Source organism: Oncorhynchus keta, chromosome 4 (assembly GCF_023373465.1).
Source record: "Oncorhynchus keta strain PuntledgeMale-10-30-2019 chromosome 4, Oket_V2, whole genome shotgun sequence".
NCBI lineage: Eukaryota > Metazoa > Chordata > Actinopteri > Salmoniformes > Salmonidae > Oncorhynchus > Oncorhynchus keta.
The window spans coordinates 66,206,466-66,267,413 of NC_068424.1; the positions used below are offsets into that span (position 1 = coordinate 66,206,466).

Genomic DNA, 60,948 nt, shown 5'->3' on the forward strand with positions numbered 1-60,948 from the left:
TGCCACTCCTGTTTGCCACATCTTCAATTTAAGCCTACTAGAGAGTGTGTGCCCTCAAGCCTGGAGGGAAGCTAAAGTCATTCCGCTACCCAAGAATAGTAAATCCCTCTTTGCTGGCTCAAATAGCCCACCAATCAGCCTGTTACCAACCCTTAGAAACTTCTGGAAAAGATTGTGTTTGACCAGATGCAATGCTATTTCCCAGTAAACAAATTGACGACAGAATTTCAGCATGGTTATAGGGAAGGACACTCAACAGGCACAGCTCTTACACAAATGACTGATGATTGGCTGAGAGAAATTGATGATAAAATTATTGTGTGGGCTGTCTTGTTAGACTTCAGTGCAGCTTTTGACATTCTCGATCATAGTCTGCTGCTGGAAAAAAATGTATGTGTTTTGGCTTTACACCCCTTACTATAATATGGATAGAGTTACTTGTCTAACAGAACACAGAGGGTGTTCTTTAGTGGAAGAATCTCAAATATAATCCAGTTAGAATCAGGAATTCCCCAGGGTAGCTGTTTAGGCCGCTTGCTTTTTTCAATTTTTACTAACGACATATAACTGACTTTGAGTAAAGCCAGAGTGTCTATGTATGTGGATGACTCAACAGTATACACGTCAGCTACTACAACGACTGAAATGACTGCAACACTCAACATAGAGCTGCAGTTCGTTTTGGAGTGGGTGGCAAGGAATAAGTTAAACTTAGTTTTAGAAATACTTAGGGCTATCTTAAGAGCGGGTGAGGTGGCGATGACGGGACTGTGGGTTGGCATCCTCTCTCACATCAAAACATACCTGCAGATGAGAGACAGATGGAGAGAGCGATAGCCTTGTTTTCTTTAGTCCAATACAGAAAATGAAAGATAAACATCTTGTTAATCTACCCATCGTGTCCGATTTCAAAAAGGCTTTACAGCTAAAGCACAACATATGTTAGGTCATAGCCATGTCGAAAAAACACGCAGCCATTTTTCCAGCCAAAGATGGGAGTCACAAAAAGCAGAAATATAGATAAAATGTATCACTAACCTTTGATGATCTACATCAGATGACACTCATAGGACATCATGTTACACAATACATGTGTGTTTTGTTCAATAATGTTTATATTTATATCCAAAAATCTCAGTTTACATTGGCGCCTTACGTGCAGTAATGTTTTGATTCCAAAACATCCAGTGATTTTGCAGAAATAATCATAATAAACATTGATAAAAGATACAAGTGTTATTCACATAATTTAAAATAGACTTCTCCTTAATGCAACCGCTGTGTCAGATTTTTTTTTAACTTTACGGAAAAAGCCTAATCTGAGAACGGCGCTCAGAACCCAAAACAGCCATAGGAATATCCGCCATTTTGGAATCAACAAAGTTAGAAACAACAACATAAATATTCACTTGCCGTTGATGATCGTCATCAGAAGGCACCCCCAGGAAACCCAGTTCGACAATAAATTACTGATTTGTTCTATAAAGTTCCATCATTTATGTCCAAATAGCCACTTGTTGTTAGCGTGTTCAGCCCAGTAATCCATCTTCATGAGGCGCAGGCACTTCATCCAGACAAAAACTCAAAATGTTCCATTACAGTCCTTTGGAAACATGTCAAACGATGTATGGAATCAATCTTTAGGATGTTTTTAACATAAAACATCAATAATATTCCAACTGGAGGATTCCTTTGTCTTCAGAAAAGCACTGGAACGAGAGGTAACTCTGTCGGGAGCACGCGTCATGAGACCAAGGCACTCTGCCAGACCACTGACTCAGAGAGGTCTCATGAGCCCCTCCTTAGTCGAAGTAGAATCCTCATTCAAGTTTCTAAAGACGGTTGACATCCAGGGGAAGCCGTAGGAAGTGCAACTTTATCCATATCTCAATGTGTATTCGGTAGGCCAAGCTTTGAAATACTAGAAACCTCAGATGTCCCACTTCCTGGTTGGATTTTTCTCAGGTTTTCGCCTGCCATATGAATTCTGTTTTACTCACAGACATCATTCAAACAGTTTTAGAAACTTCAGAGTGTGTTCTATCAAATACTAATAATAATATGCATATATTAGCATATGGGACAGAGTAGGAGGCAGTTCACTCTGGGCACGCTATTCATCCAAAAATGAAAATGCTGCCCCCTATCCCAAGAAGGTTAATAATACTTTCTGTCTAACCCGACCAAGTTACCTCTCGCCTCTTATCATGCTGTTCCCTCTATGTAGCCAGTTCAGATGCAGGATGGGTTCACCGAAACAGCTGATATAACCTAGAGCAGTGGTTCCCAAACTTTTTATAGTCCCGTACCACTTCAAACATTCAACCTCCAGCTGCATACCCCCTCTGCACCAGGGTCAGCGCATTCTCAAACATTGTTTTTTGCCATCATTGTAAGCCTGCCACACACACACACTATGCAATAAATGTATTAAACATAAGAATGAGTGTGAGTTTTTGTCACAACCCGGATTGTGGGAAGTGACAAAAAGCTCTTATGGAACCAGGGCACAAATAATAATATAATAATAATCAATAATTCTGCTCTTTATTTAGCCATCTTACATAATAAACCTTATTTGTTCATCAAAAATGGTGAATAACTCAACACAGGTTATTGAGAAGGTTGTGCTTGAAAGGATGCACATAACTCTGCAATGTTGGGTTGTATTGGAAAGAGTCTGTCTTAAATTATTTTCCACACAGTCTGTGCCTGTATTTAGTTTTCATGCTAATGAGGGCCGAGACTCCACTCTCACTTAAGTACGTGGTTGCAAAGGGCTTCAATGTCTTAACAGTGCGATTTGCCAAGGCAAGAAACTCTGAGCACAGCCCTATCCAGAAATCTGGCATTGGCTTCTGATTAACTTAAATCTTCACAGAACTGCTTGTTGCAATTTCAATGAAGCTGTCTTATTCAGATATCAGAAGGTGGACTGGAGGCAGGGCATGAAAGGGATAACAAATCCAGTTGTTTGTGTCATCTGTTTCGGGAAAGTACCTGCGTAAGTGCGCACCCAACTCACTCAGGTGCTTCGCTATATCACATGTGACATTGTCCGTAAGCTTGAGTTCATTTGCACACAAAAAATCATACAATGATGGAAAGACCTGTGTGTAATGTAGACAGAAAAGAGCTCCAACTTCTTAATCATAGCCTCAATGTTATCCCGCACATTGAATATAGTTGCGGAGAGTCCCTGTAATCCTAGATTCAGATTATTCAGGTGAGAAAAAGCATCACCCAGATAGGCCAGTCGGTCAGACAAGTGAAAATTATGGTCAGTAAAGAAAACTTTAAGCTCATCTCTCAATTAAAAAAATGTCAATTTTATTTATCTAACTAGAACAAAAGCCTATTTACAGTGACAGCCTAGGAACAGTGGGTTAACTGCCTTGTTCAGGGGCAGAATTACAGATTTTTACCTTGTCAGCTTGGGGATTTGATCTCAGAACCTTTTGGGTAATGGTCCAACGCTCTAACCACTAGGCTACCTGCCACCCCAATACTTTGCCCGTTAGTAACCAGCGCGCTTCTGTCGTAAAAGCGTTACTTGGCCGCTGCCCATATCATTGCATTGTGCAGAAAATACACAAGAGTTCAGGGGCCTTACTTTAACACGGTTAACCATTTTCACTGTAGTGTCCAAAACATCGGTGGATGCTGCAGTGTACCCAAGTGGCATCGTGGAGCAACTGCTTGCACGCGCGTTACCACTCCATTATGTCTCCCTGCCATCAGTACAGATACCAAAACATCTTGACCACCAAAGTCCATTTGATGTCACAAAGCTATCCAGTACTTAAAAATTATCCTCTCATGTTGTCCTGGTTTCCAGTGGTTTGCAGAAGCGGATGTCTTCCTTAATTGACCCCTCATAAACAAAACCGAAATACGCCAGGAGCTGTGCCAGGCCCGCCACATCTGTTGACTCATCCAGCTGTAACTCATATAATTCACTGGCTTGTATGATATGCAGTAATTATTTCAAAACATCTCCTGCCATGTCACTGATGCGTTGTGAAACAGTGTTGTTTGATGAAGGCATTGTGTGTATAGTTTTTTGGGCCTTTTCCCCCAGCATTGTCCCAGGTATATCCGCGGCAGCAGGAATAATTAAGTCCTCCAAAATAGTAAGGAGCTTGCTCTCCTGTCCTAGCCACTCGGTAGCTCACCATATAAGACACTTCTAGCACCTTCTTATTAATGGTATCTGTTGCTATTATACAGTGCCTTGCGAAAGTATTCGGCCCCCTTGAACTTTGCGACCTTTTGCCACATTTCAGGCTTCAAACATAAAGATATAAAACTGTATTTTTTTGTGAAGAATCAACAACAAGTGGGACACAATCATGAAGTGGAACGACATTTATTGGATATTTCAAACTTTTTTAACAAATCCAAAACTGAAAAATTGGGCGTGCATAATTATTCAGCCCCTTTACTTTCAGTGCAGCAAACTCTCTCCAGAAGTTCAGTGAGTATCTCTGAATGATCCAATGTTGACCTAAATGACTAATGATGATAAATTACAATCCACCTGTGTGTAATCAAGTCTCCGTATAAATGCACCTGCACTGTGATAGTCTCAGAGGTCCGTTAAAAGCGCAGAGAGCATCATGAAGAACAAGGAACACACCAGGCAGGTCCGAGATACTGTTGTGAAGAAGTTTAAAGCCGGATTTGGATACAAAAAGATTTCCCAAGCTTTAAACATCCCAAGGAGCACTGTGCAAGCGATAATATTGAAATAGAAGGAGTATCAGACCACTGCAAATCTACCAAGACCTGGCCGTCCCTCTAAACTTTCAGCTCATACAAGGAGAAGACTGATCAGAGATGCAGCCAAGAGGCCCATGATCACTCTGGATGAACTGCAGAGATCGACAGCTGAGGTGGGAGACTGTCCATAGGACAACAATCAGTCGTATATTGCACAAATCTGGCCTTTATGGAAGAGTGGCAAGAAGAAAGCCATTTCTTAAAGATATCCATAAAAGGTGTGGTTTAAAGTTTGCCACAAGCCACCTGGGAGACACACCAAACATGTGGAAAAAGGTGCTCTGGTCAGATGAAACCAAAATTGAACTCTTTGGCAACAATGCAAAACGTTATGTTTAGCGTAAAAGCAACACAGCTCATCACCCTGAACACACCATCCCCACTGTCAAACATGGTGGTGGCAGCATCATGGTTTGGGCCTGCTTTTCTTCAGCAGGGACAGGGAAGATGGTTCAAATTGATGGGAAGATGGATGGAGCCAAATACAGGACCATTCTGTAAGAAAACCTGATGGAGTCTGCAAAAGACCTGAGACTGGGACGGAGATTTGTCTTCCAACAAGACAATGATCCAAAACATCAAGCAAAAATAAACATATCCAGGTGTTAGAATGGCCAAGTCAAAGTCTAGACCTGAATCCAATCGATAATCTGTGGAAAGAACTGAAAACTGCTGTTAACAAATGCTCTCCATCCAACCTCACTGAGCTCGAGCTGTTTTGCAAGGAGGAATGGGAAAAAATTTCAGTCTCTCGATGTGCAAAACTGATAGAGACATACCCCAAGCGACTTACAGCTGTAATCGCAGCAAAGTATTAACTTAAGGGGGCTGAATAATTTTGCACACCCAATTTTTCAGTTTTTGATTTGTTAAAAAAGTTTGAAATATCCAATAAATGTCGTTCCACTTCATGATTGTGTCCCACTTGTTGTTGATTCTTCACAAAAAAATACAGTTTTATATCTTTATGTTTGAAGCCTGAAATGTGGCAAAAGGTCCGAAAGTTCAAGGGGGCCGAATACTTTCGCAAGGCACTGTACATGTCTTGCTACTCTGTGCGTGTGGTCTCACCTGATGTCCACACTAAGTGGCTGCAGAGTACTTTATACTGAAAAACATGCACAGACACACAAGGACAAACAATATAGTGTAGTTATAGAAGTAATGAAGTGTCTTACTATTCTCCATGGTTGGTGCTCTTGCCTATTCTATGAAGGTGGAAGGAGCCACAGTAATATAGTAAGAGCTTCAATTCCATACAACTCTCCTTCCGTGGCCTCCAACTGCTCTTAAATGCAAGTAAAACTAAATGCATGCTCTTCAACCGATCGCTGCCCGCACCTGCCCGCCCGCCTAGCATCACTACTCAGGACGGTTCTGACTTAGAATACGCGGACAACTACAAATACCTAGGTGTCAATTTAGACTGTGAACTGTCCTTTCAGACTCATATTAAGCATCTCCAATCCAAAATTAAATCTAGAATCGGCTTCTTATTTCGCAACAAGGCATCCTTCACTCATGCTGCCAAACATACCCTCGTAAAACTGAATATCTTACCGATCCTTGACTTCGGTGATGTCATTTACAAAATAACCTCCAACACTCAGCAAATTGGATGCAGTCTATCACAGTGCCATCCGTTTTGTTACCAAAGGCCCATATACTACCCACCACTGCAACCTGTATGCTCTCGTTGGCTGCCCCACACTTCATATATGTCGCCAAACCCACTTTCTCCAGGTCATCTTTTTTATTTTTTTTTACTCGGCAAGTCAGTTAAGAACAAATGCTTATTTTCAATGACAGCCTAGAAACAGTGGGTTAACTGCCTGTTCAGGGGCAGAATGACAGATTTGTACCTTGTCAGCTCGGGGGTTTGAACTTACAACCTTCCGGTTACTAGTCCAACGCTCAAACCACTAGGCTACCCTGCCGCCCCGGCAGTCTCTGCTAGGTAAAGCCCTGCCTTATCTCAGCTCACTGGTCACCATAGCAGCACCCACCCGTAGCACGCGCTCCAGCAGGTATATTTCACTGGTCACCCCCAAAGCCAATTCCTCCTTTGGCCGCCTTTCCTTCCAGTTCTCTGCTGCCAATGACTGGAATGAACTGCAAAAATTACTGAAGCTGGAGACTCATATCTCCCTCACTAACTTTAAGCATCTTACAAATCATTGCACCTGTACATAGCCCATCTGTAAATAGCCCATCCAACTACCTCATCCTCATATTGTTATAATTTTATTTTGCTCCTTTGCACCCCAGTTTCTTTACTTGCATTCATCTTCTGCACATCTATCACTCCAGTGTTTATTTGCTAAATTGTCATTATTTCGTCACTACGGCCTATTTATTACCCTACCTCCCTAATCTTACTTCATTTGCACACAATGTATATAGATTATTTCTATTGTGTTATTGACTGTACTTTTGTTTATTCCATGTGTAACTCTGTGTTGTTGTTTGTGTCATGACTTCCTCCGAAGTCGGTCCCTCTCCTTGTTCGGGCGACGTTCGGCGGTCGACGTCACCGGTCTTCTAGCCATCGCCGATCGACCTTTCATTTTCCATTTGTTTTGTTTTGTCTTCCCACACACCTGGTTTCAATCCCATCAATTACATATTGTGTATTTAACCCTCTGTTCCCCACATGTCCTTGTCCATTATTGTTGATTGTAAGAGTTTGTGCACGTTATGTCTGGCGTGCGAAGGGTTTTGTTCCATTGTATTAATTTATTGTTATTGTTCCCTGTGATTTTTAATATTAAACTGCACCATTGTAACACAGTCTTTGCTCCCCTGCGCCTGACTTCTCTGCCGCTAGTACACACGCATTACAGAATACCGGACCAAAATTATGGAGTCAGTAGGAGCAGGTACCCAGGGTATAGAGGCGGAGGAGCATGTCCGGGAGCACGCAGCAATGTTCCACCATCTTGGCACCGCCAAGGACGGCGTTGTCCAGACAATGGACCACTGGGAGAGACAGGGAGTTCTCCCAGCACCTCCACCAGCACAACCGGGGTCTCCATTATGCGCCCCTTGTTCTCCTGGTCCCAGTGAGATTAGTCTCTCCCTTCCCCAGGAATATGATGGGACGGCTGCAAACTGCCAGGGGTTCCTATTAAAACTGGACCTATACCTGGCAACCGTCCACCCGGCTCCTTCGGGCCGTGAGAGGGTGTCCACCCTCGTCTTGTGCCTCACCGGGAAAGGGAGTAGAGCGGCGGGTGAGCGCCTCTTCTATCTAAGGCAGGGGACGAGGAGCGCCCAGGAGTTCGCCCTGGAGTTTCGGACCCTGGCTTCCGGTGCGGGATGGAGTGACAGGGCCCTCATCGACCATTCTCATTGCAGTCTGCACGAGGACGTCCGTCGGGAGTTGGCCTGCAGAGACACCGCCCTCACTTCCAGCTGGTGGACCTGTCCATCCGGCTGGACAACCTGCTGGCTACCCGCGGACGTTCAGATGGGGGTCTGTTAGTTCCATCCCCACGCACCCCCGCTCCAATACCCATGGAGCTGGGAAGGGCGGTGTGCAGGGAGACCGGAGGGGGTTCCAGCTCGTGCACCATCTGTGGCCGCAGAGGTCACACTGCTGGTCGGTGCCGGGTTGGTTCCTCTAGGTATCGAGGCAGCAGGCAGTGCGCTCTGGCGTCACCCCAGGGAGCCGGCACCATTCTCACCCAGAGCCCTCTGTTGCACACATGTTTGTGCATGTCACTTTCCCTGAGTTTTCCCCACATAGGGCGCTCGTCGATTCAGGCGCGGCTGGGAATTTTATTGATAGAGCGTTCCCCCATAGTTTAGGGATCCCCATTGATCCTGAATCCCTGTGTCATGGGTACATTCGGTCCTACCCTTCACCTCCCGTGTATTGACTATTTGGGTCTGAACCAGATCACTGTGAGGTATACTTACCTGCTACCGCTCATAGCCACAGCATTGAGTCAATGCACAGGGCGCGCTTCTTCACAAAACTAGATCTCTGGAGCGCTTACAGCCTGGTGCGCATCTGGGAGGGAGACGAGTGGAAGACGGCTTTCAGTACCACTCAGGGCACTATGAGTACCTCGTCATGCCGTATGGGTTGATGAATGCGCCATCAGTCTTCCAAGCCTTTGTAGACAAGATTTTCAGGGACCTGCACGGGCAGCGTGTAGTGGTGTATATTGAAGACATTTTGATATACTCCGCTACACGTGCCAAGCATGTATCCCTGGTTGTCTCGACTTCTGCCGAAGTTGGCTCCCCTGCCTGTTCGGGCGGTGCTCGACGGTCGTCGTCACCGTCCTACTAGCCACTACCGATCCCTTCTTCGTTTGTCTGTTGGTTTTGTCTTATTAGTTTCACCTGTGTGTATTTTAGTTTAATTAGTGTCCTTATATATTATAGGTTGTCCCGCCCTTGTTTTGTGCGGGATTGTTTTTGTTACTCTGTTGTATGGTGGTTTTCGTGTGGTTATTCTCCGGACTATTTTGGTCCTGTGTTTGGGCTGGTCAATTGTATGCGACCTGTGTGTTGGCGTGACCGTTTTTGTGCGCTGGAGGATAAATTGACAATCTACTGAACCCTGCTCTCTGCGCCTGATTCCACCCACCACTCCTAGTACATCGTGACAGAATCCCGCACCACAACAATGGAATCAGCAGGAGCAGCCGCGTCTCCTCTCCCATCGATGGAGGAGAGGGTCCTCCATCACACCAGCGTGCTTCACAGGATTGGTTCGGCCATGGACCAAATGATGGAGAGGGTGGATCGATGGGAGAGGAGTGGCCTTCCCACCTCATCTCCAACACCCCCTCCTTCAGCACCTCCTATTCCTGCAACCACATCTGGCTCCGGGGCTCTTCGCCTGACGCTCCCACGGGAGTATGACGGAATGGCGGCTGGGTGCCAGGGAACTATACCTGGCTCCCTCCGGAGAGGAGAGTGTGAGCACCCTCGTCTCCTGCTTGACTGGGCGAGCCCTCAAGTGGGCCAACGCAGTGTGGAATGGTCCGGACTCGGCGAGGGATAATTACCCAGAGTTCACCCGCCAATTCCGAGCTGTGTTTGACCATCCACCAGAGGGTCGGGCGGCGGGTGAACGGCTGTTCCACCTGCGTCAGGAGACGAGGAGCGTACAGGACTTTGCTCTGGAGTTCAGGACCTTGGCCGCAGGAGCAGGGTGGAACGACTGGGCCTTGATAGATAATTTCCGATGCAGTCTCAGGGAGGACGTCCGCAGGGAGCTGGCATGTCGGGACACCACCTTCACCCTGGATGAACTCATTGACTTGGCTATCCGTCTCGACAACCTGCGGGCTGCCCGCGGGCGTTCGGATCAGGTCCTGTCGTTTCCACTTCCCAGCCCTCCTGCCCCTATTCCTATGGAATTAGGAGGGACGGCTTCGAGGGGGACCAGAGGAGGAGTGTCCTCCTGCACCAGTTGTGGTCGCCGAGGGCACACGGCCGACCGGTGCTGGAGGAACTCGTCTGGGAGTCGGGAGGGCAGGCGGAGCACTACTCGATTACCCCAGGTGAGTAAGCACCAGACTCACCCAGAGCTTCCTGTCATATGTATGTGTTGACTTCTTTCCCTGTTTTTTTCCCTCTCTACAGCATAAGGCGCTAGTCGATTCAGGCGCAGCTGGGAATTTCATGGATCGTGGGCTCGCATTAAGGCTAGGGATTCCCCTGGTGTCGTTAGACCTACCTTTCCCCGTGCACTCCTTAGATAGCCAACCATTAGGGTCAGGAGTAGTTAGGGAGGCTACGGTGCCGCTGGACATGGTAACGCAGGGGGATCATAAGGAGCAGATTAGTCTGTTCCTTATAGATTCACCTGCGTTTCCAGTGGTGTTGGGAATTCCCTGGCTAGCTCAACACAACCCGGTGATTTCCTGGCGACAGGGGGCTCTTAAGGGGTGGTCAGAGGTGTGTTCAGGTAGGTGTATAGGAGTTGCCGTTGGTGCGACTACGGTGGAGAGTCCAGACCAGGTTTCCACCGTGCGCATTCCCTCTGAATATGACGATTTGGCTATCGCCTTCAGTAAAAAGAGGGCGACCCAATTACCACCCCATCGTCGAGAGGACTGCGCGATAAACCTTCTGGAGAACGCTGCACTTCCTAGGAGTCACGTGTATCCATTGTCCCAGGAGGAGACGGTAGCGATGGAAACATATGTTGCTGAATCGCTGGGACAGGGGTACATTCGGCCCTCCGCATCACCCGTCTCCTCAAGCTTATTTTTTGTGAAGAAGAAGGATGGAGGTCTGCGTCCGTGCATTGATTATAGAGGTCTAAATTCCATCACAGTGGGGTTTAGTTACCGGTCATTATGAGTACCGCGTCATGCTCCAGCCGTCTTCCAATCCTTCGTAGATGAGATTCTCCGAGACCTGCTCGGGCAGGGAGTGGTAGTGTACATCGATGACATCTTGATCTATTCTGCCACACGCGCTGCGCATGTGTCTCTGGTGCGTAAGGTACATGGGCGACTGCTGGAGCATGAGCTGTATTGCAAGGCGGAGAAATGTGAATTTTTCAAACAGTCCGTTTCCTTCCTGGGGTATCGTATTTCCACCTCCGGGGTGGTGATGGAGGATGACCACGTTACAGCTGTGCGTAATTGGCCGACTCCGACCACAGTGAAAGAAGTGCAGCAGTTTTTAGGGTTTGCCAATTGCTACCGGAGGTTTATCCGGGGTTTTGGTCAGGTGGCTTCTCCCATCACCTCACTGCTGAAGGGAGGACCGGTGCGCTTGCGTTGGTCAGCAGAGGCAGGCAGAGCTTTCAGTCATTTGAAAGAGCTGTTCGTGTGCTTTCTTTTCGAGCAAGCTCAGTTCAGCGGAACGAAACTATGACGTGGGGGACCGGGAGTTGTTAGCTGTAGTCAAGGCTCTGAAGGTGTGGAGACATTGGCTTGAGGGGGCCGGGATTAGCCGGGATTAGCTGATCCGGTGGGCTCATACTCTCACCTCCTCGGGTCATCCTGGCATCGAGAGGACAGTGCGGAGTCTTAGAGGGAGATACTGGTGGCCCACGCTGGCTAAAGACGTGAGATTTTATGTCTCCTCCTGCTCAGTGTGTGCTCAGAGCAAGGCTCCTCGGCACCTGCCTAGAGTGAAGTTACAACCCCTCCCCGTTCCACAACGGCCGTGGACACACTTATTGGTGGACTTTCTTACCGACCTTCCCCCGTCCCAGGGAAGTACTACGATCCTGGTCGTTGTGGATCGGTTTTCTAAGTCCTGTCGCCTCATCCCGTTGCCCGGTCTCCCTGCGGCCCTGCCGACTGCGGAGGCCTTGTTTACCCATGTCTTCCGGCACTATGGGGTGCCTGAGGACATCGTTTCTGATCGGGGTCCCCAATTCACGTCCAGAGTGTGGAGGGCGTTTATGGAGAGACTGGGGGTCTCGGTCAGCTTAACCTCAGGTTTTCACCCCGAGAGTAATGGGCAGGTGGAGCGCGTAAACCAGCATGTGGGCAGGTTTCTGCGGTCCTATTGCTGGGACCGGCCTGGTGAGTGGGCAAGGTATTTCCTTGGGCTGAACTCGCTCAGAACTCCCTACGCCACTCCTCAACTAACTTGTCTCCTTTTGAGTGTGTGTTAGGTTACCAGCCGGTCCTGGCCCCATGGCATCAGAGCCAGACCGAGGCTCCTGCGGTGGAGGAATGGGTACAGTGCTCCAAGGACACCTGGAAAGCCGTTCAGGATTCACTAAGGTTAGCGGGAGAACGGCAGAAGAGGAGCGCTGACCAGCACCGCAGTGAGGCCCCCGTGTTTGCACCGGGGGACAGGGTCTGGCTCTCGACCCAAAACCTGCCCCTCCGCCTGCCCTGTCGGAAGCTGGGGCCGCAGTGTGTGGGGCCGTTCAAAGTCCTGAGGAGAATAAACAAGGTGTGGTACAGGTTACAACTTCCTAGGTATTACCGTATTAACCCCTCGTTTCATGTGTCTCTCTTCAGGTCAGTGGTGGCTGGTCCCCTGCAAGAAGGTGAGGTGCCCGAGGTCCCTCAGCCCCCTCTGGACATCGAGGGGTCCCCGGCGTACACGGTTCGGGGCATTCTGGATTTGAGACGCCGGGTGGGGGGCCTACAGTACCTCATGGACTGGGAGGGGTACGGTCCGGAGGAGAGATGCTTGGTTCCGGTGGGGGACATTTTGGACCCTTCTCTCCTGAGAGATTTCCACCGCCTCCACCCGGATCGCCCGGCACCTCGTCCTCCGGGTCGTCCTCGAGGCCGGTGGCGGCGCGCTGCGGGGGCCGCGCGTCAGGGGGGGAGGTACTGTCATGACTTCCACCGAAGTTGGCTCCCCTGCCTGTTCGGGCGGTGCTCGGCGGTCGTCGTCACCTTCCTACTAGCCACTACCGATCCCTTTTTCGTTTGTCTGTTGGTTTTGTCTTATTAGTTTCACCTGTGTGTATTTTAGTTTAATTATAGCGTCCTTATATATAGTAGGTTGTCCCGCACTTGTTTTGTGCGGGATTGTGTTTGTTACTCTGTTGTATGGTGATTTTTGTGTGGTTATTCTCCGGACTATTTTGGTCCTGTGTTTGGGCTGGTCAATTGTATGCGCCCTGTGTGTTGGCGTAACCGTTTTTGTGCGCAGGAGAATAAATTGACAATCTACTGAACCCTGCCCTCTGAGCCTGATTCCACCCACCACTCCTAGTAAATCGTGACACTGGTGCGCAGGGTGCTTGGTCGCCTGTTGGAGCATGACCTGTACGTCAAGGCTGAGAAATGTCTGTTCTTCCAGCTGTCCGCCTCTTTCCTAGGGTATCGCATTTCCACCTCAGGGGTGGAGATGGTGATTGACCGCATTTCAGCCGTGCGTAATTGGCCGACTCCCACCACGGTAAATGAGGTGCAGCGATTCTTAGGGTTTGCCAACTACTACCAGAGTTTTATCTGGGGTTTTAGTCAGGTAGCGGCTCCCATTACCTCACTGCTGAAGGGAGGCAGGTACACTTGCAGTAGTCAGCTGAGGCGGAGAGGGCTTTCAGTCACCTGAGGGCTCTGTTTAACTCGGCTCCCGTGCTGGCCCATCCGGATCCCTCTTTGGCATTCATAGTGGAGGTGTACGCATCCGAGGCTGGGATAGGAGCTGTGCTCTCTCAGCACTCAGGTGCGCCACGAACCGGGAACTGTTGGCTGTCGTCAAGGCCTTGAAGGCATGGAGACATTGGCTTGAGGAGGCTAGACACCCTTTTCTCATCTGGACTGACCACCGTAATCTGGAGTACATCTGGGCAGCGAGTAGACTGAACTCTCGCCAGGCAAGTTGGGCCATGTTTTTCATGTTTTTAAAAAAATGTTTACCCTTTCCTACAGACAGAACGTGAAGGCAGATGCATTGTCTTGGCTGTATGACACAGAGGAGCGGCTGTCGTAGATAATTGTTTCAGAAATATAATACTGTCTATAGAAATATAATACTCTCAGAAGAACTTTGTGAATTCAATGTAGACTTTAATACAAGTTATTAAGAGCCGTGCTGGTCCGCGGAATAGCCGCCACTTCTTAGCACTGGCTCTGCTTTTATACATACATAGTATTTGTGTACATCACATATGTAAATAAAGTTACTCCCCCTTAGTATCTGCTTTTGGTTACAACGATGGCAGAACTCTTTCCATGTTCTAAAAATAATGTATGTACTGCATGCTTATGTTTTACGTGTTAGTCATCAGTTATCTTGCCTACATCTTTCTTCCTGTATCCTGCTGACCATCGCACGTTCAGCTGTCATGAATGCACGTATGGTCTTGGTTAATGTTTTCTTTCAAAAATAGAGTATGGTCTGGGTGTCATATGGCCTGGATATCATCTTCTCTTAATGTGCATGTCCTTGCTACTTCAGCCTAGCAGCCAAACCTATCTACATGCAATGCTGAGCTTTTCTCAATGGTTCACTCCAACACGGCACATGGATCCCACTCCCATACTCCCCGCCTCCTGCCTGGTGGCGCAGGTAGTGTGGGAACTGGACGTGTACATTGAGCAGGCGTTACAGCAGAGTCTTTCCTCTGTATGTCAAAGAGAGATTGCGTTTTTTTTAACTACCCACAGTCACCAACTGCTAATTTCAACCTTTTTAAAACAGACACATTCAATAGCGATGGCAGTCCCAAAAAATAAAATGAGCCGTTCGTTTAATGAGTAATATAGATCGACATATCATTGAATATCTTCCTCTGTATGCTTAAAGGAAAGGTTAATCCATTTTGAAATGTATATTGTTTTGTGTATCTGAGTGTTGGTCTATCGATTCCCTGGGTCATTTTATGTTTTCATGTGTATCTGAGTTATTGGCATTCAATCAGGCAGAAATCTGTCCGGTATAATGTAGCACCTTGATAAAGTTGCTCTCACTACCCTTGTAACGGCATTCTTCCTCCTCTTCTGAGGAGGAGTAGCGAGAAGGATCGGAGGACCAATGCGCAGCGTGGTACGTGTCCATAACGTTTATTTTAAGACAAACTGAACACTATGAAATACAAAACAATAAATGTGACCATGAATGGAAACAGTAACGTGTGGCAACAAACACCCACAACTCAAAAGTGAAACCCAGGCTACCTAAGTATGATTCTCAATCAGAGACAACTAACGACACCTGCCTCTGATTGAGAACCATACTAGGCTGAACTCAAAACTCCAACATAGAATAACACACATAGATTGCCCACCCCAACTCACACCCTGACCATACTAAATCAAGACAAAACAAAGGAAATAAAGGTCAGAACGTGACAACCCTGGAAGTTAATAGGAATACGACTTTTAGATTGCGGAGATTTCTTTCATCCATGTCAGATTTCAATACAGGCTGATGTCATATTTTGGGAGGATGTCTTCTCTCAAATGAGCCATTGATCATATTTCTGGGATATTCCTACATCGATTTTTTTTTAAATTTAACTGAGGGTCGAGCACATTTTTTTCTATTTGTCTGCCCCTTTAGTCCAGGGTGCATTGCATTGTGCCATTGCCAGAGATATTATAGAAAGGAGATAGGAATCCAATGAATGGATTGCTGAGTCTCACGGTTGATATGTCGGGAGGGGGACAGAGACAATTACTTGATGCCAACACACCTTTCTAGCTAAGTTACACGCTGACGTTATGTTGCGCTTAGTGATGTCTGACTGTCTCATCCGAACATTGTTGGTGCCGACGTGGATAACAATATCCCTTATAAAATGAGCAATTTCAGCACTATCTTAAAATTCACCTTTATGTCGTTAGCCCTGCCCACTGGTAAACAATGTATGATTGCTGGGTGATTCTTTTGAAGTCTAATATTTGTAAGGGAATACCCCCCTGTATTGGACAAAAATGAATGGCATGTCTTTGGCATCGGACAAACCATATACACATTGTCCAATACCACCCAATTCAGCGTTGATTCATGCAAAGTGTATTGCAAATGCCATATGGCAATTGCCAGTTGTAACACTTTAAAAATTCAACAGGTGGCGAATCCGCTGCACCATGGTTTTTCATATTGGAAATGTAACCCAAGTCAACATCCAAAAGCAAAATTTTGAAAAAAAGATTTTTTTGTCAAAAACTTATCACCCCTTAAAAAAGTGCTTTCTGGACCGTTTTTCAAAATTCTTTAGATTTTTTTGTCAATTACACATGTGTAAGAACTGTATGAATATACTTTTGTCCAATTTTATTATCATATTTTTTTTACATGCGCATAAGTAATATGTTTTGTCCATTTTCAATATGATTTCATAGGAAGTCAAAAGTCAAAAATGTCAAAATTTTGTAAAAAACTTCACACACCCTTAAAAAAGTGCTTTCTGGACCGTTTTTCGAAATTCTTTCGATTTTTTGGTCAATTACACATGTGTAAGAACTGTATGAATATACTTTTATCCAATTTTATTATCATATTTTTTTTACATGCGAATAAGGAATATGTTTTGTCCATTTTCAATATGATTACATAGGAAGTCAAAAGTCAAAGTCAAAAGTCACTTTTTTGGGGGGCCAAATGCCATAAGAATTTTGACATGCTCAAAAATCCTAAAGAAATGCAAAATTGACTGGCCTGATGAACACAGGATGGCCTGGCAGTGATAGTTGCTCCTTTCCAACGCTCGTTGTGCTGAATTCATCATGTCCATTTTGTGATGTTTTTTCACTGTTGAATCATATTGCAAATGCACGTGCATTTGCAATATGGTTCAATGCGCATTTACCATATGAAATTTGACTTGCTCAAAAATCCTGCAGAAATGCTAAATTGACTGGCCTGATGAACACAGGATGGCCTGGCAGTGATAGTTGCTCCTTTCCAACGCTCGTTGTGCTGAATTCATCATGTCCATTTTGTGATGTTTTTTCACTGTTGAATCATATTGCAAATGCACGTGCATTGTTGTGCAACTGGTAACCCAAAAATAAAAATATGGTGATTTCATTATGTCCATTTGTTTATGTTTTCTTACTTTTGCAAAGTCACTGTGCATTTGCAATATGGTTCAATGGGCAGGTACCATCACAAATTTGTCATGCTATAAAAATCCTGCAGGTATGTGAAATTGACTGGCCCGATGAACTCGGGATGGCTGGGCAGTGATTCTGGTTCATCTCAATCGCTCGTTAGGGTTGATTTCAGAATGTCACTTTGGTGATGGTACCTCACTGTTTAAACATATTGCAAATGGTCAAGAGTCACCAGCAAGTCACTGTCCATCAGTCAATTAGATATCATTCTGACACCAAACTGATACAAACTGACACTAAACCCACTTTTTCCAACTCGTTTAGTAGCCAACTACCACATACTTCAGAGCTGGCCCAAAATTCACAACGCCTTCGGTTCAAACCATAAAAAAAACATAAAACACGTAGTTACGTTCCAGCTGCGGGTCCATTTCTTATGTTATGTGTAGGCCTAGCTGAGGCGACCACGAATCCCAAGTTTCGGCTCGATCGGTCATTTGGTGTCCGAGCAAAACCCTAATTGGTGCTGAAAATCCACTTTTTTCCATGACTTGCTACGAGGTCCTTGAATGAGCTATCGGACAGAAACGTTGGGGTCTGTCTATATGGGCCGAGACAGTCGCAATGCACCTAGTCTTGCGACTCGACATTTTCGTGATGCAAAAATGAATTGAAGTCATTGCAAATGTACGAGGCTGTTTCTCGGTCCGAGAACCTTCTAGAGCCACCTAACTCACCACGCACTATTGACCTGAGGTCTAGAACAGGTTTCTAAAGTTTTGGAACTCTAGGTCTGACGGTTCTTTTTTAGCTCGAACAAAGCTAACTTGCAGACACTGTCAGTCTCTATGCACCCCAATACGTCCCTCCTTACAAGTTGTGTGTCTGTGTGATTTAGTTTTCCTTTGAAATTTTATGGGAAAAATGACTGATTTACAGTTCATGGGGGTTGCCTAATCACACATATGAAGTTTTGGACGGATCTGACTTTTTTAACCCTTTGAAACAGCTCCTGAGACACCAATTATGGCACTTCCGGTTGGCACAGGAAGCTATAAGTCAACACATATCCTCATTGGGGTATGCTTTTACAGAATCCTGAGTTTGAAGTCTTTACATTAAGAATTGACTGATTTACACAGGGTTGAATGCACTATGTCTATCAAACTGCAGGCAGGGTATGGATATACACTTTTAGGGTGATTTTAACCACTTCCGGTTGGTCCAGGAAGCTTAGAATCAACACAGGTAGACCTCATACTGGCCTGATGGACTGTTACCAAAGACAGGTTCATACGGAATTCATAACCCATATAGGCTTCAGGTTGAATTTAGGGGTGCAGGCAATGTATTCCTATGGGGAGAGAAGTCAATGCAAACTCTTTGAAGTAAACACCTTCTTTTAACTATTAAGGGTTAATGCCACACGGTCAAGGTTAGGCTTGCACGGATCGGGAGGACCTTAGGAACGTACCTGAGGTCGAATTGTGCTTCTCACCCAAACGGTTCTCTCTCTGTCACCCAAAAGCAAATGACTTTGTGGGGCAGGCTTCATTTTGGGCCTACTTTTATAATGGTCGCTGCGCTTAGACCGAGCGAGCTGCGGTCAAGCGGGATATCTCGTTGAACTCGGCACGGCCTAGAGATTATGGTAATACCATTGCCTGCTCTCTGTAACTTTAAGCACCGCACTTTTTAACTCCATCCTTGCTGTGTGTGCGTGTGAGAGCTTTTCTTTGACATCTGTTGGGAGAAATGACTGATTTACAGTTCATGAGGGTTACCTAGTCACACATATGAAGTTTAGGAAAGATGTGACTTTTTTAACCATTCAAAACCGACAGTGTGACCCAATTAAAGGCACTTCCGGTTGGCACAGGAAGCTATAAGTAAACACATGTCTTGATTGACATAGACACTTACAGAATCCTGAGTTTTAAGTCTTTAAGTTAAGAATTGACTGATCTACGATCTACACAGGGTTGAATGTGGTCATTTTCACCTTTGAAGGTTATGTACATCAAAACACCTTTTGGGTCAATTTAACCACTTCCCGTTGCTCCAGGAAGCTTAGAATCGACACAGGTAGACCTCATAGTGGTCTGATGGACTGTCATAGAAGACAGGTTCATTAGGCATTCATAACCCACATAGGCTTCAGGTTGAATTTAGAGGTGCAGGCAATGTATTCCTATGGGGAGAGAGGTCAATGCAAACTGTTTGATGTAAACACCTTCTTTTAACCGTTAAGGGTTAATGCCAGGTTTGGCTTGCATGTTAATGCCACATGGTCACCCAAAAGGTTAGGCATCTCTTTTCTAATGTTGAACTCGGTTGAACACGGCCTAGAGAATATGGAAATGCCATTGTAGGCTTTGTGTGTCTTTAAGCACCGCACTTTGTCACTCCATCCTTGCTGTGTGTGTGTTTCTGTGTGTGTGTGTGTGAGAGAGAGAGCTTTTCTTTGACATCTGTTGGGAGAAATGACTTACAGTTTATGGGGGTTGCCTAATCACACATATGAAGTTTTGAAAAGATCTGACCTTTTTAACCCTTGGAAACTGCCACTGTGACACCATTGAAGGCACTTCCGGTTGGCACAGGAAGCTATAAACTCATATCCTGATTGGGGTACGCCTTTACAGAATCCTGAGTTTTAAGTCTTTACGTTAAGAACTGAGTTATTTACAGAGGGTTTAGTGAGTGTGTGTTATTTCAGAAAATCACAGAAATCTCGCAGAGCTCCGCAGCACACTTTAAAAAGATTCGTAAGAACACCCCGCAACTGGATCTGTAACCATTGAAAAAATAAAACACCTATCCGTGAATATCACCAATCTATCATCGTACGATTTCTCTTAAATGACGATAGATAAATGGCTGGTTCTTTTTTTATTGACACTGGAGGCTCCTTGACTTTGAGGTGAAGTGGAATAATAATTTCTCTATTTTAATTTTGGACCTTTAATCCCAGATAAATGGCCATAACTCAAAAACCGTTGAGGCCTAGACGCCATCTTGTTCGGGGCCAACTGTCCATTATGCCAAACCTACGCTCACCAAGTTTCGGCTTCAAAATATTTTCAGTTTTCGAGATAAGGCCCCGTCGTGAATCGTGATGTTTTGTCCAATAGCAATATGATTGCTTATGCCCTCTTGTGGGATTTTCCGGGACAGCGGAAAAATGACCAAAACTTGATTATTTTTGTAAAACGGAAACCGAATGTCCGACAAAGTTCATTTGATGACTTCCCGGTAGGTCCGGCCCTGCCGCTCGGCCCGACGCCGTCCGCGAATTTTACAAACGTTTTCGGACGTCTAGTAAGGGACCGTACATTTGCAATATGGACTTTCTCACTAACCATACAGCAACTGCCGAAATGTTCCCTTAAAAGGTATGTCAGAGCTAATTTGTCAGAGCTAATGGTGGGAGGCTTCGGAGTCTCAGACGCCGTAACAGGTGGAGGACAGACCTGAAATTCAGACTGGTTGCTTAGTGGGGAAAACCGGTTAAAAGTTCATATCGGCTGAATGAGCGACACTGGTTGAGCATGCCGCAAGCATTTTGTCGTGGAAATTACCACCAGGGACACCTGAAGTCAAACTTAGATTAATCATAATTTTTAAATCAGCAAGCTCAGATCAGAAGCTATGTCGGGGCAGTCCCGTTAGTCTTCTTATGTACTGCTTACAGAGACACTTATATTTGCATGATTTAGCTTATTCATTATTCATAATTAATTCATCATTAATGTTTGGTTGATGGATGTGACCGACCAATACCTCACAAGGCCTCTTCTCTCCAAGCTGAGACCATGAAACTGAGACCAGTGATGCCAACTTAAGAATTTTGGTGCTAGATTTAGCAACTTTTCAGACTACCCTGGCAACTTTTTTTTCCAAACAGCACCTAGCAACAAATTTAGCTACTTTTACAAATGTATTTGGAACTTTTAGCTACTTTTGAAAAGTGACTCAAAGGCTCAAATGCACATTTTCCCTCTAAATGACACAAAAACAATTTTCTCTGTCACACACTCAGTCACAACACACGTGCCTGGCTGCGAAAGTGCATTGTGAGTGAGTCAGCAGCAGGCGCTCAGCTCGTGCACAGACAGCAGCAAGCCAGCGGTAATTTCAGCAAATTGCAAATCATTGTTGGCTGACTGCAGCAGCAGTAGTACGGGTTCGACAAGCCAAACCCAATGAATATAGTTGGTCACAAATGTTTGATCTTGAACAGAACTTACAACATCAATCAACATGTCTCAATGAAAATTGTACAGAAAATAGTGGGAATCTGTACCTGAAGAAATGTCAAATCATATTTTTTGCCGAGATGGCCAGTCAATTTGAGTAACGCTATTGTATATTCTACGTAATGACGCAGTTTTACGTTATTACGCAATGACATCACAACGTCATTTAGCAACAAGTCAACCTGCCTCTAGCAACTTACCCTGAAAATTAGTTGGCAACACTGACCACCACAGTCAGAAGCTGGCACCAAAACAGCATTGAATTAGTTGTATTCCGCCATAAGCAAACAAGAAAATGCTCACCCAGAGGCGGCGCTCCTAGTAGCCGGGGACTTTAACTCACCCAGAGGCGGCGCTCCTAGTAGATGGGGACTTTAATGCAGGGAAACTTAAAATGTACAACCAGAGGGAAAATAACTGTATCCCCTATACTCCACACACAGAGATGCATACAAAGCCCTCCCTCGCCATCCATTTGGCAAATCTGACCATAATTCTATACTTCTGATTCCTGCTTACAAGCACAAATTATAGCATGAAGTACCAGTGACTAGATCAATAAAAAAAAGTGGTCAGATGAAGCAGATGCTAAGCTACAGGACTGTTTTGCTAGCACAGACTGGAATGTGTTCTGGGATTCCTCAAATGGAATTGAGGAGTACACCACATCTGTCATAGGCTTCATCAATAAGTGCATCGATGACGTCGTCCCCACAGTGACCGTACGTACATACGTACGTACATACCCCAACTAGAAATCATGGATTACAGGCAGCATCCACACTGAGCTAAAGGCTAGAACTGCCGTTTTCAATGAGCGGGACTCTAACCTGGAACCTCATAAGAAATCCCTCTATGTCCTCCGACGATCCATCAAACAGGCAAAGCGTCAATACAGGACTAAGATCGAGTCGTACTACACCGGCTCTGACGCTTGATGGATGTGGCAGGGCCTGCAAACCATTTTTTTAAATAGAGAGCCGCACCCTCTAGAAACTCAGATGCAAAAATGTTATGTCCAACGTTTCGACAGACAAGCTGTCTTCATCAGGGTATAATGACAAACACTGCCGAGTGACTCATTTATATTTTGTCAAAAGACACACAGTGTCTGTAATCATGGCCAGGTATGGCCTGATATCATTGGTTAATTCTCATATATTAAAATAGCATACAAAAAACATCAATGGATAGCGTACGCTTAAAGATACAATTTGGCTACATAAGCCTACAAACATTTACAATAGCAAAATCACAATAATCACAAGAATGGCTTCAGATTAAAGTCTACGTTGAGACCGAAGGGAGCAAGGGTCTTTAAATTAAAGATCCAGACAGTCTCTCATTTTAACAATATATTGCCGAGGTTACCCCCTCTCCTAGGGAGGGTAACATGTTCGATGCCAATATAACGTAGAGACGCAATAGAGTGATTTGCTTCCAAAAAGTGGGCCTCAACTGGGTAAGTCGAGTTTTTGCACCTAATGGTGCTACGATGCGCCGAGATACGTACTTTTAATTCACGCTTTGCTTTATCCACATAATTTTTAACCACAAGGACAAATTATAAGATAAATAACTGCCTTAGTGGAGTATGTGATAACACCTTTGATTGGGATCACATACTACAAAGGGAAGCACAGCCGAGAGCTGCCCAGTGACACGAGCCTACCGGACGAGCAAAATTACTTCTTTGCTCGCTTCGAGGCAAATAACACTGAAATATGCATGAGAGCACCATCTGTACCGGAAGACTGTGTGATCACACTCTCCGCAGCTGATAAGGTAACCTGCCTAAATGACTACATGACTACAGACCCGTAGCACTCATATCTGAAGCCATGAAGTGCTTTGAAAGGCTGGCCATGGCTCACATCGACACCATCATCCCAGAAACCCTAGACCCACTCCAATTTGCATACCGCCCCAACAGATCCACAGATGATGCAGTCTCTATTGCACTCCACACTGCCCTTTCCCACCTGGACAGAAGGGACACCTATGTGAGAATGCTATTCATTGACTAGAGCTCAGCGTTCAACACCATAATGCCCTCAAAGCTCATCAATAAGCTAAGGACCCTGGGACTAAACACCTCCCTCTGCAAATGGCTACCCAGATTATTTACATTGCCCCCCCCACACACACACACACCACCACCACTCTCTGTTGTCATCTATGCACAGTCACTTTAATTAACTCTACCTACATGTACATAATACCTCAACTAACCGGTGGCCCCGCACATTGACCCTGTATATATTGTTATTTTTTTACTGCTCCTCTTTAATTACTTGTTACTTTTATCGCTTATTCTTATCCACATTTTTTGAAACTGCACTGTCGGTTAGGGGCTCGTAAGTAAGCATTTCACTGTACAGTACAGGTAGATAACAATAAAAACAATAATACAGAGATATAAAATAAGTTAGAGGAAAACGAAAAAGAACTTGACAAATTTATTCAAGAACGATCTAATGTAATCTATTACAAAAAATAAAGCAAACTGGATGGAATTTGTAGAAAAATGCACAACATTATTCCTGAATCTCCAATACAGGAACGTTAAAAAAAGAAATTGCAGAAACTCATTACTGAAGATGGAGTCATGTATGATTCTTTTAAATGTATATTTTTAAAGAGGAAGCTCTTGTGATGTTCTCTTTTCCGTCTCATCCTCTCCCACTGAATGAAGATTATGGAAAGGAATTATTTCAAAATAATATAAAAAATGAAAATTAACAAATGTACAGAAAGATCAGTGCGAAGGCCAAATTACAGAGGAAGAACTTGTTGAGGCAATGAAATCCTTTCAGTCCGGAAAAAACCCAGGGATTGATGGCATACCGGTAGAGGTATATCAAGTTTTTTGTTATATACTAAAAGCTCCATTGTTAGATTTAACTACTCATATAGAAACGGTAGTCTGCCAGGTACTCAGCAGGAAGGTCTAATTTCTCTATTATTAAAACAAGACCCAGATGGCAAATATAAAGACTGTCTATCTAAAACACTGGTGGCCCCTTACACTTTAATGTTGTGATGCAAAAATACTAGCAAAATGCATAGCACTCAGAATTAAAGGGGTTTTACCAGGTATTGTTCATCCTGATCAGACAGGTTTTTACATGGACGATACATTGGAGATAATATACGACAACTACTAGAAATAATAGAACATCATGAAGCATATAAGAATCCAGGAATAGTATTTATAGCAGATTTTGAAAAGGCATTTGATAAAGTAAGACTGGATTTTATTTATAAATGCCTGGATTTTTTCTTATAAAATGGGTCAAAATAATGTATAGCAACCCCAGGTGTAAAATAGTAAATAGCGGCTACTTCTCAGAGAGTTTTGAATTCAAAATCAAATCAAATTTATTTATATAGCCCTTCGTACATCAGCTGATATCTCAAAGTGCTGTACAGAAACCCAGCCTAAAACCCCAAACAGCAAGCAAAAACTCCATAGAAAGGCCAAAACCTAGGAAGAAACCTAGAGAGGAACCAGGCTATGTGGGGTGGCCAGTCCTCTTCTGGCTGTGCCGGGTGGAGATTATAACAGAACATGGCCAAGATGTTCAAATGTTCATAAATGACCAGCATGATCAAATAATAAGGCAGAACAGTTGAAACTGGAGCAGCAGCACGGCCAGGTGGACTGGGGACAGCAAGGAGTCACCATGTTAGGTACTCCTGAGGCATGGTCCTAGGGCTCAGGTCCTCTGAGAGAGAGAAAGAAAGAGAGAAAGAGAGAATTAGAGAGAGCATACTTAAATTCACACAGGACACCGGATAGGACAGGAGAAGTACTCCAGATATAACAAACTGACCCTAGCCCCCCGACACATAAACTACTGCAGCATAAATACTGGAGGCTGAGACAGGAGGGGTCAGGAGACACTGTGGCCCCATCCGAGGGATTGTCAAGAGGAGTTAAACAAGGATCTCCTCTGTCACCATATCTATTCGTTATGGCCATTGAAATACTTGCTATTAAAATCAGATCCAATAACAACATTAGAGGATTAGAAATCCAAGGCATAAAAACAAAGGTGTCCATTTATGTCAATGACTCAAGTTTTATATTAAGTCTGCAAGCTATATCCCTGCAATGTCTCATTGAAGATCTAGATAACTTTTCTGTACTCTATGGACTAAAACCTAATTATGATAAGTGTGCAATATTACCTATTGGATCCTTAAAAATACAACTTTTACATTACCCTGCAGCTTACCTATAAAATGTGCTGACGGTGAAATAGACAGACTCAGTACTCATATCACAAAGTATATAAATAAGCTCTCCTCATTGAATTTCAATAGAAAACTTGGAGAGGTAAATACCTGTCTATTTATGGAAAAATTGCCCCGATTAATTCCTTAGTCATATATCAGTTTACTCACTTATGGCGCTGCCGACTGCTGATGAATCGTTTTTCAAATCATATGAGCAAAAATATTTTGCTTTATCTGGGACACTAAACCAAACAAAATAAAATGAGCCTATCTATATAATGAATATGAATTGGGTGGGTTGAGATTATTAATTACAAAAGCACTAAACCTCTCTCTAAAAGCTTCACACATTCAAAAGTTTTATTTGAACCCTAAATGGTTCTCAAGTAGATTCATAAGAAAATCTCATCCAATGTTTAAAAATAGCCTTTTTGCCTTTGTGCTGATTGCCATGTCTCATTTTCAATTCATTGAAAATTAAACTTTTATCAAAGTATTTGTCTTTTTGCAGATCTGGCTAAAATTTCAATTTCATTGTCCCGGAAAAGATAGAACAAATATTATGGCTGAAATCAAATGTGCTGGTTGATAAAATACCTGTATTTATGGGAAATATGTTTGAAAGGGATATTTTGTTCTTAAATTATATTGTAAATTGTATTTGGTAGAGTTTTGTTCTTCATTGAGTTATCAGAATTGTACGGGAAGATCTGCTCAATCCAAGAGTACAGCCAGTTGATTACAGCATTGCTCCAAAAATGGAGGAGGTAGAGATCTGTCTGTCTGCCCAATATAAAGGATCAAAACTGGCGGAGGAATAAAAATAGCATAAATAGGAAAGTATACCAGTTTCATTTGAGGACCAGGATGTTGACAACTGTGCAATACAGATTGCAAAATAGTTCTGAAGAGTTTTTGATGTACCGATTCCATGGTACAGGGTGTATGAGTTGATATATAAAACAAAGCAAGATTCAAGACTTCGTGCTTTTCAGCAAAAATGATTATATAGAATTCTATCCACCAACAAAATGTTGTATATTTGGGGCATAAAATCATCGAAGCTCTGCATATTTTGTTGTGAGGATACATAATTGCCCTCAGGTAGCCTGTTTCTGGTCTCAGGTTCAGGAATGGCTGAAAATGCATAGCGTTGATCTAAAATTGACCCTAGAAATAGTACTGTTAGGAGATCTGGAGAGACCGGGTCAGTCAATTGTTAATATACTAATATAGTAAGTGTATTTATCTTCAAATCAAATCAAATCAAATGTATTTATATAGCCCTTCGTACATCAGCTGATATCTCAAAGTGCTGTACAGAAACCCAGCCTAAAACCCCAAACAGCAAGCAATGCAGGTGTAGAAGCACAGTGGCTAGGAAAAACTCCCTAGAAAGGCCAAAACCTAGAAAGAAACCTAGAGAGGAACCAGGCTATGTGGGGTGGCCAGTCCTCTTCTGGCTGTGTCGGGTGGAGATTATAACAGAACATGGCCAAGATGTTCAAATGTTCATAAATGACCAGCATGGTCGAATAATAATAAGGCAGAACAGTTGAAACTGGAGCAGCAGCACAGTCAGTTGGACTGGGGACAGCAAGGAGTCATCATGTCAGGTAGTCCTGGGGAATGGTCCTAGGGCTCAGGTCAGTTGAAACTGGAGCAGCAGCATGGCCAGGTGGACTGGGGACAGCAAGGAGTCATCATGTCAGGTAGTCCTGTGGCATGGTCCTAGGGCTCAGGTCCTCCGAGAGAGAGAAAGAAAGAGAGAAGGAGAGAATTAGAGAACGCACACTTCACACAGGACACCGAATAGGACAGGAGAAGTACTTCAGATATAACAAACTGACCCTAGCCCCCGACACATAAACTACTGCAGCATAAATACTGGAGGCTGAGACAGGAGGGGTCAGGAGACACTGTGGCCCCATCCGAGGACACCCCCGGACAGGGCCAAACAGGAAGGATATAACCCCACCCACTTTGCCAAAGCACAGACCCCACACCACTAGAGGAATATCTTCAACCACCAACTTAACATCCTGAGACAAGGCTGAGTATAGCCCACAAAGATCTCTGCCATGGCACAACCCAAGGGGGCGCCAACCCAGACAGCATGACCACAACAGTGAAACAACCCACACAGGTGACACACCCCCTCCAGGGACGGTATGAGAGAGCCCCAGTAAGCCAGTGACTCATCCCCTGTAATAGGGTTAGAGGCAGAGAATCCCAGAGGAAAGAGGGGAACCGGCCAGGCAGAGACAGCAACGTCTCTGACATGGGTAGGCAGACCGTTCCATAAAATGGAGCTCTATATAAGAGAAAGCCCTGCCTCCAGCTGTTTGCTTAAAAATTCTAGGGACAATTAGGAGGCCTGTGTCTTGTGACCGTAGCGTACGTGTAGGTATGTACGGCAGGACCAAATCAGAGAGATAGGTTGGAGCAAGCCCATGTAATGCTTTGTAGGTTAGCAGTAAATCCTTGAAATCAGCCCTTGCTTTGACAGGAAGCCAGTGTAGAGAGGCTAGCACTGGAGTAATATGATAAAAACATTTGGTTCTAGTCAGGATTCTAGAAGCCGTATTTAGCACTAACTGAAGTTTATTTAGTGCTTTATCCGGGTAGCCGGAAAGTAGAGCATTGCAGTAGTCTAACCTAGAAGTGACAAAAGCATGGATTAATTTTTCTGCATCATTTTTGGACAGAAAGTTTCTGATTTTTGCAATGTTACGTAGATGGAAAAAAGCTGTCCTCGAAATGGTCTTGATATGTTCTTCAAAAGAGAGATCAGGGTCCAGAGTAACGCCGAGGTCCTTCACAGTTTTATTTGAGACGACTGTACAACCATTAAGATTAATTGTCAGATTCAACAGAAGATCTCTTTGTTTCTTGGGACCTAGAACAAGCATCTCTGTTTTGTCCGAGTTTAATAGTAGAAAGTTTGCAGCCATCCACTTCCTTATGTCTGAAACACATGCTTCTAGCGAGGGCAATTTTGGGGCTTCACCATGTTTCATTGAAATGTACAGCTGTGTGTCATCCGCATAGCAGTGAAAGTTAACATTATGTTTTCGAATAACATCCCCGAGAGGTAAAATATATAGTGAAAACAATTGTAGTCCTAAAACGGAACCTTGAGGAACACCGAAATTTACAGTTGATTTGTCAGAGGACAAACCATTCACAGAGACAAACTGATATCTTTCCGACAGATAAGATCTAAACCAGGCCAGAACATGTCCGTGTAGACCAATTTGGGTTTCCAATCTCTCCAAAAGAATGTGGTGATCGATGGTATCAAAAGCAGCACTAAGGTCTAGGAGCACGAGGACAGATGCAGAGCCTCGGTCCGATGCCATTAAAATGTCATTTACCACCTTCACAAGTGCCGTCTCAGTGCTATGATGGGGTCTAAAACCGGACTGAAGCATTTCGTTTACATTGTTTGTCTTCAGGAAGGCAGCCTTCTCTAAAATTTTTGAGAGGAATGGAAGATTCGATATAGGCCGATAGTTTTTTATATTTTCTGGGTCAAGGTTTGGATTTTTCAAGTGAGTCTTTATTACTGCCACTTTTAGTGAGTTTGGTACACATTCGGTGGATAGAGAGACGTTTATTATGTTCAACATAGGAGGGCCAAGCACAGGAAGCAGCTCTTTCAGTAGTTTAGTTGGAATAGGGTCCAGTATGCAGCTTGAAGTTTTTAGAGGCCATGATTATTTTCATCATTGTGTCAAGAGCTATAGTACTAAAACACTTGAGCGTCTTTCTTGATCCTAGGTCCTGGCAGAGTTGTGCAGACTCAGGACAACTGAGGTTTGGAGGAATACACAGATTTAAAGAGGAGTCCGTAATTTGCTTTCTAATAATCATAATCTTTTCCTCAAAGAAGTTCATGAATTTATCACTGCTAAAGTGAAAGTCATCCTCTCTTGGGGAATGCTGCTTTTTAGTTAGCTTTGCGACAGTATCAAAAAGGAATTTCGGATTGTTCTTATTTTCCTCAATTAAGTTAGAAAAATAGGATGATTGAGCAGCAGTAAGGGCTCTTCGGTACTGCACGGTACCGTCTTTCCAAGCTAGTCGGAAGACTTCCAGTTTGGTGTGGCGCCATTTCCGTTCCAATTTTCTGGAAGCTTGCTTCAGAGCTCGGGTATTTTCTGTGTACCAGGGAGCTAGTTTCTTATGAGAAATGTGTTTAGTTTTTAGGGGTGAACTGCATCTAGGGTATTGCGCAAGGTTAAATTGAGATCCTCAGTTAGGTGGTTAACTGATTTTTGTCCTCTGTCGTCCTTGGGTAGACAGAGGGAATCTGGAAGGACATCAAGGAATCTTTGTGTTGTCTGTGAATTTATAGCACGACTTTTGATGTTCCTTGGTTGGGGTCTGAGCAGATTATTTGTTGCAATTGCAAACGTAATAAAATGGTGGTCCGATAGTCCAGGATTATGAGGAAAAACATTAAGATCCACAACATTTATTCCATGGGACAAAACTAGGTCCAGCGTATGACTGTGACAGTGAGTGGGTCCAGAGACATGTTGGACAAAACCCACTGAGTCGATGATGGCTCCGAAAGCCTTTTGGAGTGGGTCTGTGGACTTTTCCGTGTGAATATTAAATTCACCAAAGATTAGAATATTATCTGCTATGACTACAAGGTCCGATAGGAATTCAGGGAACTCAGTGAGAAACGCTGTATATGGCCCAGGAGGCCTGTAAACAGTAGCTATAAAAAGTGATTGAGTAGGCTGCATAGATTTCATGACTAGAAGCTCAAAAGACGAAAACGTCATTTTTTTGTAAATTGAAATTTGCTATCGTAAATGTTAGCAACACCTCCGCCTTTGCGGGATGCACGGGGATATGGTCACTAGTGTAGCCAGGAGGTGAGGCCTCATTTAAAACAGTAAATTCATCAGGCTTAAGCCATGTTTCAGTCAGGCCAATCACATCAAGATTATGATCAGTGATTAGTTCATTGACTATAATTGCCTTTGAAATAAGGGATCTAACATTAAGTAGCCCTATTTTGAGATGTGCGGTATCATGATCTCTTTCAGTAATGACAGAAATGGAGGTGGTCTTTATCCTAGTGAGATTGCTAAGGCGAACACCGCCATGTTTAGTTTTGCCCAACCTAGGTCGAGGCACAGACACGGTCCTCAACACGCAATCTGTAGATTCTATTCGATAGATTGAAATTGTACGTTAAACATCATAGCATAGTTGTGTAGAAACACGAAGTGGCTGGCCAGCAGAGATAGATGGGATGGGCTGAGGGAAACTGAGGGTTGGTGTGTGGAATTGGAGACAAGTGGGAGTGGAGTTGCTGTGTGAGAGAGAGAATGATGGTCAAAAGATAAAGGGAAAAAAAGTCTAAATAAAACATAATAAAAGTACATTTGAATGACACTAAGTGGCAGTGTTTTTACAACTAATGCCGGTTTGCCTGAGGCTGATGCCGTGCATGTGTTTATACACATGCATATACACACACTCTCATTCAAATAAACACATACAAGAACACACACATACATGTAATAGTGCCAGACATGCACACAAACATATACAGTTGACATTGCTGTTATGATTTCGGTTGTCCTTGATGTCCTTTGTTTTAAATGTATTATTTTTTAATCTTTTTTTTACATTGTTGTTTGCTGTTTTCTTCTGTCTTTTACTTGGAGGGTTCGGGTTTCACAAGTTTGATCATGAGAAAGGAAACTATGACATATTTTATATCACTATCATGCACTCTCACCCACTATCACCCTCACACATAAGGATATGTCTCTGTTGCGGAAAGACTGGGACATGTTTGATAGTGTCTTGATGCTGCATTAGTTGTCCTTCATGTTCTAATACTTTAATGTTACCCCTTCCTTGTGTTTTTGTAATAAATAATAAATACATGTAAAAATTAAAAAGCATTTCACTGTAAGGTATTGTTGTTGTTGTATTCAGCGCATGTGACTAACACAATTTGATTTGATTAGATATTGTTATCCACGTCGACACCAACAACATTGGGATTAAACAGTCAGACGTCACCAAGTGCAACATAACTTGTAACGTAGCTAGAAAGGTGTTTTGACAACGTGAACGCGATTGATCGACAGTCTACTGGGTGGGGCGTTATACGGTCTTTCATTCATTGGATTCCTATCCCCTTTCTATAATATCTCTGGCAACGGCACAATGCAATGCACCCTGGACTAAAGAGGCAGACAAATAGAAAAAATGTGCTAGACTCTCAGTTAAATTACACATTTTTAGAGGTAGGAATTTCCTCAAAATATGATCAATGGCTCGTCTGAGAGAAGAAATCCTCCCAAAATATGACATCAGCCAGTACTAAAATCTGACATGTTTGATAGAAATTTTTGCGATCAAAAAGTCGTATTTCTATTAACTTCCAGGGTAGTGAGAGCAACTTTATCACAGTGCTACATCATACCGGACAGATTTCTGCCTGATTGAATACCAATAACTCAGATACACATGAAAACATAAAATGGTCCAGGGAATCCATAGACCATCACTCAGAAATGCACAAAAACAATATAACATTCTAAATGGGCAAAATGGGTGAACCTTTCCTTTAAGCATACAGAGGAAGATATCCAATGATATGTCCATCTATATTACTCATAAAATCAAGGCTCATTTAATTTTTGGTGACTTCCATCGTTATTGAATGTGTCTGTTAAAAAAACAACAACATTTTAGCAGTTGGTGGCAAATAAAAAAAACAACGTACTCTCTCTTTGGCATACTGCCCAGACAGACAGGCCTAGAAAATTTCAATTTGAGAAATTGCTCTTTGATAACAATCTATTTTTGTTTATATATGTTTTAACGATTTTAATTTAAAACAATCACAGTAAGGTACTTAACAATTACATTTTTCCCAGAAGTTATTAGATAATGAGATTAAAACAGCTTCATTGGACCTTCTTAAATTCAGCTACAGTCATAGGGTGGATAGCTGTAGGTTGGTACACTCGTTTGGGTGGGGAGAGATGGTCGAAAGCCATTATAGGAGATAACCATTCAGCACCGTCTACGAGTGCGTCAAGAGGGTATTTCTGTGGAGATGCGCTTGTAAGTACAATATATTTTCAAAATAATACCTGGTGAGTAAATGAGACTTTAGAGAGTGTATGGAGAATATTATTTCATATCCGTTTTGTGGGTTAGGCTACTAGACTTCATGAAAAATGATATCATTTAACGTATGATCTGGAGCGTTTTCCTAAGGTTAATTTGATGATTTACACTCTGCTTATCCATTGAATAAGGTATTGTAACGGTTTCGGCCTGTTATTAACCACCCAGATGAATCAATTATCAAAATACGCCATAGCCTAATTTTGCATGGAATTATAGAAATCAGTAGGCCTACCTCATATTTTTGATACCTACAATTTTCATTATTTGTTGGTCTTGTTACCTAAAAAGTGAATGTAGCCTACATTAGACCTGTTTCCATTGACACAGGTTTATCCGATAAAAGTCTAATTGAAGCGGCAGATGTAGGAGAAACCTTCTAAAGATAGACAACATTTTTATTCGTTCCACAGGGGTGAATATTTGTTTTGTAGAACTTTCTTTATTGTGACAACTGATGGTGGAAACGGTGTTTTTCGAGTAAATGTTGATTGCCGAATCATTTTGAAGGTTAGGGTACGTTATGTCACCGTAACTTTAACGTTCCACTTCACATTTAATTTTAAATGCCTACTGCTTGCGAAATAAACATTCAACTATACAAATAATGTTTATTTGCAGGACAAGGATTGTACAAACCTTCAAAAATGCCTGAAATTCCTTCGCCAATTGTTTCCAATCTACTGGAGTGCACGTTTCACCATGCCATGGACCGTGGCGATACGTTGGCACATTATAATTATTAGAATATGGCAAACATTACTGAATTCTTGCATTATATCTGTTCGGGCTTTTACGGGCTACCGTAGACATGAAACTGCGCAATTGGCCTAAATGGGTAATGGAAACACTTCAATCGCCTCATTATTATTCAACACTATAGTTTTTGCTAATATAAGGGCTCTAAAAGTGTTACATTTGTAATCATTCAATAGTGTTGAAATCCTACCTTGAAATAATGTCGTAGATAATTGTTTCAGAAATATAATACTGTCTATAGAAATATAATACTCTCAGAAGAACTTGTCCGCGGAATACCCGCCGCTTCTTAGCACTGGCTCTGCTTTTATACATTTTTTTTTTATTTTTTTTATTTCACCTTTATTTAACCAGGTAGGCTAGTTGAGAACAAGTTCTCATTTGCAACTGCGACCTGGCCAAGATAAAGCATAGCAGTGTGAACAGACAACACAGAGTTACACATGGAGTAAACAATTAGCAAGTCAATAACACAGTAGAAAAAAATGGGCAGTCTATATACAATGTGTGCAAAAGGCATGAGGAGGTAGGCGAATAATACAATTTTGCAGATTAACACTGGAGTGATAAATGATCAGATGGGCATGTACAGGTAGAGATATTGGTGTGCAAAAGAGCAGAAAAGTAAATAAATAAAAACAGTATAAAAACAGTATGGGAATGAGGTAGGTGAAAAAGGGTGAGCTATTTACCTATAGACTATGTACAGCTGCAGCGATCGGTTAGCTGCTCGGATAGCTGATGTTTGAAGTTGGAGAGGGAGATAAAAGTCTCATATACTCTCACATACATAGTATTTGTGTACATCACATATGTAAATAAAGTTACTCCCCCTTAGTATCTGCTTTTGGTTACAACGATGGCAGAACTCTTTCCATGTTCTAAAAATAATGTATATATTGCATGCTTATGTTTTACGTGTTAGTCATCAGTTATCTTGCCTAGATCCTTCTTCCTGTATCCTGCTGACCATCGCACGTTCAGCTGTCATGAATGCACGTATGGTCTTGGCTAATGTTTTCTTTCAAAAATAGATTATGGTCTGGGTGTCATATGGCCTGGATATCATCTTCTCTTAATGTGCATGTCCTTACTACTTCAGCCTAGCAGCCAAATCTATCTACATGCAATGCTGAGCTTTCCTCAATGGTTCGCTCCAACAATAACTGTATCGCCTGTAATGAAATCAGAGCTGTACAGAGCACATCAGTCAATCAGCCGCTGAAATAGCCGCCTAGCTAACATTTAAACTATTTTCAATCATCATATTTGTCACTTTGGTCCTACATAGGCCTATATGTTCACCTACAATTTAATTGAGGAATTAATCGTCTTTTATTGCACCGATAAAAGATAGCCATTGCGACACAAGATGGTTAAATGGAAATGTACAATTGTCGAGTTTATTTTCTATATGCGACTTTTCTATATGTGAACAAAGAAAATCACTGGACAAGTTCATGGAAACTTAGCTAGTGACTTAACCTTTCCGAGTTTGTAGACTACTCAGTACTCTACTTTTTTTTGTACCAGATTGTCGAGATGTGTTAAATTAAATGTTTTGTATGTTTTGAGTAATTTAAGTACATGATTGTAAAATAACAATTATGGTGGTTTAGTCTTCACAAAAGAAGTGTCATTATCAGAACTATATTAATATTAGGTTAATGTATCTAATGCATCATTATGTTTTCCTTATTATTATTTACTTCAGTAGGCCTATCATAGTGGTTCAGCCCATATGCATAAGAGCCAACAGTAACAGTTTTGAAGGTATTTCGTACACTTTGTATTTTGTTGTCCAATAAGGCCAATAAGAACAAACTCTCAGATAGCCTATAAACGCCTTTTGATTCATTGTTGACTTGATGATACTCTAGTTTGATTTAAGGACTGCTTTGGACTGTCAGAAGTATGAAGCATTGGCTATAGCAAACTTTGTTAAAGCCCCATAGTGGTGCAAGATTGCATTCTTCAGAGGGATTTATTGCTCTGTTTACTGTATTTTACAGGAAAGTTTAGTTATGTTTAGATATAATCCATATAGCCTGTATTCAAACAAATCAAGCATAAAGTGTTTGAACATCATCTTTCATTATGACATGGTGGTTGCCTACTAGAAAGCAAGTTTGAACAAGTATTTTTGAAGTGCAAATGTATTACAGCTATGCTGGAGTGGCAAGGACATATCCCAACATGCACCAGCTGCAGCACAGCCTGCCCAATAGGCTACATTTACAGAGACCTCATTCCTTGCTTCAGGTAGACGTGACTGAGTATTTATTCCTGTCAACAGGGTTGGTGAGTAACTGATTACACACACGTATAATTTGATTGAAAAAATCCTAAAAGTAATCAATTACTTAACCAGCAAAAAGATTGTAATCAGGTGACAGATACTTTTGAAAAAAATAGATGATTTCTTTTTGGATTACTTTAAAGAACCAGTGCAGTCAAACTAGATTTTTCGGTGTTTTATGCTGCCTAGAAGGCCAGCATCCTGGAGTCGCCTCTTCACTGTTAACGTTTCTGGCTATTTTGAGCCTGTAATCACACCCACAAATGCTGATGCTCTAGATACTCAACTAGTCTAAAGAAGGCCAGTTACATTGCTTCTTTAAACAGGACAACAGTTTTCAGCTGTGCTAACATAATTGCAAAATGGTTTTCTAATGATCAATTATCCTCTTAAAATGATGAACTTGGATTAGCTAACACGACGTGCCATTGGAACACAGGAGTGTTTGTTGCTTGTAATGGGCCTCTGTACGCCTATGTAGATATTCCATAAGAAATCAGCAGTTTCCACCTACAATAGTCATTTACAACATTAACAATGTCTACACTGTATTTCTGATCAATGTAATGTTATTTTAAATGGACAAATAAATGTGCTTTTCTTTCAAAATCAAGGACATTTCTAAGTGATCCCAAACTTTTGAAAGGTAGTGTATACAGTTGAAGTCAGAAGTTTACATACACCTAGCCAAATGCATTTAAACTCAGTTTTTCACAATTCCCGACATTTAATCCTCACAAAACTTCCCTGTCTTGGGTCAGTTAGATCACTCCTTTATTTTAAGAATGTGAAATGTCAGAATAATAGCAGAGATAATTATTTATTTCAGCTCTTACTTCTTTCATCACATTCCCAGTGGGTCAGAAGTTTGCATACACTCAATTAGTATTTGGTAGCATTGCATTTAAATGGTTTAACTTGTGTCAAACGTTTCGGGTAGCCTTCCACCAGCTTCCCACAATCAGTTGAGTGAATTTTGTCCCATTCCTCCTGACAGAGCTGGTGTAACTGAGTCAGGTTTGTAGGCCTCCTTGCTCGCACATGCTTTTTCAGTTCTGCCCACACATTTTCTATAGGTTTGAGGTCAGGCCTTTGTGATGGCCAATACCTTGACTTTGTTGTCGTTAAGCCATTTTGCCACAACTTTGGAAGTATGCTTGGGGTCATTGTCCATTTGGAAGACCCATCTGCGACCAAGCTTTAACTTCCTGACTGATGTCTTGAGATGTTGCTTCAATATATACACATACATTTCCTACCTCATGAAGCCATCTATTTTGTGAAGTGCACCAGTACCTCCTGCAGCAAAAGCACCCCCACAACATGATACTGCCATCCCTGTGCTTCACGGTTGGGATGGTGTTCTTTGGCCTGCAAGCCTCCCCCTTTTCCTCCAAACATAATGGTCATAATGGTCATTATGGCCAAACAGTTCTATTTGTGTTTCATCAGACCAGAGGACATTTCTCCAAAAAGTATGATCTTTGTCCCCATGTGCAGCAAACCGTATGGTGGTTTTGGAGCAGTGGCTTCTTCCTTGCTGAACGACCTTTCAGATTATGTAGATATTGGACTCATTTTACTGTGGATACAGATTCATTTTTCACCTGTTTCCTCCAGCATCTTCACAAGGTCCTTTGCTGTTGTTCTGGGATTGAGTTGCACTTTTCGCACCAAATTATGTTAATCTCTAGGAGACAGAACGCGTCTCCTTCCTGAGCGGTATGACGGCTGTGTGGTTCAATGGTGTTTATTCTTGCGTACTATTGTTTGTACAGATGAACGTGGTACCTTCAGGCATTTGGAAATTTCTCCCAAGGATGAACCAGGCTTGTGGAGGTCTACACTTTTTCTTCTGAGATCTTGGCTGATATCTTTTGATTTTCCCATGATGTCAAGCAAAGAGGCACTGAGTTTGAAGGTAGGCCTTGAAATACATCCAATTGACTCAAATGAGGTCAATTAGCCTATCAGACTCTTCTAAAGCCATGACATAATTTTCTGGAATTTTCCAAGCTGTTTAAAAGCACAGTCAACTTAGTGTATGTAAACTTCTGACCCACTGGAATTGTGTGTCGTGGTAATTTCCTATAGTACTAAGTGAAAGGAGAGTTTACAAACCACACACAAGTCAGAGTTATACTTTAAACTTAATCTTTTAATAATATGAGCTTCAGCATAGCCCTTTGACTCTCAGATCAATTCAGTGTCTATAAATGAATTCTGAGAGTGTCAACATAATGGCAACTGAGATCTTTTATAACAAAGATCCACCCCCTAGTTGACATGACAAACCACAGGTAATAGGAAAACTGCACAAAGGCCTTTTACTTGAGAGAGGAGTATCCCATAGCCAGATAGCATTAGCTATAAATTATCGTTCAGTTTGCTCTCTAAGACAAGGTTCTACTTCTCGTTCTTGGTACTTCCTATTACCAAAACATTACCTCATCCAATGGCATATGTCAATTCTAGATACTCCCATCTCAAATACAACCCACCTCTGGACAAGCTCCCTGAGAGGAGTGAGCCTCTAGGTCATATACTATGAAAGACAAGTTTCGACTTGTGAGGGGACATACAATGTTTTCCAGACACTGCCATACTCCTCCCCCCAATGGGAAAATGAGGGAGTGACTGGAGTACAGACATAGTGGAGTCCTTCACATGGTTTCACAGATATATTCATTATGAAGACAATGTTCAAACCTGACTTCTCCCTTTCTGATATTATGCCTATTACCAGACATGTAAAGGACAAGCCTGACCTCTCCCCTCTCTGGGCCCCAAGTGACTTTTCCCTAGAGAAGCATATTATGAAAGTAGATAAAACATATTATTTATCAATGTTACCTAACTAATTCTGATTCAGCTACGATATGTGAAATAATCTGTCTGTAAACAATTGTTGGAAAATTTACTTGTGTCATGCACAAAGTAGATGTCCTAACCGACTTGCCAAAACTATAGTTTGTTAACAAGAAATTTGTGGAGTGGTTGAAAAACGAGTTTTAATGACTCCAACCTAAGTATGTAAACTTCTGACTTCAATTGTACGAAAAAACGAAAAACAGACCATGTACACGGGATAAGACAAACACACATCCGACTGCTACGCCATCTTAGATTGTGTGTTGAAGCAAACTGTATTTCCACAATTTGTGTTTGGAATAATAGCCTACTGTGAAATTGTCAAAATGATGATAATGCCCTTATGTAAACCTTTTCATACAGTCAGCGGAATATCACCGAGTTCCCAGGTCTAGGTGACCAAATCCACGAAATTAACAAACAAATCAACATGCAAAAAAGTATTACGTTAACAACATAAGCATGCATAAAAAGGTATTTAACTGCAACAAAATGACTAATCCAAAACAGATTTGTATTGTTAAACGTGACAATGTACACTGATAGTGTTAGCCAGCTAGCTAGAGTGGGCAAGTTAGCTGGTCCTGCTGATGGACATAGGTGCTGACATATCACCACCCATGCAACGTTTTCGACTGTGATTAGTCTTCTTCGGTGAGGTTTAACGTGGTTGGCATCCAATAAATGTTGCATTACCGCCACCTACAAGACTGGAACACAACTCCCTTATACTTTGCTTGAAAAAAATAAATAAATAAGCAAATACCCTACCATCTAACACTACGCTCACAAATAAAAAACAACCCTACCCTACTCCATTATTGAAATCTATTTAGTCCTATTTCAGGCCAACAACACGGAAAGGATGGGACACCACCACTTAACACACCCTGTAACTCTTCTGATTGAATTTCTCGTACACCCAAATATCTCTCTGCAGCTGCCACCACAACAATTTTCTGCGACTTGTGTTCTATCCCTGCAGTACTATAAATGCTAAAAATCCAATCTTACTGAAACATATATCAGTTGTTGGCCTATCGTTCTGTACTGGTACAGATCCCCTTGGGCACCCCTACAATTGACACATAACACTACTTTCCCCAATGCTACACATTCCTTTGTCTAATGCCCTTCTGCACACTTCTCACACCTAAGAACCTCCCTCCTACACACTGCTGCCACACTGCCCATAAGATTGACACCTGTAATAACTTAATGTATTTGGCACTAAAGCTCGTACAGGATAACTTACATATCCTAACATCACTTTGTCCGGCAAAGACTCAACATCAAAACTAAAAAAGAAGAGACAAGGGTCCACTTTAAAAAAACTTCACTCCTACTGTCACCTGTGATTGGTCAACAACAACAGCATCACTTCAAAAATAGAGCAGAATCCTATTTTCTCCGCCTCAGCTGAGCAGAGCACTGCCGACTGCTCCACCTGGATATAATTTCTATCCAGAATTTTTATTATATAGACAATCTAGACTTTGTCTGTGGTAACTAGTGGAAATGGTTGTGCCTGTTGTTCACACGCGTATCTGTCCTCTCATTGGCTAGAATTGTCCCACCTGATCTTGGCTCCTCCTGACTGCCTTCTATTTTTGAAGAGATTTATTTTCCTTGTTAGAACGGCCACTAGAGTATCATGATATGATTATTTAGTGTCTCATAATTATGACATGCATATCTCTTAATTTTGAGATGTCCCCTAAGGCCCTTTTGCTAGCTCCGGCCCGCCGAGCCACTCACTGGACCCCTATGATCACTCGACTATGCGTGCCTATCCCTATTGTCAATATGCCTTGTCCATTGCTGTTTTGGTTAGTTATTATTGCATTATTTCACTGTAGAGCCCCTAGCCCTGCTCAATACACTTTAGTTCCACCTCCCACACATGCGGTGACCTCACCTGGTTTAAATTATGTTTCTAGAGACTATCTCTCTCATCGTTATTCAATGCATAGGTTTACCTCCACTGTATTCACATCATACCATACCTTTGTCTGTACATTATGCCTTGAATCTATTCTACCATGCCCAGAAACCTGCTCCTTTTACTCTCTGTTCCGAACGTACTAGATGACCAGTTCTTATAGCCTTTAGCCGTACCCTTATCCTACTCCTCCTCTGTTCCTCTGGTGATGTAGAGGTTAATCAAGACCCTGCAGTGCCGAGCTCCACTCCCATTCCCCAGGCGCTCTCATCTGTTGATTTCTGTAACCATAAAAGCCTTGGTTTGATGCATGTTAACATTAGAAGCCTCCTCCCTACATTTGTTTATTCAATGCCTTAGCACACTGCCAATCCGGATGTCCTAGCTGTGTCTGAATCTTGGCTTAGGAAGACCATAAAAACCCCTGAAATTTCCATCCCTTACTATAACATTTTCCGACAAGATAGAACTGCCAAAGGGGGCGGAGTTGCAATCTACTGCAGACGAAGCCTGCAGAGTTCTGTCTTACTATCCAGGTCTGCGCCCAAACAATTTGAGATTCTACTTTTAAAAATTCACCTTTCCAGAAACAAGTCTCTCACTGTTGCTGCTTGCTATAGACCACCTTCTGGCCCCAGCTGTGCCTTGGACACCATATGTGAATTGATTGCCCCCCATCTATCTTCAGAGCTTGTGCTGTTAGGTGACCTAAACTGGGACATGCTTAACACCCCGGCCATCCTACAATCTAAGTGTGATACCCTCAATCTCACACAAATATCAATGAACCTACCAGGTACAACCCCAAATCCATTAACACGGGCAACCTCATGGATATCCTCCTAACCAACCTGCCCTCCAAATACACCTCTGCTGTCTTCAACCAGGATCTCAGCGATCACTGCCTCATTGTCTGTGTCCGTAATGGGCCTGCGGTCAAACGACCACCCCTCATCACTGTCAAAGACTCCCTAAAACACTTCAGCGAGCAGGCCTTTCTAATCGACCTGGAAGGATATGGACCTCATTCCATCAGAGGATGCCTGGTTATTCCTTAAAAGTGCTCTCCTCACCATCTTAAATAAGCATGCCCCATTCAAAAAAAATTGAACCAGGAACAGATATAGCCCTTAGTTTACTCCAGCCCTGACTGCCCTTGACCAGCACAAAAACATCCTGTGGCGTACTGCATTAGCATTGAATAGCCCCCACGATTTGCAACTTTTCAGGGAAGTTAGGAAGCAATATACACAGGCAGTCCGGAAACCAAAGGCTAGCTTTTTCAAACAGAAATTTGCATCCTGTAGCACAAACTCAAAAAGGTTCTGGGACACTGTAAAGTCTATGGAGAATAAGAGCACCCCCTCCCAGCTGCCCACTGCACTGAGGCTAGGAAACACTGTTACCACCGATACATTCACGATAATTGAAAATTTCAATAAGCATTTTTCTACGGCTGGCCATGCTTTCCACCTGGCTACCCCTACCTCGGTCAACAGCCCTGCACCCCCCACAGCAACTTGCCCAAGCCTCATCCATTTCTCCTTCACCCAAATCCAGATAGCTGATGTTCTGAAAGAGCTGCAAAATCTGGACCCCTACAAATCAGCCGGGCTAGACAATCTGGACCCTACAATTATCTGCCTAAATTGTTGCAACCCCTATTACTAGCCTGTTCAACCTCTTTCGTATCGTCTGAGATCCCCAAAGATTGGAAAGCTGCCGCGGTCATCCCCCTCAATCTAGACCCAAACTGCTACAGACCTATATCTATCCTACCCTTCCTTTCTAAGGTCTTCGAAAGCCAAGTTAACAAACAGATCACCGACTATTTTGAATCCAGCCACACCTTCTCCGCAATGCAATCTGTTTTCCGAGCTGGTCATGGGTGCACCTCAGCCACGCTCATGGTCCTAAACGGTATCATAACCACCATCGATAAGAGGCAATATACTGTGCAGCTGTATTCATTGACCTGGCCAAGGCTTTCGACTCTGTCAATCACCACATTCTTATCGGCAGACTCAACAGCCTTGGTTTCTCAAATGACTGCCTCACCTGGTTCACCAGCTACTTCTCAGACAGAGTTCAGTGTGTCAAATCGGAGGGCCTCTTGTCCGGACCTCTGGCAGTCTCTATGGGGGTGCCACAGGGTTCAATCCTCGGGCTGACTCTTTTCTTTGTACACATCAATGATGTCGCTCTTGCTGCTTGTGATTCTCTGATCCACCTCTACGCAGACAACAAGAAGTACAGTTCCCGCTCAGCCCACTCAAAACTGTTCGCTGCTCTGGCCCCCCAATGGTGGAACAAACTCCCTCACGACGCCAGGACAGCGGAGTCAATCACCACCTTCCGGAGACACCTGAAACCCCACCTCTTTAAGGAATACCTAGGATAGGATAAGTAATCCTTCTCACCCCCCCCCCTAAAAGAGTTAGATGCACTATTGTAAAGTGGCTGTTCCACTGGATGTCATAAGGTGAATGCACCAATTTGTAAGTCGCTCTGGATAAGAGCGTCTGCTAAATGACTTAAATGTAATGTAAATGTAACAACACCATTCTGTATACTTCTGGCCATTCTTTGGACACTGTGTTAACTAACCTCCAGACGAGCTTCAATGCCATATGACTCTCCTGTGGCCTCCAACTGCTCTTAAATGCAAGTAAAACTAAAAGCATGCACCTAAACCAATCGCTGCCAAACCTTCCGTCCAGCATCATTACTGGTGGTTCTGACTTAGAATATGTGGACAAATACAAGTACCTAGGTGTCTGGTTAGACTGTAAACTCTCCTTACAGCCTCACATTAAACATCTCCATTCCAAAATGAAATCTAGAATCGGTTTAGGATGTATAAATCAGAAATGTCCCTTTAGAACTCACCACCAAATAGGGTAATGAGAGGAAGTCCAGCAGTGAGAAGAGGGAGAAGGTGGAGGTAGATGAAACTTGGCCAACGTTCTACAAATGTTTTTGTCAATGGAACATTATATCTCAATTTAGTTTTATTTTCTGTTACGAACAGTGTGAACTAAGTTTTGTGGACTTTTTTGTTGTTTAAAAGGAGTACATGGGCGAATGTATTTATTGCACTCGTGCACTTCACAGAGAAGGCGTTCCCTGATGGAAATATGCAAATACATGCTAAAACGTGCCAATAGGATCTCGCTCTCTTGCTTGGCTCTGCCCACCTCCTTGCTTGTTCTGCACACTATGCTTCTTTTCCTCCCATTGGATATGACACTGTTGAGATATCTTGGGTTAGTTGCCAGTATCTTTGCTAATGTTATTGTTACTTGCTAGCAAGCTAGCTAGCAAACTTCAGTTACCACAGTCATGTCAAACATTGCACCTGGAATGAAACACTAGCTGTATTTATGTTTGTTTGAGCTTTGTTCTATTGGTATTTACTTGGATATATCCATAATGATGTTGAGGTCTGACAGCCAGACAGCAAGGCTTATATTAACCGCCTCTGTTACAAAAGAAATAGTAGCCTTCAATATAAAGTTGTTTTTGATCAAATAAAAATCTGTCACTTTTGTGCTTTTACCCATTTTTCATGATATCCAATTGGTAGTTTCAGTCTAGTCCCATCGCTGCATCTCCCGTACGGACTCAGAAGAGGCAAAGGTCGAGAGCCATGCATCCTCCGAAACACGACCCTTTCAAGCAACACTGCTTCTTGACACACTGCTCGCTTAACCCGGAATCCAGCCGCACCAATGTGTCGGAGGAAACAGCATACACCTGGCGACCGAAGTCTTCTTGCAGGCACCCGACCCACCACAAGGAGTCGCTAAGACAAGGAAATACAGCGAGCCAAACCTTCCCCTAACCCGGACGACGCTGGGCCAATTGTATGCCATCTCACGGTCACTGCTGGCTGTGACACAGCCTGGAATCGAACCCGGGTATGTAGTGATGCCTCGAGCACTGCGATGCAGTGACTAAGTACCGCTGCACCACTCGGGAGGCCCACTTTGTCACTTTCACAAGGTTGTAGTAATTAAAGTTTCAGCTATTATGACATTGGCTCAAATCTAGGTTTTGCCTTTATATTTCAAGAAAATGAACAACAATAATATCAGTCAGTTAACATGACTTTTATGAATTATGAAACCTTTCTGCTTTAAGTGATTTTCGGATTATATAAATGCATCAAGATTTACAAAAACTTACGTTAGCTGATGATCTCCTAAATCTGTGTTTACCATCCAAACAATTAATTTCCCAATTGGCTTTGGCCAACGAGCTATGGCGGAGTTAGTGCCTACAAAAAGATGCCATTACTATTGCTCTCTATCAAGCCTCCAGACGGTGCCCATCTGCGTCTCCTCCAGTGCGAGCACGAGCTGCAGTGTATAGCGTCATGCAGGCTAGCAACAACCGTTGAATTAGCAGCTCTCTATTTTGATCAAGAATATTTCGTGGTAGACTTTACCAAACAGAACTGAAAATGTGACCAGACAAGCAGCAAGTTGACAAAACAATGCATGCAGTCAGCTAGATGGCTAACTTTAGCGTCCACCATCCTCACGTGTTTCTCTAGCAGTGAAGTTCTCTCCAGAGTCCGAGTACAAAGCAAAGCATATTGTTGATTTGCCCAATCAATCCTGCTGAGAACTTGATAAATTCAGCTTCCCCTCTGAGAATAAACCAGACCTACATTATAGGTCATTCTATTAATTTACACATTTTCATTAATATTTGTATAATTGTAACTGTTTATTATTACTATTATTATTTATTATTATACTATTATTATTATTATACTATATACTAGTATTATACTATTATTATTATTTATTACTACTATTATTATTATTATTACTGTACTCAAGTTCACTTCGATGTTCTCTTTAATTTACCAACAGATATATGGAGGATGGGAAGACTGCTTCAGCTACTGATATTGGCTTTGATACTATTGATCTGCATTTATGTTTTATTTGTAAGTTCTAAAATTTAAAAAATGTATTTTGTTTTAATCATTTTAAAGCTATGCATTGTTTACGACAGCATTATTGATGCAAGATTATACAGTGCATTCAGATCCTTTCCCTTTTTTCACATTTTATGTTACAGCCTTATTCTAAAATTGATGAAATAAAGAAAATCCTCATCAATCTACACATAATGCCTCATAACATTTTAGAAAATTGATCAAAAAATAAATCACAGAAACACCTTTCCGTCGATCATCCTTGAGATGTTTCTACAACTTGAAGTTGGAGTCCACCTGTGGTAAATTCAATTGATTGGACATGATTTAGAAAGGCACACACCTGTCTTTATAAGGTCCCACAGTTGACAGTCTGTCAGAGCAAAAACTCAGCCATGAGGTCAAAGGAATTGTCCGTAGAGCTCCTAGACAGGATTGTAATTGAGGCAAAGATCTGGGGAAGATTACAAAAAATATCTGCAGCATTGAAGGTCCCCAAGAACACAGTGGCCTCCTTCATTCTTAAATGGAAGAAGTTTGGAACCATCAACACTCTTCCTAGAGCTGTCAGCCCGGCCAAACTGAGCAATCGGGGGAGAAGAGCCTTGGTCAGGGAGGTGACCAAGAACCCGATGGTCACTCTGACAGAGCTCCAGTTCTGCTCCAGTTTTGCAGCACACCACCATGAGGGCCCTTATGATAAATTGGCCAGGTGGAAGCCACTCTTCAATAAAAGGCATGACAGCCCGTTTGGAGTTGACCAAAAGGCACCTAAAGACTCTCAGACCAGGAGAAACAGATTCTCTGGTCTGATGAAACCAAGATTGAAATCTTTGGCCTGAAAGCCAAGCATCACTATTCTGCCCTTGAGTTGCGTTCCCATGCAAAACTAGACAGATAGCTAACAACTAAGTCTTCAATAAAACTCCCAAGGCGTGACTTTTCTTGAATGAATATATTGAAACGTTTATGTTGTGAAACTGCAAAATACAGAAAAGAATATACTTTAGTGTTCAATTCACACCGACATACTGTAGCTGTACATTAAACATTTGAAGTTGCATAAATACAAAGCACGCACTAAGGTACCATGCATCTGGCATGATGCCAAACCATATAGCTAATTGTTAACCATATGGTGATTGCTCCTTTCATTACTCTAATAATGTATAACCATCTATGTAGAATAACAAAGCATATTACACTAAAAACAGTAACAAAACTACAGTATTGTATATTTTACAATTCGTTTGCATGACGCATGAGCAAAGTAATACAGCTAACGACATACACAAAAGGCATTGCAATTTGTGAGTAAATGCAACCAACATTGATATGTAAGAAACTCTATCAATAACAAGATTATCATCATTAGCTAAATGCTTGAATCGAACTTACAAACAAATATTTTTCCAAGGCTGAAGCGTGACAAGAAATAACTACATTGAAAGACCTGCACCGTAGCGTTGTTTGTAGCTGCTTCTATGCGTGCAAAACAAATTCTGAACTTCCGTTTGCGTTGACTTTCTAAGTACCAGAAAGCGCCACTAGGGGGCAAATAACACCATTGAACACAATGAAAATCCAATTTAACCATTGTAATAAAATAATCTGTTATCTTCTAACAGGATGGCAGCACACTCCCCGCCTGGTATAATGAAATTGTGCCACTATGAAATAAAACATATCAAGAAACAAATAATGTCCTATCTATTTTTATCTTTTGTCTCTAGGATGCTTCACAAAGAAGAACAACAATCTCTGAGATTGGTCTCAGAAACACCTTAGCAGCTCCTTGCTTGACAATTTTTAGTTCTACTTTCCTAACCTTTTTGTCAGTACTGGGAAAGGTTTTGACCACAAGCCCGACTGGCCAGTCATTTCTGTGTGCCTGACTGTCTTTCAATAAGACAACATCTCCCACTTTTACATTTGGCTTTTCTGCTGTCCATTTTCTGCGTCTCTGCAGCGTTGTCAGGAACTCCTGTCTCCACCTTTTCCAAAAGGTGTCAGCGAGACACTGGACTTGCTTCCACTGTTTCCATTTCTCTTCTTTTTCTGTTGGAAGAGGGACATCCCACTCACTCTGATCAGAAGAGAGTTCTCTGATTAAGGCTTTACCTTGCATTGTTATTGGAGCCACGAACCCAAGGGGTCATAAAGACTATTCACTGTGGACAGGATGCCTCTCCGAGTAAAAGGCTTCTCATTGTGGGACACCTGGAATGAGAAGCTGTCTGTTTCAGGTTCCAGGAAAGTCCCAGACTCCGTTGAAAGGGGAGAGGATCCACTCCTAGGTCCAGATCTTTTAAGTGTTTCGCACGGTCCTCCATAGGGAAGGCTTCCATAACTGTTTTGCTATTGGATGCAATCTTGTGTAGTTTCATGTTGGACTCCGCCAACATTGCTTGTGTTTTTCTTAGAATATTGATAGCTTCTTCTGTAGTAGCTACTGATGTCAGACCATCATCGACGTAGAAGTTCCTCACTACATATTGCTTGGGTTCTGACCCGTGTTCCTTCTCACCCTGTAGCGCTGCTCGTCTCATGCAGTAGATGGCTACGGCTGGTGAAGGGCTGTTCCCAAATACATGGACTTTCATCCTGTACTCAGTTATGTTTCTATCTGGGTTGTTGTCTTCATACCAGAGAAACCTTAAGTAATCTCTGTGATCCTCACGTACACCAAAACAGTAAAACATGTGTTGCACATCTGCTGTTAGTGCAATGCAATCCTTGCGGAAACGCATTAGGACACCCAAGAGTGTATTGTTTAAGTCTGGACCACTGAGCAGAACATCGTTAAGTGACACGCCTTGACACTTAGCACTGGAGTCAAATACTACTCCTATTTGTTCAGGCTTTTGTGGATGGTAAACACCAAATATGGGCAGATACCAACGTTCTTTGTCTCCCTCTAGTGGCTGTGAAGGTTCGGCTTGGTCGTTATCCAGCATCTTTTGCATGAAGTCAATAAAATGACGCTTCATGTCAGGCTTTTTGTCTAAAGTCCTGCGAAGTGATGTGAGACGGTTCATGGCCTGCTCCCTGTTATTAGGAAGGCGACGTCTAGTGGGGCGAAAGGGTAATGGAGCCACCCAGTTGTTTCCATCATCCTGGAAAACCTGTTTGTCCATAATGTCCAAGAAGGCTTTGTCCTCCACTGATGGTGCTGGTTTATCATCGTCTTGTGTTTTGTCGAACACGGAACATCCCAGGTTGTCTGTGTTCACAGTTGTGATTGGATCTCTCGAGTGCACTGTAGAGGGAGAGATGTGTTTCTGAGCTACGCTGTTGTAGTTCTCTTTTACCTGGATGATGTCAGGGCAAGGGCTCAGATAGGATGTGCGACCATTTTGAAGTATGTTTGTCCTGAACACGTTAACATTGGCTGTTCGGTGAGCCGTTCCCAGACAGACCTCACCCACAATGACCCACCCGAGGTCGAGTCGCTGTGCATAAGGAGTGTTGTGGGGCCCATTGATTTGCTCTCGTACCTTGTGTACCCTTAAGATGTCTCGTCCTAAGAGTAGGAGGATGGGAGCGTCTGGGTCCACAGCTGGAATTCTGTCCATAACTGGTTGCAGATGGGGATGATGATACGCAATGTCGGGGGAGGGAATCTCCATCCTATCACACTCTATCAGAGTAGGGAGAGTGAGCTGCATGTGTCCATCTATAGACTCCACCATGAAGTTGACGGCTCTCCTGCCTGAAGTCTCTGTTACCCCAGAACACGTCTTCATGGTGTATGGAGCAGAGTTGCCATTGATGTTGAAGAGACTGAAAAACTCTGTCTTGGCCAGAGATTGTTACTTTGTTCATCAAGCACTACATACATTTTGACAGCTTTCTCTCTTTTCCCAGCCGGATAAGCTTTGACTAAGCATATTTTCGAACATGATCTTGGATTGACTGCCTCACCACAGATCTCTGTACACTTTGAGGTGACAGATAGAAGAGCATTGTCACCTTGCTCCCCGCCATTATCCGTCTCTGCTGTAGCAGTGTATGTATTTGTAGGGGCTGGGCCTGGATGCAGAGCAGCAAGATGCCTGTCGCTGTCGCACTCAGAGCACTTGATTGAAACCTTACAGTCTTTAGCTCTGTGCTGAGTTGTCCCACAACATCGGAAACAAATGCCATTGTCTTTGAGATATGATTTGCGCTCATCTAGAGTTTTGTATCTAAACCCACTACACTTTTTAAGAGGATGAGGCTTGTTATGTATTGGGCAGTGACGGTCAGGGTTTTCAACCTTTGTCTTACTATGTTTGGTTTGGTGGTCTGAAGCCTCAGATGACACATCTGTCTTGTATACAGTCACAGGTGTCTTGCTGCTGTACCTGGCAGGTTTCTCACTTTTCATGGACACCTGGTTAGTTGAGGTGTAGAGGGTGAAGCTGGGGTCATTTCTAATTTTCGCCTGGTTCCTGATGAATCTTGAGAAGAACGAGAATGGTGGGAATGCTACCCGATAGTCCTCCTTATATTTGGATCCCTGTGCTATCCATTTTTCTTGTAAACTGAATGGAAGTTTCTCTACAATAGGGTTTACCCCCCGAGATGTGTCCAGATAAGCGAGGCCTGGAAGGTACCCTTCTACTTTAGCACACTCCAGTTCGAGAAGAATGTCACCTAGTTCTCTTAGTTTGTGATTGTCTTTGTTAGCCAGTTTTGGAAAATCATCCATTTTCTTCAACAGCGCATTCTCGATCACTTCGGGTGTACCATAGCACTCTTCTAGTCGTTGCCAGACCATGTTAAGCCCTGCTGTTGCGTTGAAAATATGGACAGATCTAATTCTGTTTGCTTGCTCAGACGACTCTGCCCCTAGCCACTTGGTAATTAGATCTAACTCTTCCCTGGCTGATAAATTCAAGTCTCTGGTCGCATTGAGAAAGGATGCTTTCCATGCCCAATAATTTTCAGGGCGATCATCAAACTTCAGGAGTCCCGAACTCACCATCTCACGTCGTAGGAGGTACTTGATGAGGTCTGGTGCCACTTGTGACTCAGGGAAGTTGTGTGTGTGTGACTGGAAGTGGGCTTGCTTTCCATTTCCACCATGCTGCTGTTCATTTCTTTTGAACGGAGAGTCTCTGCTCATGTTCTGTTGTTTGCTACTTACTGGATTATGGCATGTTGCTGGGTCAACACTAAGCTCTTGTTTCTCCACTTCAAATGGAAGTTCAGCAAAGTAGGGCCTAGCATGTTGTTGCACATACTCACATGTACGTTGGACTGGACTTAAGGGCTGTGTCCCTGTGTCTAGTTCTTTGCGAAGCTCTCTGCGTTCTGATTCTACAGCTTCTTCAAAGGCTGCAGCTTCAGCCAACGCAGCAGCAGCTGCTCTCTCAACTTGGAGAACATATAAAGTTGCCTCGAGGTCAGCTTTTTGCTTCTCTATTTCTGCCTTTTGTTTCATCACAGAAGCTTCCTTCTCAGCATAAGAGACTTGTGCGCGTGCTGCCTCCCGCCTTGGCGCGTGCTTTGACGGCTGCAGAACTCGCCGTTGAGGATCTGCTTGACTGTTTTGATGACCTTGATCTTGTAGATTGAGACTTGGTCCCAATGTGCTGAAGAGGCTCTTCCATCTCTCTCTGTTGAACACCTGGCTCTGGTTGTTGCATCGTAGACTGCTGGTCTTCCCTAGGATAAGAGGCTTTGTTGGCTGATGAACGTAGAAACATAACCACCGTGTGCAGTTATTCTTGTGCTTGAGCCCGCTGTGATGATGTTTTTTCACTATTCTGCCCTTGAGTTGCGTTCCCATGCAAAACTAGACAGATAGCTAACAACTAAGTCTTCAATAAAACTCCCAAGGCGTGACTTTTCTTGAATGAATATATTGAAACGTTTGTTGTGAAACTGCAAAATACAGAAAAGAATATACTTTAGTGTTCAATTCACACCGACATACTGTAGCTGTACATTAAACATTTGAAGTTGCATAAATACAAAGCACGCGCTAAGGTACCATGCATCTGGCATGATGCCAAACCATATAGCTAATTGTTAACCATATGGTGATTGCTCCTTTCATTACTCTAATAATGTATAACCATCTATGTAGAATAACAAAGCATATTACACTAAAAACAGTAACAAAACTACAGTATTGTATATTTTACAATTCGTTTGCATGACGTATGAGCAAAGTAATACAGCTAACGACATACACAAAAGGCATTGCAATTTGTGAGTAAATGCAACCAACATTGATATGTAAGAAACTCTATCAATAACAAGATTATCATCATTAGTTAAATGCTTGAATCGAACTTACAAACAAATATTTTTCCAAGGCTGAAGCGTGACAAGAAATAACTACATTGAAAGACCTGCACCGTAGCGTTGTTTGTAGCTGCTTCTATGCGTGCAAAACAAATTCTGAACTTCCGTTTGCGTTGACTTTCTAAGTACCAGAAAGCGCCACTAGGGGGCAAATAACACCATTGAACACAATGAAAATCCAATTTAACCATTGTAATAAAATAATCTGATATCTTCTAACAGGATGGCAGCACAATCACGTCTGGAGGAAACTTGGCACCATCCCTAAGGTGGCAGGTAGCCTAGTGGTTAGAGTGTTGGGCCAGTAACTGAAAGGTTTCTGGATTGAATCCCCGAGCTGACAAGGTAAAAATCTGTCATTCTGCCCCTCAACAAGGCAGTTAACCCATTGTTCCCCGGTAGGCCATCATTGTAAAAAATTATTTGTTCTTAACTGACTTTCCTAGCTAAATAAAGGTTCAATTAAAGCGTGGTGGCAGCATCGTGGTGTGGGGATGTTTTTCAGCTGCAGGGACTGGGAGACTAGTCAGTATTGAGGGAAAGATGAACGGAGCAAAGTAAAGAGATCCTTGATGAAAACCTGCTCCAGAGCACTCAGAAGCTCAGACTGGGGTAGATGTTCACCTTCCAACTGGACAATGACCCTAAGCACACAGCCAAAACAACACAGGAGTGGCTTTGGGACAAGTCTCTGAGTGTCCTTGAGGAGCCAGAGCCCGGACTTGAACCCAATTGAACATCTCTGGAGAGACCTGAAAAGAGCTGTGCAGCAACGCTCCCCATACAACCTGACAGAGCTTGAGAGAATCTGCAGAGAAGAATGGGAGAAACTCCCCAAATACAGGTGTGCCAAGCTTCTAGCGTCATACCCAAGAAGACTTGAGGCTGTAATCCCTGCCAAAGGTGCTCCAACAAAAGTACTGAGTATAAAGTGTCTGAAAACTTATGTAAATGTTATATTTCAGTTTTTAATTTTAATACATTTGCTAAAATCTCCAAACCTGTTTTTGCTTTGTCAATATGGGGTATTGTGTGTGTAGATTGAGGGAATATAACAATTTAATCAATTTTAGAAGGCTCAAAATGTGGAAAAGGTCCAGACGTCTGAATACTTTCCGAATGCACTGTGTTTGGGGTTTTGATGGGGTAAGACAGCTATACTAAGCTCAAGAGGTATTAAGGTACACTTTATATGTGCCTCTAGGCTTTAGTCAAGTATTAGGTCAATAGTTTGTTTGGTGATAAACAGATTGTCTCTTTGTCTCACTTTAGGTATGTCAATTCAACCAGTGCCTGCTGAATGTGTCACCATCCAATCATCTCAAATACAACCACTCTACCTTCACAAGTCATAGTGGAATCACCAACAGGACATTTACACCAACCAATGACTCCTTAATAAGTAAAGAGGAATGGGAATCTCTGCTCAAAGAGCTACAATGGTCATTACCCCCTGTTGTCCCCTTATCCATAGATGAGGTCACAAACCCCACTAAGTGCTCATTCTCTGTTGTCAACCCCAATTCAATCCACACAGTTGGAGGGTTTATAGATGTGATTTTGATAGCTAGAGATACTAAAAACAGGATAAAAACCTATGGAGGGGACTTTTTTCAGGCCAAGTTGTTTAACTCGGAACTTAAGGCCAGTTCTTATGGAGCTGTAACAGACCACTTTAATGGCACCTACACTGCCCGTCTGGTCCTGCTTTGGCCCGGACCTGCCAAGGTGTCCATCCGCTTAGTGCACTCTAGCGAGGCCGTGCAGGTACTGTGTAGGCAAAGGGAACAGGACCCAGATAAGGTCTACTTCCATGGCTACTTTGAGGAGGGTGGCAAGCAGGAAACGGTGATGTGCAATGCCCAGAGAAGTCCTAGGCTGGTGGGGAACGAGTCACAGTGTTGCTGTGAGTACAGAGAGCCAGTCACTGGGGAGACGTGGTTCTGTCGTCGGCCATCTTCCCTGCCTTGCCATGCTTTGACCTACCACAGCATGGGCGGTTACCAGGCAGTACTCTCCAAGGTGGAGACGACCCTTCTAAAGAGGTAGTAGATACAGTGTCTTCAGAAAATATTCATACCCCTTGACTTATTCCATTTTTTTTTGTTACAGACTAAATTCGAAATGGATTTGTTTTCTGACCCGTCTACACACAACACCCTATAATGACAAAGTGAAAACATGAAATGTAATTTATGTAAGATTCACACCCATTCTGGGTAAGCTTTCCACACCTGAATTGTGCAACATTTGCCCATTATTCTTTTCAGAATTCTTCAAGTTCTGTCAAATTGGTTGTTTATCATTGCTAGATAACCCTTTAAAAGTCTTGCCATAGATTTTCAAGCAGATTTAAGTCAAAACTGTAACTCGGCCACTCAGGAACATTCACTGTCTTCTTGGTAAGCAACTCCAGTATATATTTGGCCTTGTTTTTTAGGTTATTGTCCTGCTGAAAGGTGAATTTCCCAGTGTCTGTTGGAAACAGACTGAACCAGGTTTATCTCTAGGATTTTTCTTGTGCTCAGATCCATTCTGTTTGGTTAAGGACTCTCCAGCAGTTATTTTTACGATATATGTTTTTGACATTCCTGAAGAAAATAATGTGCTTTTTACTCCATACATTTTCCCTGACACCCAAAAGTACTCCTTAGCAGGACAGGAAAGTGGTCCAATTCATGCACTTCTCAAGAGAACATCCCTGGTCATCCCTATTGCCTCTGATCTGGTGGACTCACTAAACACAAATGCTTCATTTGTAAATTATATCTGAGTGTTGGAGTGTGCCCCTGGCTATCCGTACATTTTTTTTTAAACAAGAAAACGGTGTCGTCTGGTTTGCTTAATATAAGTTCATTTAAATAATTTATACTTTACCTTTTGATACTTAAATATATTTGAGCAATTACACTTACTTTTGATATTTAAGTATATTTAAAACAAAACCTTTAGACTTATAATCAATTAGTGTTTTACTTGTTGAATTTTACTTTTACTTGAGTCATTTTCTATTAAGGCATCTTTACTTTTACTCAAGTATGACATTTAGGTACTTTTTTCACCACTGCTCCCCAGGGCTTAATGATTACAAGCATACCCATAACATGATGCAGCCACCGCTATGTTTGAAAATATGGAGAGTGGTACTCAGTAATGTTTTGGATTTTACCTATACATAACACTTTGTATTCAGGACAAAAATGTAATTGCTTTGCAGTATTACTTTAGTGCCTTGTTGCAAACAGGATGAATGTTTTTGGAATATTTAATAATGTACAGGCTTCCTTATTTTCACTCTGTCAATTAGGTTGGTATTGTGGAGCAACTACTATGTTGTTGATCCATCCTCAGTTTTGTCCTATCACAGCCATTAAACTCTAACTGTTTTAAAGTCACCATTGGCATGAAGGACAACTGTATCTTTGTAATGACTGGGTGTATTGATACACCATCCAAAGTTTAATTGTTAACTTCACCATGGACCATGCATTTTTTTATTACCCATCTACCATTAGGTGCCCTACTTTAAGAGGCATTGAGGTGTTTTACACCACACGGTACTGTTTTCGGTTTTGGTTATTCACGTTACGTTGGTTTTTGTATGGAATGTTCAGTTTATGTGTTTAAATAAACAACCATGGACACTTACCACGAAGCATATTGGTCCTCAGATCCTTCTCGCCTCTCCTCTTCAGACGAAGAGGAGGAAAACCATTACAACAGTATACAGTACTTTTGTGTATTGCTTTGTGTGTCACTTTCAATTGAGCTGTGAACTACAATACATAGGTATATATTTATTATTAATAATACATAAAACTTCTATAGTTCTTTTAATAAAGAACAAATGTAGATAATTTCAATTCATTCTTTAGTGACATTGAATGTAGCCAGTAGGATACGTCATTGTACACTACCATTCAAACGTTTGGGGTCACTTAGAAATGTCCTTGTTTTCCATGAAAACATGCATGAAATGAGTTGCAAAATTAATAGAAAATATAGTGAAGACATTGACAAGGTTATAAATCATGATTTTTTTTTACAAATTGAAATAATTGTGTCCTTCAAACTGTGCTTATGTCAAAGAATCCTCCATTTGAAGCAATTACAACCTTGCAGACCTTTGGCATTCTAGTTGTCAATTTGTTGAGGTAATCTGAAGAGATTTCACCCAATACTTCCTGAAACACCTCACAAGTTGGATTGGCTTGATGCACACTTCTTACATACCATACGGTCAAGCTGCTCCCACAACAGTGAAATAGGATTGAGATCCGGGGACTGTGCTGGCCACTCCATTATAGACAGAATACCAGTTGACGCCTTCTTCCCTAAATAGTTATTGCGTAGTTTGGAGCTGTGATTTGGGTCATTGTCCTGTTGTAGGAGGAAATTGTCTCCAATTAAGCGCCGTCCACAGGGTATGGCATTGCAAAATGGAGTGATAGCCTTCCTTCAAGATCCCTTTTACCCTGTACAAATCTCCCACTTTACCACCACCAAAGCACCCCCAGACCATCACATTGCCTCCACCATGCTTGACAGATGGCGTCAAGCACTCCTCCAGCATCTTTTCATTTGTTCTGCGTCTCACGGATGTTCTTCTTTGTGATCCGAAAACCTTTGCAAATCTGCCTAGAAGGCCGGCATCCCAGAGTCGCCTCTTCACTGTTGACCGTGAGACGTGTTTTGCGGGTACTATTTAATGAAGCTGCCAGTTGACGACTTGTTAGGCGTCTGTTTCTCTAACTAGACACTCTAATGTGCTTGTCCTCTTGCTCAATTGCGCACCGGGGCCTCCCACTCTTCTTTCTATTCTGGTTAGTGCTGTTCTGTGAAGGAAGTAGTACACAGCGTTGTACGAGATCTTCAGTTTCTTGGCAATTTCTCGCATGGAATAGCCTTAATTTCTCTGAACAAGAATAGACTGACGAGATTCAGAAGAAAGTTATTTGTTTCTGGCCATTTAGAGCCTGTAATCAAACACTCAAATGCTGATGCTCCAGATACTCAACTTCTCTAAAGAATGCCAGTTTTATTACTTATTTAATCAGCACAACAGTTTTCAGCTGTGCTAACATAATTGCAAAAGGTTTTCTAATGATCAATTAGCCTTTTAAAATTATAAACATGGATTAGCTAACACAGCGTGCCATTGGAACACAGGAGTGATGGTTGCTGATAATGGCCCTCTGTACACCTATGTAGATATTCCATAAAACAATCTGCTGTTTCCAGCTACAATAGTCCTTTACAACATTAATCATGTCTACACTGTATTTCTGATCAATTTGATGTTATTTTAATGTACAAACAATGTGCTTTTCTTTCAAAAACAAAGACATTTCTAAGTGACCCCAAACTTTTGAACGGTAGTGTATTACTGTATGTGGACTGATATGAGATGAATGGAATGTAGTTACCAAGGCCCTTTGCTTAAAAACCTCTTAAGGTTCGGTCCCTTTTTCCCCCAATTTTCACCTAAAATGACATACCCAAATCTAACTGCCTTGTAGCTCAGGACCTGCAGCAAGGATATGCATATTATTGTCACCATTTGAAAGGAAACATTTTGAAATTTGTGGAAATGTGAAACGAATGTTAGAGAATATAACACATTAGATTCGATAAAAGATAATACCAAAAGACCATGCGCTTTTTAAAATGTTTTACCATCTTTGAAATGCAAGAGAAGATGGCAGCAGTGTATGTGCAAAGTTTTAGACTGATCCAATGAACCATTGCAATTGTGTTCAAAATGGGGTATCAATACTGCCCAGATGTGCCTAATTGGTTTATTAATAACTTTTTCAGTTTCTCACTGCACTCTCTGCAAACAATAGCATGGTATTCTTTCACTGTAATAGCTACTATAAATTGGACAGTGCAGTTAGTTTAAATTCTTGTTAATCTAACTGCCAATATCAGATACGTCTATGTCCTGAGAAATATTCTTGTTACTTACAATCTCATGCTAATTGCATTAGCCTACGTTATCTCAACCGTCACGAGGGGGACCATCAATCCTGTCGAGGTTAATGATCATTTGTAATGTATTACAGTCTGATTTGCTTGGACGGTTTCCCATTTGATGCCGAAAATGACTCTATGTAGAATTATCTTTTAATCATCTCAGGACTACAATGTGATGGCGTCATTAAATTGCAGGTCCCATTTTGCTCACTGCTGTACAGTCAAATAAGCATGGCATAAAATGAGGCTGGGAATGTGTAGGAAATATCTCAATACTTTTAGGAACAACACAAAATGTAAATATTTGGGAAAATGTATCTTAAGTGAATTAGGTCAGACCAGCCCACATTCAACCGTTAGTGATTGAAACCATTATTTTATATATATATATATTAATTGAACCATTACTGATGATAGAGAGGACTTTAGGTGAGAGTACATTGAACTTAAACATCATAACTATTGAATTGTTCTGTAATTCGGTGTGTAGTATTGATGGCTGTCTCAGATTGAGTATTGCATGTGGAACTCTGGAGGCCCTGGTGTGAAACATGAAACGTTTCTTGCAGCAAAGATGTTGAAACATATGGCACAGCAGCCATGTAGTAAAACACTTTTGGTTACTTGTAAACAACGTTTGAAATTATTGTAAACTTCCTTCTTCTCTGCAGTTCCACGAACATTATTGTACCAGGTGACGATTCAGCTATCGATGTCCAGCAACAGGACACTGAAATCCGTAAGTTGTTCCAAACTACTTCTCCTTTGCTAAACTTATGAACCAACAGCCAAGTCTGACATAGGCCTAGCTAATTGATTGCAACTCACAAGACTTTTGCAGAGACATCTGTTTGTTTCTCACAGCTTTGACTTTCAGAAAAAAAAAATATGAAGACATAACCACAATGGTTGCTTCAAGGTGATGCAAGTCCTTTGCCAGTACAATTTGTTTTGACGACGTTACATTAGTTGTTTAATCTATCTCATTTGAATCATTTATATTCATAGATGATATTAAAAACATTTAAATTAATCACATGATTAGTTGTGGGATTATCACAATGAATGTCAAAATGAGGATATATAAAAACATTTCAAATTAATCACATACTTTAACCTAAAGCATATGATTAATTATTAACCCACTGTTATCTATTAACCCCATGTTGTTCTAACATAGGCCTGAAAGTATTTTCTTCTCTCTCTAGGATCACAAACAAAATGCCGTCCTGGTTTGCACACCTCAGTACCAGCTGGATTCTACCTCCAGGATCACTGGACATCCCTGGTGTGTGACTCAAAATCCTTTCCCTCAGCTAAACTGATATCTGGATGCCTGAAGGACAAACAGATCCTTATGATGGGTGACTCCACTCTCCGTCAGTGGTTCGACTACCTGGAGGAAACTGTGCCAAGTATGATATAATTTGTAATCAGTTTATTATGTTAATGTTTGTAGTCAAGTCCATGTGTTCAAATGGGTTTACATGGGTTAATAAAGCTTTGGCCAGGCAATTATGTAACTGGTATTGTTGAATGCAAAGACACCCATGTAAGTCATGGTATACAGCAAAACGGCAAGAACTTCTTTCTTTAATGCATATCCCAGCACATGGTTTGTCCGAATTTGCATTAAACGTATGATCCTTCTGCAGCATTGAAACGCCTGAACCTTCACACATCAAGCAAATCGGGCCCCTTTGAGGCAGTCGACACCCAGTCCAACACCCGTATTATCTGGCGGGCCCATGGGATACCTATACGGACAAGCAAGACCCCCTGGGCTGACCTTCACTACATCGCCAGGGAGTTGGAGGATATGGCAGGGGGTGCACACTCTGTAGTCGTCTTCACCATCTGGGCTCATTTCACCACGTACCCACTGGCTATGTACGCACACCGTCTGGTCGTCATCCGTAGGGCTGTGGCATCGCTCCTAAGACGATCTCCCACTACTCTGGTAGTGATCAAGTCAGCTAACACGGGCTACAAGGATGTGTATGGCAGCGACTGGCTCTCCTGGCAGCTCGACATGGCACTCAGGGAAATATTCAAGGACTTGCCTCTGGTCCTCATCGACGTTTGGCAGATGACCTCCTGCCACTATTCTCCGGACAACATTCACCCGCCCTCTGTGGTGATCCAAAATGAAGTGGATCTCTTCTTGTCCTTTGTTTGTCCACAGTGAAAAATGTTGTAGTCATGCCTGTAATAACATTGTGCCTTACTGTATACAAAATGCTGTCTCCGAAAGGATTCTACAGTATATTGGAAAAGGGATTGTAATGTTAGGAAGATAATTCCTTTAAAAACTGTTTGCCTTATTCAAAATTAATGTAAAAGCTTTTCTAACTGGCCATATTTTAAAATAAAAACTACTTTAACTATGAACACTTGTCAAAACTATGGCAAACCACAGAGCTCAATGTTTTCTTTACAACCAAAATCCCCTCAATGTTAATATTTTCTGTTTCTCACACATTTCTGAGAATAGCATAACTATTAATATCCACAGAGAATCGATTCAAGAGAAGCGCTGATACCCAGTGCTCCTGGTTGTATTTTAAGCACTTAATGAGATTTTCATTTAAATATTATTTGATAGATTATTATTGACACTTACTACAGATTATGTGAGTTTACTTTTAAATACATTATGTGCAATTGAGAAGGACACATGAGATTCGCAGTAAGAAACTCGTTGCAGGTTTTGAAAATCAGTGTTTTACTTTTAATCTTACCCAGTGATGTCACGGATAACTTTTATTTTTTCCACAGATTATAGAAAAGAAAGTGAAAATCTATTGTTTGTTGTTTACTCAGTACTTTGTCGAAGCACCTTTGGCACTGAATAGTCTTAAATATTATTGGGTATGGCGCTACAAGCTTGGCACACCTGTATTTGGGGATTTTCTCCCATTCTTGTCTGCAGATCC

General features: G+C 42.4%; 1 protein-coding gene and 1 long non-coding RNA gene across 6 annotated transcripts; one reads left to right on the plus strand and one right to left on the minus strand.

Moving 5' to 3' along the window:
- Positions 1-32,534: 32,534 nt before the first annotated feature.
- On the plus strand, positions 32,535-60,403 carry LOC118380934 (NXPE family member 3-like). 5 transcript variants are annotated; one of them, XM_052513068.1, is made up of 7 exons: positions 32,745-32,851; positions 35,842-35,977; positions 45,672-45,748; positions 53,309-54,081; positions 58,684-58,751; positions 59,221-59,427; positions 59,668-60,403. In XM_052513068.1, the coding sequence occupies exons 3-7, from the start codon at positions 45,683-45,685 to the stop codon at positions 60,198-60,200; spliced, it is 1,647 nt and encodes a 548-aa protein (XP_052369028.1). In that variant the 5' UTR covers positions 32,745-32,851; positions 35,842-35,977; positions 45,672-45,682; the 3' UTR covers positions 60,201-60,403. The 5 variants fall into 5 exon arrangements, with proteins under 5 accessions (XP_035623788.2, XP_052369021.1, XP_052369032.1 ...); XM_052513066.1 differs by lacking the exon at positions 35,842-35,977 and adding an exon at positions 44,375-44,708 and having other exon boundaries at positions 32,752-32,851; XM_052513061.1 differs by lacking the exon at positions 35,842-35,977 and having other exon boundaries at positions 32,725-32,851.
- Positions 46,680-47,935, minus strand: LOC127927244 (uncharacterized). Its single transcript, XR_008126668.1, has 2 exons — positions 47,138-47,935; positions 46,680-46,719 (listed from the first exon to the last, which is right to left on the minus strand). It is a non-coding gene; the product is annotated as an uncharacterized LOC127927244 (long non-coding RNA).
- Positions 60,404-60,948: the final 545 nt, after the last annotated feature.

What these genes read in the sequence shown, in the direction of transcription:
- LOC118380934 (XM_035767895.2), top strand. Translation starts at nt 32,675, where the DNA reads ATGAGATTAAAACAGCTTCATTGGACCTTCTTAAATTCAGCTACAGTC. An exon ending in ATTTCTGTGGAGATGCGCTT is followed by an intron (nt 32,852 to 53,308) that starts GTAAGTACAATA and finishes GTCTCACTTTAG; the next exon opens with GTATGTCAATTCAACCAGTG. An exon ending in GAGACGACCCTTCTAAAGAG is followed by an intron (nt 54,082 to 58,683) that starts GTAGTAGATACA and finishes TCTTCTCTGCAG; the next exon opens with TTCCACGAACATTATTGTAC.